This window comes from Mixophyes fleayi, chromosome 2 (genome assembly GCF_038048845.1).
Source record: "Mixophyes fleayi isolate aMixFle1 chromosome 2, aMixFle1.hap1, whole genome shotgun sequence".
NCBI classification, from domain to species: Eukaryota; Metazoa; Chordata; class Amphibia; order Anura; family Limnodynastidae; genus Mixophyes; species Mixophyes fleayi.
The window spans coordinates 269,151,514-269,223,602 of NC_134403.1; positions in this window are offsets into that span (position 1 = coordinate 269,151,514).

Consider the following 72,089-nt stretch of genomic DNA (forward strand, 5'->3'; position numbering starts at 1 on the left):
TTTCTTTTTTCTTTCACCAAACCATGCATCATGTCAGGTATATCGTGTTTTGTACATGACTCACTGCATGTCACTTAGATGTCATAGCTTCATAACTCAAAATCAGTTGTACCACAATTATTTTGCAGTGTGTGGTACAATCATTTATCTATATGTAAATAACATAACAGATTGAACAGTAATAACCTGTGTCTCCATGATCTAAGCAGCCCTGTCACAAGCTGCCCCAGAAGAAAGATGGCGGTCTCCAAGTGTACACGCCTGTCAGGGGAGCTGTCCCGGCGTTTCCTGGCCTCGGTGGACACGGTGCTTGACTGCGATGGGGTGCTGTGGCGGGAGGACGAGGCCGTGCCCGGTGCACCCGAACTGGTTAATGGGCTGAAGCATGCCGGGAAGCGGGTGTTCTACCTGACCAATAACAGCACGAAGACCTGCTCCATGTACGCGGAGAAGCTCGGCCGTCTGGGCTTTAGGGCACAGGCCGGGGAGGTGTTCGGCACAGCCCTCTTCCTACGGGACACTGCTCGGCTGCGGGGCAAGGTGTACCTGACCGGGGGCGAAATCCTGAGCCAGGAGCTGGGGCGGTGGGCATCGCCCACCTGGGCAACGGGCCGGACCAGGTCACCGGAGGAATGAAGGACTGGGCAGCGGAGAAGGGGGACCACGAGGTGAAGGCATTTGGAACGCAAACTGCGTTCCAAATGCCGAACTTCCTGTCAGTGGAACGCACATGCGTTCCACTGCGGGACTTAAGGGTTGAAGCTTATAAGTAAATGTCTCTCTCTGGAGGCAGGTAGCGGGTGGCTGCTGCGCCCCCTTGACCTTGCGCCCTGGGCGACGGCACCGCCCGCACCACCCTCGTTACGGCTCTGTCTTCACTACTTCTTGGCTCCAGTGTCCAGTTCTCCTATCTCTCTGATGGCACCCTGCTGTACAGAGCCAAGTGCAAGTCTGTCTGGCATTACTTTACTTGCAGTCATATTATTGCAGCTGCAAGGGCAGGGCATTTTAAACGGATACAATATTAAACTGGCTCTGAACATTGATTCAGTGTCAGAGAAACAGGTTTCTGTACCTTAGCTTCTGGCTCCAGTTTTTCAATGATACTTCTATCAGCCTATTCTCAGTGGAACTAATATGAGTTCATCTCATTTTTTGACTATCCACTTCGATCTGATTTTGCACCTCGTTTGTCCCCCTGTGTACCAGATCCTGGATTGTCCACTTTCTTACCTGGCCATTGCTCTCCCATACTACCTCTTATCTCCAATGCTTCAGAACACAGTTCAGTGGGTCATAACCTGTGCACTCCCAACAGCGAAGCCCATACCACCTTGTAGTGGTTCCTGGTCAAAAAATAAGGGTGCTCGGTAGACTCCCCACATACCCCTTACATGTCAACCCCCCTCAAATGCCACTCAGATTTCCCCACATCTCCTTCACATGCCACTCAGACTTCCCCACATGCCCTCCAGACCTTCCCATATGCCAAAAGAGACCTCCTCAAATGGGTCTCACATGCCACTCAGTTGTCATGCACCTGCACCTGTAGGACTTACCTTAAGCTCCTGCTGGCAACATTTCACAGGTGCCTGATCTATGCTCAAATGCCTCTCACATGCCCCTCACTCATCCCCACATGCTCCTCAGACCCCCCAGATGTTCCTACACCGCTATCCAATAACCGCAGACCCAATTTGCTGGCCAGGACAGGATGGATCAGCCTAGCAACCAAGCCTAATGAATTCCCTAATTTACATAATTCAGACCTCTTAAGTCCTAATTTTATTGAGGAAGAGATATTAAGAAACAAAGCTATGAGCTCTTTCTCAGATCTCAAAAGGCCCATTTCACATCAAACTAGGAGCCCCTTTCAGAGAAAGAGTTAGTCCTTCAGAAACAATGGTCGGACCTGAGAAGCCAGAGGTTCCTCTCAATCCAGATGGGGTGGCTTTACCTACATGGTCTCCTCCTCCGGGAGAGGTAATGGTACCAATTTTCAGGGGCTCAAACAGGAGGTCAGTCCCACGGTAAGAATAACGCCCATTATAGCATCTTCCACCACAAAGAAAGATTGATAAATAGCTTGACAGCCAATCACTTCAAACAAATGGGCCCTAGGGACAGTTCAGTCTAGCCAATGTCTTTATGTCTGGGCTGCTCCTCTTCGTTGCTTCGTTGGTGGGGGGAGCAAAATAAAATAAAATAGAGATTTACTCACCTGATCGCGGCCGCGCCGGCGTCCCTCCTTCCTCTCTGCTCTGTTAATGCTGAATGACAGGCGTGACGTCATCAAGTCACGCCTGTCATTCAGTGAGGAGCAGCGCGGAGAGGAAGCAAGAAGAGAGAAGACAGAAGAGAGGAGAAGAAAAGAAAAGCTAATAGAAAGGTAAGTGAAAAAAGGGAATTAGGCAGAAAGGCAAACTATGAGGAAAAAGGAGATGAGAGAGGCACAGTAAGAAAAAAGGAGATGAGAGAGGCACAGTAAGGAAAAAGGAGATGAGAGAGGCACAGTAAGGAAAAAGGAGATGAAAGAGGCACAGTAAGGAAAAAGGAGGTGAGAGAGGCACAGTAAGGAAAAAGGAGGTGAGAGAGGCACAGTAAGGAAAAAGGAGATGAGAGAGGCACAGTAAGGAAAAAGGAGGTGAGAGAGGCACAGTAAGGAAAAAGGAGATGAAAGAGGCACAGTAAGGAAAAAGGAGGTGAGAGAGGCACAGTAAGGAAAAAGGAGGTGAGAGAGGCACAGTAAGGAAAAAGGAGATGAGAGAGGCACAGTAAGTAAAAAGGAGGTGAGAGAGGCACAGTAAGGAAAAAGGAGGTGAGAGAGGCACAGTAAGGAAAAAGGTGAGAGAGGCACAGTAAGGAAAAAGGAGGTGAGAGAGGCACAGTAAGGAATAAGGGGAGAGGCACAGTAAGGAATACGGGGAGGAGAGAGGCACAGTAAGGTAAAAGGGGGGGATGGGAGAGGCACAGTAAGGTAAAAGGGGGGGATGGGAGAGGCACAGCATGAGAAAAAAGGGGGGAGATGCACAGATTGAGGGAAAAATGGGGAGACAGGCACAGTATGAGGAAAAAGTGCGGGGGAGAGGCACAGTATAAGGAAAAAGGTGGGGAGAGAGTCACAATAGTAGGGACTATTAATTTAAGATGGGGTGGTTTGGGGGTGAGTTTGGGGAGAATGAGGTCTCTATTAAATGTGCCTATGAATTATTTATTGGCAGTGACAGGTTCGGGAAATAGGTATATTTCTGAAATGCAAATACTATTCTTTTATTGCTGGACCTGTTTGTAGGGAGGGAAATAGGTTTATTTATTAAATATGAATACTATTATTTTAATGTTGTGGCTGGAGGAAGGCCTAATTATTAATCGTGGGTGGTATTGATTTAACCTCGGGCTGGCTGTAATTTTCTAAATGTACCCATTTTTTTTTCCAAATAGGTCCTCCAACATTCCAGGATCCAGACAAGTCGCAACTAAAAAAACCTGCAGCACAGGTGGTGAAAGTAAGAAGAACAGGTAGGAGAGAGCAGCAGAGTCTGTGAAACGTTGTGATTCTAGTGGGACAATCCTAATTTTTGGTGACCGTTCAATGGTGTACACAACAATGCAGGTTTTTTGGTCTGTAGGAGGGTGCATCAACACACCCATTAGCAATTTTGAATAAATATTGAATAAAATTTTAGTACATTTTATATATATATATATATATATATATATATATATATATATATATATATATATATATATATATATTATTTTTTATGTTAGTTATAATGTGCGGTATCATTGCTAGTTTTAATGTGCATTATCAATGGTATTTTTAATATGCGATATCATTGCTAGTTTTAATGTGTGGTGTCAATACCAATTTTAATGTGGTGTTTTGATGATTGTTTTAATGTACAGTATTTTAGTTTGTGGAAACAATGATATTTCTTATGCAGACAACCCAGACGAGCCCTCTGGGAGAGCTGTAAGTGTCATACTGTGGGCTGTAGGTGATGTAATGCAGCATCTGTCACTATTCCCTTAATTTTAGATCTTAGGGGCCCCCCTGTCTTAAGTGCCCCGGGCCCCCCAAAGCCTTAATCCAGCTCTGTGTGCGGCTGCTTTAAATTTGTGCACTGCAGCTTGCCCTGCTGGCCTGGACAACGATCCCAAATCAGTTTAATAGCTCACACCGGCCTGGCTCTGCTGTTCTAAGCTGTGCAGGGCTGTTCAGGCTGTCAGTCATCATGTAAGCCCCACCCTGCCTCCCTTGTTCTTTGCAACGATTGGCTCCCCCTAAACGTGTCCTGAACGCACAACAGACTGTGCAGAGGAGAGATGCGAGAAGAAGATCCTGCCCAGGGCGGAGGCCGCGGAGCCACCATCAGCCATCACGCGGCAGCGCAGAAGAGCAGAGCAGACAGGCAGCCCGGGCCGGGAGTACGGACATTACTGGGTCACTCACCGTCGCCGACCGTCGGCATCTGGGGTGAGTAACCGTGATGATGCTGATGTGCTGAGCCTGTCACTGCAGGTCTTACCGGCCTACCGCTGAAGGAATGGAATCCTACTCCTACAGTGCAAAGATGGTTAAGGGTAAATCACAAAGCTGATGATGCTCGGATAAAAGCAAAGAAAATTGCAAGTGAGGACGCCAATCAAACAGCAATATGGAAATATCTTCACTAACTGTTTGTGAGGTATTTAATATTAAAAATCTTCCGTTACACATAATCTAGTTGTCTTTACCTCTTTTAATGTTCTTATTGCAGTATTTAATGCGTGAATTGTTAGACTACCTTTCGGTATATCTTTTGGTATAGTTAAAATGGTCATTAGGACATAGAACCTGTTGTTAATTTTTTGGAATCCCACCACTGGTAACGTGGGAAGAAAGTGTAAGAAAGCGGGCTCAAAATCCAAACACTGTTTATCACTCTCAAAGTAAACATCAGCTTTTGGTGTAAGGATTAAGGGAAAAGTTAATGATACATTTGGTGATTGTTTAGAAAAATGAAAACAGCTAACATTTCATACACCAACCGCAGTGACAAGAAAAGTCCATGTACACTTTGTTACTGCTCTTACATGTACTAGAATTCCCATTGCAAAAGCTAGTGCTAAACACGGACATGCATCTTCTGTAATTCCCTATGCACCACCTTCTCGCTCTGAAAGTAGGTCTATCACCTCTAAAACACCCACATCAATGCATGAAAAGAACACTCAGATGGAGAATAAATTTGGCATTCACAGAACCCTGAGGTGAGGCTAGGGGTATCCATGAGTACTATATGTGAGTCTGATGTTTCAGATTCTGACACTGTAATTATAGGTCAGCCTCCTTCCCAAATGTCTCAGCCATTTGGAAATGTGAGGATAAATAGTAATGATGGTGATTTAGACATAGAAATTGAGGATGCTACATTGAAAGATGTAATATGCAAGAAGATGAGGATCTGACAATGATAAATGTGGATCTGACAATGATAAATGTGTTGTACTTGAACAAAATAATGAGGATGATGCTGATTGGGTCCAAGGCAGTCACCAGTGGTACCACCTCATGCCCATGATGAGCCCATTGTCATGCCTGGGTAATAGAAAAAAAATCCACTTCTTGCGTGTAGAAATATTTTTATTCCAAACCAGACAACATCTTTCAAAGCATCTGTAGCCTCGGTGATGCCACAATAAGTAGCGGTAGGGACATGGAGCATCTGGGCACCTCCTCCCTGTCGTCATTTGCGGGGAATTCATTTAAGTAGTTTATAAAAAGCAAGAAAATCATGTAGAGTAACAGGCAGTCCTGCATCAGCTACTATCAGAATGGATAGATATCTCAGGCAATCTTGATGATTAACACTTTCATCAGCAACCTCCTCATTATTAGTACTAGTCCAGCATCCAATTTGCCAATACTAACTGACTCCCTTAATGCAATCCTTGATTCTAAAGAAGAATCCTGGTGCACTAAGGCTGCTGCTGCTGCTGCTGCTGCTGCTGGGATTGAAACTGGTATACAAAAGAGGACCAAGAAGAGTAAGCATAGTTTTAAACAACAATTGTCTGTTAAACCATTGTTTATAAGAGAAATCAAGAGTGACAGCCAGCATCCTGTTGCACAGCAGATCACTAAAGCCATGACAATTATGTTAGCGTGTCCAATTTCTATCCTCAATGCATCAGGGGAGACATGTTACCTTACTCAAAAACTTTGAAATTGTAACAAATTAAGTGAGTTCAGAAACCGTCAGCTTGCATCAAGTCATACGCCTAACCAAACTACCGGAAAAGCAGCTAGAGAAGCTAAAGGATAATATTAAAGAAAGTGAATATGCTATATATGTTGGCCTTATATTTTAAGTTCTTTCGCTTTGCCAGGACCCAAGGATTTTCAGCATCTTGAAATTGAATCAGTGCATTTTGACAACCATGCTTGATCATAGGTTTATGGCATGTATATGGTATGAAACAACTCCCTGTGAACAAAGTTGTCAGCTAAAGGCAATTTGGATCCACTTGTACAAACAAGCTATGATGTACTTAAGCTGCCCACCCTCCAGTATATACTATGAAAGATTGTTTAGCACAGCCGAGAACATTGTGAGTGACCATCGTAGGAAACTACTTCCCAAAAAATATTGAAAAACTTGTGTTTTTTTAGTTAATTGAAATTAACTTCACATTGTAGGAAAAATACCTTTGTTGCCGCCAATTACAAACAGAAACAGTAACACTAGATTCCAGTGAAGATGAGCTAATATTGTGTGATGATGACTATGATATTGATATCATAAATGAGGTTGAAGGTGATTACATTGTCAACATTGAGGAAGATGGCTACAGTTAGCCAAAAATCCATTAGTAAATTGTTAAAATACCTATCTATTCTACAGTTCAACAACCAAAATGTTCTCTTTTATTTGGGGCCCAAACAAGTCAAGCACATCAGCCACAAAAAAGTGTAATTCCCTGTCACTGAAGTGCTTTGTTTGTTAAACTATGCATGTCTTTTTTTAACATATGGGTGGTGGGAGCCCCAAAGTCCAATTCCATCTTTCATTATTTTACATTATGGGCTATGCCCACATTGGTCTATATTCTTAACTGAATTGTCTATTGATGATGCTGATAGTTGTCTAATGAACTTTTACTACTGCCACTGATATCCCTCTCCAATTTGTCATACTTGCTGTCTAACATTATGAATAAGAAATAAGTCTATGGTCTTTTTCATACCTTTTCACTTCTGGGTGCAGGCCACCTTAGTCTACTTCTCTAAAATGTCATTTGATGCTGCTGCTATTCAGATAATGAGCCTTTATTACTGTTGCTGTTCTTCCTATCTACATGAGAATAGAAAATAATTCCATTGTCTTTCTGAAACCATTTCACTTGTGGGTGCAACCCACATTGGTCTATCTTCTTGTTTAAAATGTCTATGAATGCTGTTGCTTTTCGTCTGATGAGCATTTATTACTGACGCTGCTTTCCTTGTATACGATGTGTCACACATGCTGTCTATGGTTAAGAATAACACATACGTTAATTGTCTTTCTCCAACCATTTCACTTCAGGGTCCAGCCCACTTTGGACTAATTTATTTTCTAAAATGTATATTGATGCTGTTGCTATCTGTCTAATGAGCTTTATTACTGTTGCTGCTCTGCCTGTCTACAATGCAGCACACATACTGTCTGATTTTGAGAATAACAAATATAGCCAATGTATTTCTCAAACCATGGGTGCAATCCACCTTGGTGTATCTTCTTTTCTAGAATGACCATCCTGTCGGCCAGTGCTCTGTCTGCATGTTTTAAAGATATCCCGTACTTTATAAAACAGACATCCTATCTGCCACTGCTGTGCTACTGTGTTTCATAGGTATCATATATTTCTTTTAAAACTGCAGAGTGTTTGTGGCACTGCTTTCATCATCATCATCACCATTTTTTTATATAGCGCCACTGATTCCGCAGCGCTGTACAGAGAACTCATTCACATCTGTCCCCGCCCCATTGGAGCTTACAGTCTAAATTCCCTAATATAGACACACACTCACAGACAGACTCATACAGACAGACAGAGCGGGAGACAGACAGGTAGAGACTAGGGTCAATTTTGATAGCAGCCAATTAACCTACTAGTATGTTTTTTGGAGTGTGGGAGGAAACCGGAGCACCTGGAGGAAACCCACGCAAACACAGGGAGAACATACAAACTCCACACAGATAAGGCCATGGTCAGGAATTGAACTCATGACCCCAGTGCTGTGAGGCAGAAGTGCTACCACTACGCCACCGTGCTGCCCGTACTGCTTTGTCACTATTTGTAGCCAGCCAAGTCACTGTAGCCTTTGTCCAATATTGGTGAAAATATTGAGAGCTCCAAAGTGGTCATTAGAAATTATTCTGTAAATTAATGTTAATATAAATACTAATGTAGGAACAAAACAGCTCAAAAGTACATTTAACTAGTTTTTCAATAAAGAAATACAGATCTAAAATCGATACACATGATGGGGTATATTTACTAAACTGCGGGTTTGAAAAAGAATAGACGTTGCCTATAGCAACCAATCAGATTCTAATTAGCATTTATTTAGTACATTGTACAAAATGGCACCTAGAATCTGATTGGTTGCTATAGGCAAAATCTCCAGTTTTTGAAACCTGCAGTTTATTAAACGTACCACAAAGTCTTTTGACAAAACCAAAACCAAAATATGGGGTCTGTGTATATCTATAGTTGTAATTTCAAAACAATAGTGTCTATTAGAACTTGACTTCCTTATCAGCTGCTTGGACTACATTTTCAATATTTAGTTACCTATTGCAGTACACACCCATTCTTAAGAAGTGATTATGTTGCTTTATAAGCAAACAACTGCAAATTATTAATAGGTTCTTTTTTCATAGGTGTGCAGATTCCCTTGATTTGTTTAAGTTATTACACAAAACACTGTAAAATTTATCTTCAAGGCATGACTTGCAAGTGCAGATTCTTACACGAAATACAGTGTGTTACATTTCTGTAGCATCATAGACAATAGAAACAGGAAGTGAGGAGATTTCACTCTGCGATATGACACAACAATATACAAACTTGCTTTATTTCTTTTTGTATAAAACAGAGTATATTTGGGTTGTGTATGTATTGCTTTCTTCTCAGATGTGAATCCCTTAAATACAGACAGAGTACACTTGAGACCAATGGTGCAATACCAAAGCAGGATCCCTAGTTTGTGACACAATAAGCTTGCTTGGCTCAAAGAATCCTGTCCCACCTCAATTCCAAGTCAGTGTTGTGTTTTTATGAGTTTGACAAAGATATGTCTTAAATGTACTGGATCCTAGTGGCGTAACTAAAAGATATGTCTTAAATGTACTGGATCCTGGTGGAAAATATGAGACTGCTACCAAACAAACTGTGAATGTATTATTACCCTTTGCTTCAATTATCAATTAAACAAATTGCGCACATATAAAACACATTACACCTACCATGTCCTTAGCCATTTCTCAGTTCCATGGCTTCTTTTCTATTTGCTGTCTTACCCGTATCACCTTTGTCTTTCATCTTGCCTCTTGTCTACTTCCTTGATTCTGCCCCTTTGCCTTTTTTCTTCCTCTCCGCTGTCCCTTCTCTGACTCTATCTTTTCTTGACTCCTCCCTTCTTCTTCACCTCTATCTGCACCCATTAAGGATCATTTACAGGACTGAAATATTTCAAACACTCAGTCAAACACCCAGTTTTTGGTATTATATCGCTCATATATCACAAATGCATTTTCACAAAGCACATCTGGGCAGCTTGGCATGTTCCTTGTGCATTTCTGCACCTCATATTATGCCGATATACAAAATTGAAATTTAATTTTGACAGGTTATATATATGTAAATAAAATTCAAGGGGATCTCTAGATTTTAAAGGGGAGTGGGCTATAAGGCCTTTTTTTCCCATAAAATCATTTTACTTTTACATGTCCTCAGAAGTGGTGATGGTGGTGATTTACATGTCCTCTATTGGTGGGATGCTTTATGTACTTTCAGACACACTTTGAGGCACATTTTTTCCAATATAGTAAAATCATTAAATTGTATGATAGTAGAAAGACATAAAGTTGTGTTTTTGCATACTTCCTAGCATGCAAGGCTCCGGCAGCGGACATGGGGCGTGGCCATATCTTGATGGAGGCATGGTCATGTCACTATGGGCCTCTGGCCATAACCTCAGAGGGCTGCGTAACACTGCAAAGGGCTAGTATGACCATTAGCTATCTCCCTTCCCCAAAACATGTCCCCAAGCGGGACAGCGCCCTAAAATTCAGGACAGTCCTGCTGAAATCGGGACATTTGGGAGGTATGTTTTTATTCTATCTACAGAATGCTTTTCCAGCTGTATACACAAAAGTATTGTAAAATTGATTTACCAAAACCAGTTTCAACAACTAGAATGTAGGTGTGCATGTATGTGGGTGTGTATGAATGCACGTGTGTGTGTGTGTGTGTGTACTTGTATGCACAAAGCAAACAAACAGATGGTTATGTTCAAAACTGAAATGGTCTATGGTGCTTATTTTTTCCAGTTTGTAAATAAGCCTCATTGTTTGCTCACTGTTCCCATTGCCTTCTCCTCTTGTCTGCCTTGTCTGCAGGAGTTGTCTCACTCAGTACTTGGGAAAGCAGGCAGTGCAACTTTAAATGGCTTTGACCCTACTGGGGATACTGAAGCTTCTCAGCTTTCCTCTTCTTTACTGCCTTTTCTTTACTTTACAATAGCTTGTCTATTAGGGTAGCTCCAGAAGCAGTTGTTATTAACGGCTCTTTCATGTGCCCTTTTATTTTATTACTACAACTGGCGTGTTCATTTTTATGAGTAGCTTTGGGAGCTGTCTACTACCAAGGCTGCCCATAGGAATAAACCAGCTGATGGTGGTAGAAAAATAAAAAGGTGCACAGAGTAATCTCTTATTATCTATGGCCACAGTAAACCCAAATGGACTACATGTTTTGAAAGAGCAATAATTAATTGAATATGGTATTGCTATATCACAAGTAGAGCCTGTGTGGTTTTAACATGAAACCACAGATGTTTCATTGCTTGTGATCACAGGTGGTTTGTTGGCCATCAGTTATATCACTGGATTGAAGCACCATTATTTTATTTGATGAAATTGGGAGGTTCTTTCATCATAGGTTTTCCACACCAATCAGAAGGTCTCATCCCTGCTAATGTGAAAACACCACTAACCAATCATAAAAGTGTGGGTCCAAACATAACAGGGGAATGTAGTGAGTGTGGGGAGAGATTACATAAAATCTGTCAAACAGTGAAATTTAGAGGTTTTTCACCGATAATTAACTAACAGGAAACATGGCAATGCTGAGGACTATAGTAGTTGGGAAGGTAAATATCATGGAGTGACCCTTTGTTCATGTACGTGCTCCCACAATAGCAACATGGCAAATCCCTATGGTATTCTCCAGATGAGTGACCGCAGTCTCATACTTGCAGCTCCATTGTGTAGGCCAACTGAAGTCATCCCGACAAACAAGACCCATATGTCTGCATTGACACTATTGTACACACATGGTCGCATAGGGAAACTGGGAGTTTTGCGTCTTGTTTATATAAATCCAGACACAACACTCCAACACTCTCTCTGACTCCTTACAAAAGTATTTTTCTCCCTACCCCTTTTTCTCTAAATCCTCCTACCATCACTTCCAGCTCCCTTCTTCCTCACAATATATAGCATATGGGGATATTTATACTATGTTAAGCAAGCACTGTATGATGGGTATTTGACTTTGATGGGCATGAGGTTGATGTATTGGGCACAGGACTGTATTATTATTATTATTATTATTAATATTTATTTATAAGGCGCTACAAGGCATCCGCAGCGCCGTACAGAGACAAACAAAATCACAATACAATGGGAGACAGCACAGTACAGTAAACACAGCAACTCAGTATGCTCAATGCACAGCTAGAGAGGGCGGGGAAGGGGGAGGGAGGATCTGAAAACGACGGGGTCCAAGAAGGGGGGCGGGAAGACAGGGAGACCCCCAGGGGGGAGGAGGGAGCGAAAGTGGACGTGGGGTGGAGGACCTTTGAGGAGGAGGGCTAAGTAGCTGGAGAGCAGAGTTAGAAGTTTTGGAAACAGGAGGAGAGATGGCCCTGCTCAGAGGAGCGTACAATCTAAGGGGAGGGGTGGACAGACAGAGAGACGCAGGGGAGAGAGGGAGAGTAGGGGGACAGAGGCAGAAGATAAGGTAGGAAGTTAAGTGGGAGACAGAAAGGCTTTAAGAAAAAGGTGGGTTTTTAGGGCCCGTTTGAAGCTGGACAGATTAGGGGAAGTTCTGATGGAGGGAGGGAGCTTGTTCCAGTGGAGGGGGGCAGCGCGGGCGAAGTCTTGGATACGCGCGTGGGAGGAGGTTATAAGGGGGGAAGAGAGGCGACGGTCAGAGGCAGAACGGAGAGGGCGGGATGGAGCATGAATAGAGAGGAGGGTGGAGATGTAGGGCGCAGTGGAGTTGGCGAGGGCCTTGTAGGTGAGTGTGAGGAGCTTAAAGAGGATTCTGAAGGGGAATGGGAGCCAGTGAAGGGCTAGGTAGAGGGGGGAGACAAAAGAGGAGCGGCGAGAGAGGAAAATAAGCCTAGCTGCAGCGTTAAGGACGGATCGAAGGGGATCGAGATGAGAGTGGGGGAGGCCAGTGAGGAGGAGGTTGCAGTAGTCCAGGCGGGAGATGATCAGAGAGTGGATAAGGCATTTGGTGGCATCTTGGGAGAGGAAGGGCCGGATGCGAGCGATGTTGCGCAGCTGGAAGCGGCAGGATTTAGCAAGAGAGAGGATGTGGGGGCCAAAGGAGAGAGAGGAGTCGAGGATGACACCAAGGCAGCGAAGTTGGGGGACAGGGGAGATAGAGGTGTTGTCGACAGTGATGGAGAGGTCAGAAGGGGATGGGGTATGAGAGGGAGGAAAAACTATGAGCTCAGTTTTGGCAAGGTTAAGTTTGAGGAATCGAGAGGACATCCAGGAGGTGATGGCAGAGAGGCAGGCGGACACCCTAGAGAGGAGGGAGGGAGAGAGATCAGGAGAGGAGAGGTATAGTTGAGTGTCGTCAGCGTAAAGGTGGTAGCTGAAGCCGAAGGAGCTGATGAGTTCACCCAGGGAGGAGGTGTATAGAGAGAAGAGTAAGGGTCCCAGAACAGAGCCCTGAGGGACCCCGACTGGAAGGGTGGATGGGGGGGAGAGAGACCCAGAGGTGGTGACAGAGAAGGAACGGTGAGTAAGGTAAGAGGTGAACCAGGACAGGACTGGGCCGGAGAGGCCGAAAGACTGGAGGATGTGAAGGAGGAGGGGGTGGTCAACGGTGTCAAAGGCTGCAGAGAGGTCAAGGAGGATGAGAAGGGAGAAGTGGCCCCTGGCTTTTGCAGAGAGGAGGTCATTGGTGACTTTAGCCAGGGCAGTTTCAGTGGAGTGGAGGGGGCGGAAACCAGACTGGAGAGGATCAAGGAGGGAATATTCAGAAAGGTAGGAGGTGAGACGGCTGCAGACGAGCCTCTCAAGAATTTTGGAGGCAAAAGGGAGAAGAGATATGGGGCGATAGTTCGAGAGAGAAGTGGGGTCGAGATTAGGTTTCTTAAGAATGGGGGATACGAGAGCATGTTTGAAGGAGGAGGGGAAGATGCCAGTGGAGAGGGAGAGATTAAAGAGGTGAGCGAGGTGGGAGCAGGTGGTGGGGGAAAGGGAGCGAAGAAGGTGGGAGGGGATGGGATCCAGGGGGCAGGTAGTGGGGGGGGAGGATAAAATGAGAGAGTGGACTTCCTCGCCGGTGGTGGGACGGAAGGAGTGGAGGGGAAGGTGGTTGGGGGGGGAGGACAGAAGAGTGGGAGGGGTGGAAGAGAGAGTGGAGGAGGAGATTTCAAGTCGGATGGCCTCGATTTTAGAGGAGAAGAAGGAGGCGAAATCAGAGGCAGTCAGGGAGGAGGGGGTGGGGGGAGGGGAGGGGGCCAGGAGAGTGCTGAAGGTGGCAAAGAGGCGGCGGGGGTTAGAGGACTGGGAAGAGATGAGGGATTTAAAGAAAGATTGTTTAGCGAGTGAGAGGGCAGAGCTGTAGGATGAAAGGATGAATTTAAAGTGGAGGAAGTCAGCCAGGGAGCGGGATTTTCTCCAGTGACGTTCGGCGGAACGGGAGCATTTTTGGAGGAAGCGGGTAAATTTGGAGTGCCAGGGTTGGGGTTTGGAGCAGCGGGGGTGGACGGAGTGGGCAGGGGCGACCGCGTCCAGAGCGGAGGTGAGGGTGTGACATATGATTGTTTTTTTTTATACATACTGTATGACATATGATTGCACTAGGGATGAAGCTGGTGGAATATGGTGGGTTCAGGGCGGTCTGTTTTTTATCTGTGCACATGAGACTGGCATTATTTATGTTCAGATCTAACAATAGGGGGCCACAACCTTTGACTCTGACTTGGCTCCCATCTTGTCTGGATTGATCATTTTTGTTGTGGCTTGGAGCTACTCGCAAGTACACAAATACTTGGTAGCTTATTTGAACACTGAAATTTAAAGTTGATTTTTGTGTGCTACATGAAAAAACAGTCAGTATTTAACTTATGTGCAAAACAGAATGCTAATTTTCACTCCTTGTATTGTAACATGGTTTTGTCCAGGAGACTGAAATAAGAAGTTTCTCAAGTTAAGATCCTTAATGAATCAGGCCCCATGACTCTAATTCTAGTGTCCCTGCTAATTTGGAAAAGAGTGATTATTGTTTTGCACACAGTTCATTTGTACCCACTGGGGCTTTATGTATTCGTTAGTGGTATGTTTATCTCTGTCTCCCTGGTTCTCTTGGGAGTTTATATTTAACCCCCTTACAATAGTTATATTCTCAAAAAATGTAGTGATTTCATGTCCTTAATCCAAATTACTCCAGTACTCTGCTTTGGGGACTTTAATACTGTGACTGACAATATTGATGGTGGGAATCCCGGGTGTCTGTCACCCGGGGAAAACTGTACCTTGCCCAATTAGTGTGTGAGATGGGGTTGAAAGACGTGTGGCATCTATGGTATCTGTGAGATGAGCAATTCTCCTGTTCTTCAGCCTAATATAATGCATTCTCCCAGATTGATTTGAGCTACCTCTCTAGAAGACTGGTGCTGCTGTTGTTGGTGCAATTTATTTACCATGGTGGATTTCTGACTATTCCCCACTAGCTCTTAATATCAATACTCCCAAGGGACAAAAATTCTGGAAATTAAATCCCTTTTGGTTAACTCTATTGAGTGATGGCTCTTATTTAATGTCCCAGTGGGAAAGATATTTTGCTACTAATTTGCACTTGGTGAGGCCACCCGACCTGTGGGATCCTTAAAAAGCATTCCTCATCTCTAGCATAAATTCCTTTAAATGTGGGTCCAGACTGAAAGGGGAGGAGTTGGAACCAGGGGTCCAACATTTGGAAGATGTTTGTGTTTCCTCTCATAGGGATACTGATAGACTTTGTTGGTTGGCTGCCCAGAGGGAGTTGTCAGATTATCTCCTGGATAGGTCAAGGTGCAAGCTTTTATTTACTAAACATGCCCAATATTTTGGTGCTGACAAATGTGGTATTAGGACAATGTATAATTAGTATAATGTGTGCATTAGGACTTTGGCACCAGAGATAGCTAAAGTTCTTTATGGATATTTTAAGGATACATACGCTTCTAGGGTGACTTATCCTGATTCTGACCTAGTTGCGCTCATAAAGGCGTTACATTACCCCAGCTGAGTTTGGCTAGTAAGGAATTTCTAGCTTTTCTATTATGCTCAAGCAAATAGATGAGGCCGTTTCCTCCTTTACCGTTGGGAACGCCCTGGGCATAGATGTCATGCCTATTGAGCTTTATAAGAAACATTTGGCACTAGATTTACTAAGAATCAAGTTTGGTGGCGGTTTGAAACCGCAACCCATCACTAGCGGTTAAGTAGTCCAAACCGCTGCATTTACTATAGGGTGATTTGAGGCTTCAATTTAAAATGACTGGCGATGTATGGTGGATTGAAAAGCTAAACCACCGGCGGATTGGGTGAAACCGTCATCAAAACTGCCATCCAAAAGATAGGACAGGACAGTTTTAATACCTGCTTCAGAATGGCTTGATAGCTTAAACATGCTGTTTGAGCTATTTTGTCATTCACAACATAAGAGAAAGCACAACTGACATTTAAATTATATGGGCAATCATTATTTATTAAGGGGCAAAATGAATTTAATGTTAATATATGTTAAAAAAAATATTTTAAAAATTTCCTCATAAGATATTAAAATCATTTTGTCCCTTAATCAATAAATAATTACTTTCCAAATAATTAAAATGTCAATGGTGCCTTCTCTTATGTTTTGAATGACAAAATAGCTCAAACAGCATGCAGTTTGAGCAATCTCGCCACTCACAACCACTCCGTCCAATCCTCTGGTGAACAAATGAATCTGCCTGTGTATGTGGACAGTTTAAATGGATTACAGTCTGATTTAGCGCCACGTGTGGGTGACCAAATTGGATAAGATCCAGCTGTTCAGTCGTGTTTAATTGGGGATTTTTGCAGACATCTTCTGACCACGTTTACCAATATGTCAGATATCAATCCTCTCATCATTATCAAGCATCAAGGCTGTATTGGGGCTACACATGCAAAACGTTTTTAGTGTGTAACTAGCATAAGAGTGAACATCAATCGTATAATGTTATGCAGAATGTCAATTATTTGTTTAGAAACTAAAAAACTGAATTAGGGTTGCACGTACTTTTTTTGTTTGTTTCCAAACAAACATTTCTGAATAATCACATTATTATGCCCCAGTCCGACACTGGGGACACTCCTTAAAAGCATAAATCCCAAATCCGCAAATGTGTCGTCGTCCCCCCATATCCCGGTACGAGTTCAGAATTATAGACAATTACCTTGCCCATATAGAAAAGAGGATTACCCTGTACGGCTCTTTCGAAAAGTAGATTTTAATTGTTGCACAGTTATTGTAATTATTCATATATATATGCAGAGCACATTTCGTTAGGGTGTGCACCCAGTAAATCTAGAGAGGGATACTCTGAACCAAGGTGATGGCTGCCAAGCACCACCTTGGGGATGTGAAAATATTGGACATTGCCAAACTGTTCACAATAATCAACAAATAAACACAGCTCTTACCTTGCTGCTGTTTTTAGAGGAGGAGGGTTTAAAGGACTATTAACTGTCACACTGCTGCTGAATTCACAGTTGCTACATAGGGAACTATTGAAGTTGGGACAAAAAAAGTCATAAATGCTACCATGCCCCTCAGACCTCTTCACATGCCCCTTACATGCCCAATTGACCTCCCAACATGACATCAAACCTCCCCACATGCCTCTTACATACCATCAGATCTTCCTACATACCCATCTGCCATCTCTTACCAGCGCATCAGGCCTCTACACATGCCCCTTATAGACCTCTCCACATGCCTCTCACAAACCTCTCCATATACCCCTTATAGATCTCTCCCACCTCCCCACTTACCTCTAACTGGAGCCTATGCAGAAGAAGGAGGGAGGGCACATTACACTCTCTCCTCCCCTGCCTCCCCATGACGGGAAAGTCAGCTTCTGCAAGACCGTCTGCAGTTATCCTGTGAACAGCCAACTCTTTTCCCAGCAGCTCCAATCTGCTTGCCGCGCCAAAATTTAAATTGCAAGTGCTGGCGATTATACCCTGTGTGCATACCTATGTTTATAGAGCAATCTTAGAAATCAAATTTGATTTAAATTTAATGTTTTGTTGTTAATCTTTAGTTAAAAATTGTACATAGATGCAAGCTTAAACATGTTTTACACAGATGTGTGCATCAATAAGTGTACAAATTGTAGTTTTGTGTTTGTTTAAACACTTATTGCCATAAATGTTTGTAATAAATTGTTTCAGAATCAGTAATAACATTAAAAAAATTGCTAAACCCAATTCCACTTAGAATTAGGGATTGCCAACTAAACAGGTGGTCTACTATTTGAAAAATTATGTAATAAATGTTAAGCCTTAGTTTTTTCGGAGTGGGGAAATTGTTCCCCTGATTAGGAATCTTGCAAGTCAGTGGGCCCTAAAATGTAGTTTTGCCTAGATTATTCTGCAGTTTTTGTAATCTGTCTTGCTATACATTGACCCTTTAACAACCCAAATGGACATGTAACTTCCCCCATCCACATCTCTGGAATTTCATTCTATTACTCAAACAGAAATAATTTAAAAAAAACAAGCACATTTTTTTTATTCAATTAATTGCTTTAAGTAACCAATTAATAATGTCAATTATTAGTTTTGCATGCCTACTAAATTACAAAATATTTACCAAATTCACATAGCTAGTTGGAAGTAAGTTGTTGCTATGATGTCCCAGTATCACCCATAACCAGAGACGTTAGATACCATGTGGTCAGCAATTTTATAAATATTGCCAGATTAGTGTACAAATTACCATTCTGAAAAAAATATGATTTATACAACCCTTGATGTAAACTGATATAATATAATGCATTTGTCTGGTGCAAATATTTCAATCATTCCCATCCTTAGAGCTGCCACTCACAGTAGGCTGTTAACAGAATTGTGAAACTTCTCCCACTATTAATGATTGGTGAACCTGAATTTGCAATATTTTGCATATTAGATGCCATTTGCAAGAGGAAAGGCTATTTAAAAAAAAATCCAGCAAAAGCAACTATATTGTCTATGCGTTAGGTGTTTCACAATGCATGTCTGATGAGAGTTTAATTTACAGAACACATAGTTGATAATCATGTGACTCAGCTCTATGTAAAAGTCATGTCTTATCACTTGGCCACTCACGGTGCAATTCCTCGATTATGTCTAACTCTAACATTTTTAAAATTCTTTGGAAACATCCTGTCTGGTATTCTACTTGGCTTTATATTAACTTTAGCCCCTGGTAGAAGACAAAAAATAACTCTTTTGGGGATCCCCATAAAGTAAAGATGCCAAAAGGCCTACCCACTGTTATTTAGGCCAGCCCTCTCACTTGTCTGTTCTCTTTAAGGTGGTAAGATAAGCCCCAACATTATCAGACATTTTTTGCAAAAAATGACTAGTACAGAGCTTGAGCTAGTCATGGTGCCAGAGAAAACTTTTCCAGCCACCGTTGTCAGCTGCTACACCACCTTTTTCAAGGTTTCTTGTTCTTGCTGGTGTTCCACAAGTTACTGGTCGATAGCCATTTGCTGCACCCGGGTGGCCTCTTGCTGTGTAGCTATAGCTTGTAGTAAAGCCCTTTAAATTTTTCATGCAACTGAATGAAACAAGATCAGGGTACAGGTGCCGTCTTCTGGGGTAGATGATGCACTTTTCCACACTGCAGCCAGAAAAAGTCATAGCATGTTATGGTACAACTAGCCTCAGCTAGTTTTTTTTAAAGAGAAAGAACCCTATTTCCAAAACACAAACAAACAGGAGATATCCAGTTTAGTTCACTTACAAACAAATTTTCTCTCTATCGAGGATTCTAACCTGTGTGTTCAAAATTTAAAGACAAAAATGTTAAAAAATCTTATATAGCGAGTAGATTCATAGCAAGAATCATAAAACTCAAATGCAGAATATAAGACTAACAATCCACTGTATAATTAAAAATTAGAGCTTACCCTACTCCCACCTATATTACTCACAGTAATGCCTGTCCAAAACTCCATTCTGAGCCACATTTGCTCCTCTTGTTTTAGCTGTGCCCTCTTACAATTAGAATGTGAGTATTTTCATGAGCAGGGTCCTCCCTACCCTTAGTTTTCATATATGCATTTAATTGTCTATCTTGTATGTCCCAATCTTATCTGTTTCTTGTTTTTCACACTGTCTGCAGATCACTGTTGCACTTTTTCCCAAACAAGGCCACAACAATCCAGTATCCAGTCAAGCAGTAGCAGAGCTTAAGACACCAACAGCAAGTAGCCAAAGCTGCACGAACAGGTTAGAGAAATCAGCACAGACTGCCAACTGTCTTGATTCTGGCATGGTTTTGAGGTACTGTCCCACACAGTCAATATTTTCATTCTCTGGGCAAGAGAGAACACTGTCTCCCCCACCATCTTGAAAGTAGATGCTGACTCTTATTCAGTGAGTGAACAACCTAGGCCTCCCTCCCCTCAACCATCTGGACATTAAATCAGTCATAGAATATAATTCGTAGCATTGCCATTTAATAAATAGTTTCATTCCCCCATACAACCCTGACATTAAATTAATAGCACCCATGTTTAATAATTAGCTCTAATCAGCTTGACAACTATTCTTTACCACATGTGGTTCTATCTCTTATACAGCCCTAGGTAATTTTTTTAAAACATTTACAATATACATTTTAAAACATATGTGATGCCGGGGACCTGAGTGCACCGCACATGTGCTTTGTATGCCTTCCCTGCAGGCAGATAACTACGTCTCCCAGCATGCCGTGGGGAGGAGGAGCAAAGGGAAATTGGGATTCTGAGAGGCACTCAAAGGGATAGACAATCTGGGAGAGTCCCCTGCAGTCTGTCAGACCGAGGAAACGGGAGACAGAGAGATTAAAGAGTGAGCGAGAGATTGGAAAAGACTTCCCAGTGGAGAGTGAGATACCTTACCAGAAACCTGAACCAAGAAGAGCCATGTTAGATAGAGATGCTGATCAATCGGTGGGGATAAGTAGCCCATGTTTATTTGCTGTTGATTTACTTGGACTGTACATTGTGTTATTAGACGGGTAGGGAATAGGTGGGGAGGCCTGAAAAATATTTTATTATACCCTTTTGCTGGAACAAGATATGGTAACTAGGGTGAAGTGTAGGGACAGTTAAATTGGGGACAGAGAGTTTAATTTGTGAGAAATTGCACCAATTGTCTTACTATTATTTACCACACGTAAGAGAAGTTCATGTACCTGTTGGGGAAGTAGTCTATGTTATTGAAGCAACTACATGGTTATTTCAAGGGGAGAGAGGATGTAACAAAAGTGCAAAGTGTATGCCATCCTTATTGTGGAGCAAGGAAAGCCTACTGATTCCAGTGTTATTTAAGAATAATAATATACCAAAGCGCTGTTCATTGTGACATCTAGGTTACACCCATAACAAGGAGCCTAAGGAGCCAGGACATTGCTTTGTACTACTAGCTGATAAACATTTAATCCAGTTGAGGAATAGAAGGAGTGTATTGAGCTGAAACTACCTCATAGCAGAAAATGCATATTTACTTATGCTGGTTTGATTTCAAAAGGTTTCTATGCCTTGTGTTTGCTAATGTAAAAGTGACTGTGATAGAACTGATATAACATAATACATATTTTTTTTGTGGTTAGTTATCTGTGCCAGATAGATATTGTATAACTGTGTTGGAGTCTGGGAAGTCCACTTTGACAGTGCACGAGCATGAGACAAAAGTACAATATAATGTCCGGAAAGCGCTCTGTTCTCCAAATCAGTACCATGACCTGAGGGAGAGGAGTAGCAATGCCAGTGGCACCCTCCAGAGCTCATTCATGGATGAGAAACTCCATGCGATCATAACACTATAATAATAAGTGCCCCAGTGTACTGTATCCACCACAGTTATGAACACTCAGGGGCAGTGCAAGGTTTCTAGGCATCCTAAGCAAAGCCAATACAGCACACACACACATTTGAATTATGAGTTAAAAAATCTAGTAAAGTCAGTCCATATACAGACATGACACTAATGAACATTATTAAAATGATCACAAAATCAGTGAGAGTTGATATAAATAGAAGCAGAAATGCAAAAAACCATAAACAGGTTTCATAGGAGGCAACAATATATTGTTAAATCATAATGAAAACCTCCAAGAATGGAGAATAATATATATAAATATATATATATAATATATAAAAAAAACAACTTAAAAATCAATTTTGAAAAGGCCATACTCTCACTCTGTAAAGAGAAAAAGGGTGAGATATCATTATTGGAGAGGCAAGAAGGCAAGGTATGCAGCTGAAAGGAAGATAATTTCGACAACTGATGAATGTAGCAGTAACACACGTGGAACTACATTTAAAAAAATATGATTATGCTGTGATCTGTAGTCACACTACAGCAGGAGAGCCAGAGAACGCTATACTTCAGAAACGTAACTGAAGGAGAAGATAGGGCTCTGAAGACCATCTCACCTCCCCCATTGCCCTCCATGTTTAGAGTTCTGACTCCCGACTAAATCATTGGCCTTGTTGCTGACACCAAAGAGAAACATGCCAGTCTCCTGCTCATCACTGATGCTCTCTGTTGGCTAGCGTCCAGATTCACTCTTTCCACCCACTTATCCAAATCTGCTATTTGCACAGATATTTGTGCCTCCAGACTGCAAGGATTTCTCTGGGTGTCACTTTAACGTTGTCAGGATTCCTAGCATGAATACTATGGAGCGTTATGGTAATGAAAACAGAATGTCTTTATTGATAACATGGTTACATAGGGAGCAATAGGTGCAGTCAATGGTTAACGGCATGTCAGTTCTTAGAGGCAGCAGATTCAAGACAGCAGGGATGGCAGGTATAAGGATAAATGCAGGCTCCTAGATACAGTGGGAGAATTACAGCACAGAGTAGCAGGTTCACCAGGTCAGGCTCTGAGGCTGGAGATGCAGGGGACGCAAAAGATAACAGGATTCAGGTTTATCCAGCAGTCATGAGCCACTGGATAATCCACGGGTGTCAGGAGTCCTGGTTAAGCCAGAAGGCACATGGCACCAGATGATCCATATTGTCACGAGGCTCTGGATGATCCAGGGGTGTCAAGCATATGGAATATCAGACAGGCCAAGGGTCAGAAGTTACAGTTATTTTGCAGTCCCTCACCATAGAGGTTATTGCCCCACACTGAACCAACTGGGGGATATATTTACTAGAATCACCGATTTCCCACTCTTTGAATCATTTTCTTAAAACGACAATTTTATTAGACAAAACCCAATAGACTTTGTCTTAAATAAAAGTGCCATTTTAAAAAAAATACTTCAAAGGGCCAGGAATCTGCAGTTCTATGGAACCACTGCATAGTAACCCTAGGTCTAGTTCACATTATGACAGGGAGACCCAACTGTGTGGATTTCCTTGTTATAGTGTGACCAGCCCAGTCTGTGTAGCCTGGTGCTGGTTTTAACTTTATCAGGGGCACCCCCACATTCCTTATTAATTGATTCATTTTTTTAGCAATATAAGATGTGATATACACCATCATAAACACGTAAATTTGCACTCAAGCTTATGGACTAAATAAACCTAATATATCACTAAGTGGCATGCTTAACTTGTATGTGCATGTCTTTACTAAGTACCAAAGCTCCGCCTATCAAGGTGCAAGGGGACCACAAGTGCAACTCTAAATTCGGGTGCACATTTTGGTGCATGCTCATAGCGTCAAATGTTAACATGGTGGAAATGGACTTATTCCTGACTCTAGATGAGGCTCATAATGCCCCCCTCCCAAGAGACTACTATCCCTATGCTTTGGGTAGTGCAGTAGTAGTAATGAAAAATATGGATACTGGGTTATCAACTTTGTAACCTCTGCGGTCCCAATATAATTATAACCCCTCTCCCATTATACTAATATGTAATATATAAAGAAAAATAAATACACTTATAAAGGGTTCAGCTTTTCATTTAAATAAAGACTCTTAACGTATGTGCAATACAAAAAACACACATAAAAACACAAGTTGCAGATGCATTTTTATGTGTAGACAAAAGGTGCATTTATATCTAATTCTAAATCAGGCCCTACGTTTTCCTGGATTTTACTGGGCATTGTCGGCTATGGGAATTATATCACTGGACATTTCTGGACATGATATGCTGCAAATGGTAAACATTGCCATCATAAATTATTCCTCTCTCTGTTGCTGTAGCAACATACTATGTCAATTTACACAAATCATATGACCCTTTCTTGATCCTAAAGGTGGTTATTGAATACAGACAAAAAAGGAAAGGGTAAATGCAGATGTGACAGGATAATCACCAATACTTGCTGTATCGGATATTAGGGAGCCCTTATCTAGGATCATAGGTGTATTTACTTTTTTGAACTATATCATACAGATATCAAATTCCTTACTATTTCTTCTTTATTTTATCTGAGGAACAACAATATCATCATAAAGTGGATCATATCCTACTCTTACCTGAGCCTGAGCCTGACTATAATCGTTTCTTTCCTCTAACACGTGCATCCCCACATATTCCCCTCCATTTTGTTCAACAGGTTCTTCCATTGTCTTCAACATTGTCCTTATCCCTACACAGCACAGAGGAAAATACTTAAAGCCAATATAGACCACTGCGATAAACAGTAATCCCACCACTACGTACTGTAAAATTACACTCACCATTGAAGAAAATCCTCTGCAAAGCCAACTAAAAGGATCCCATCCATCCCTTCCAAATTATTTCAAACTGCTCTGTAATTCCTGAACTTTGGACAAATGTTCATGTACCTCCGCCTCATTGTCTTTTATGTAAGTGCAACATTCTTGCCCTACGAGTGCACAGGTCCCTCCTTCTGAAGCTAGCATCTGATCCAAAGCCATTCTATTCTGTAATGCAACCTTTCTGATTTGGGAGACTTCTTCTATAGTCTGATTTATGGCCACAACTATCTCACCTACCTTGTCATCCATTAAATTAAAGATCTTAGTTAAGGCTGTTTCCATTAAATATATTGTAGATAACGGGAACAGTGTATCTGCAGATCTTTCTCCATCACTGAATCTGAATACATCTTCATTCTTACCTGTCAACCTTCTTTTTTCTCTGTGAGTCAAATTAACTGTGGGCTCTTAGGATTTACATTGAATAAGTGGCATTTGTAACACAGGTGTTGCTTTTGGTAGTCATTGCATCTCCTCTCCCTCAGTTTGCTCATCTTGATGAGACTTACCCTACGATACCTTTCCCATCTTTTTTTGTACATTCTCTTGAAAAATTACCATTCTTTTGACAATTGTAGCAAGTAATTGCAGATTTATCAAACCTTGGTCTGTAACCCTGCACATTTGGAGTAGCCCTATAAGCACATTTCAATTGTACATTCATTCATTTATTTTGTGCTGCAATGGCTTTCTTTCATGTTTGTGCATTTAAATTATTCTCATGCGCTTGTGCTTCCTGGACCATTTCATGGAATTCATGCTTTCTCTACATGGACACACTTATGGCTACATAGCATTACAACATTTCACCCAATAAAATAGGGGCATAATGAATCATACCATTAGCATTAAGACCCCATCGGAACACACAGAAAAACGCAGGACACCCTTCCAAAACTCATCATAATAAGCATCCCACACAAAATTAAACACTAGAAGGTAGGACAAATACTTATCACCCTAATATTTTTAACCCCCAGTCCGCCCGTCAGATAACCTTCCCCCCGCCCCCCCCCTGTATCCCTCCTCCCGCCCCCGCATCCCCTCCCCTTCCGGAAGATCACAGGTTAAATCAGAACAGTTTAAAAACGCAAGAAAACAGAAGCACAACCACATCCCTGACGAAGTCTAAGGACGAAACGCGTTGGACATAACGACACCCCGCACAAGTATCTATGCACACTCACCTCTGCCCCTGGAGAAACATCCCTTGCAGACTCTCCAGGATTTGACGCTGAGACAGAAGAACAAGCACCGACAAACCCTGCAGTGGAACGCAGAGTGCGCTCCAACTACACCGGAAGTCCGGCGGCAGCACCTCAGGTGAACTAGCAGCACCCGCTCGGTCCCAGTCAAGCCACCGCTCGGTACACGCTACAAATCAGCTCTTTATAATTAGCGCCAAACGGGAGACCAGAGAGAGGAAAAGGCTGACGAACATCCAACTGCTCTTATAAGAGCTATCTAAGCAAAAGTCAAACACTTTATATCTCGCTACACACCTTAATCCATAACACTTAAACCTATATTTGTAATCTTGCACACAACATCTGCCCAACACTTTAAAAGCACACCTCAGCACATAATAATTACCAATTAGAGGCTATCATAACACTAAGTGCCTCTATTTTACAGCTCTAGCCAACCAAGAGCTCTTAACACCCCTACAGATACACTAATCACACCCTACACAGAAGGTACCAATCCACCCCAATATACAGTGCAAAAAGCTATAAAACAACACCAGCAAAAGAGCTATAACATTTAAAGCCCCATAAGTATATTGGTGGTACCATATCTACCGTGTTCCCTACATACCACCTCTACCTCCCCCCTCCCCCCCTCTCCCTCCCTTCTTTTCCGTTTTTTCTTTTTCTTCTCTTTCCCCAGGTTGCGCCACGGCAAAAACAAGAAGGCAAACAACGAATTCGGAAACCGGAACATCCGAAGAATCCGTAACGGCAGCACCGACCCCTAAGACACTCCCGCCAAGCGCAGACGCCCAAGGTAAGCTCACCACAAAGAGACCCTACCACCTGTTCCCGAATGGACACACTTATGGCTACATGAGTTTAATGTTCGGTCTCAGACCATCTAAAAATGTTTGCAGTTTTGATGCAGTGCAATGTGTTTTACCCTACTATGTACCCCCCCCTTTCCCTCTCTTTTTTCTGGCCTTCCCTTATCCTTCCCCTTTATATTGTTTTTTTTTTCTTCTGTACCCCTTAAATTTGGAAGAAAAAATAAAAATACTATTGAAGTTAAAAATGTTTGCAGCATGAGAGATTCTAGTACACTATTCTCCCGCAAAATTGCTTTCAACCCACCATAATGTTCAGCCTCTTGACAAAATCGTCCATAATAATCTCTCACTGACTCATTATATTGTTGTCTGGTTTACAAGGAAATAACTTTTTAAACTGTGTCATAAAATGTTCTCATGCTTTGTCAATGTTTTTCCTGTCAGTGTTCCCTGGCACACTTGTCAAATGCTGTTCTACTTCCTCAAAAAGCTTAACACTTAACACTTTCCATGGTTGTGAGTAGTGCAGTAAATAACTGTACTATATCTCTGCATGTAGGGTGTAGCGTCTTATAAGTTTTATCTAACTTATTCAAAACATATGCCGGATTTGTTTGGTAACTAGAACATTCTGCTACAATTTGTCTTAATTCCATTTTACTCCACGGGACATGCATAGTCCATTTCCCCTCATCACCAGTTGTTATTTCTCTGACAGAATGCATTTGAATAACAGATGTGCTTTGTTCCCCCCTCTTATGAGTCTCTATATATTGCTCTGACTTACATTGCAATATTCTTTTGTGATAAGGGGTTGTTTAATTACCTTTGTTGGGGGCATTTCATGTGCCTCCCACCTTTCCTTTTTAGAATTCCAGGTCCACATTTTATCTTTACATAAGATTACATTTATTTTATGCTTTACAATAATAATATCTAATTAACTACAATTGGAATATGTATAGCATGCATTTTACTAGCACAAAACCCTAACCATACACTTTATTGATCAACATTTCAGACATATGTTATCATTACTGACTTTATCTAACTTCCTTATTGTCTTACTTAGTAACAAAGTTACTTGGCAATTTAAACCAATGACAACTGAAACAATATAAAGTAGTCTTAAAAAGGTAAGCAAATAATAGGATCTCCAACATGAAAGTAAGTGCATAGACCCCCACCCACCCCAACCTCCTTTCCATGCTTTCCAATTGGATAGGTCAGGATTACTATACAAGAAATATTTGAACTAGTTGATTGTAAATGTGATTAAAAAATAATATACAAATCATGATCACCCTGAGAGATAAAGCAATGCACACAAACTTATTTGTCTTTGGGATATTTACTGCATTTGCTACTTCATAGTATAATATTGCTTCCAGTTGAGTGGACTCTGCCAGATACCATGGAGATAATTAATATATTGCAGGAACATATGATATAATTTAATATTTAAATCATGCATAATTATATTTACATATGCACTGATAATGCAGATAATATCTGCAGTCTTAGGCTAGATACGCACTGGAGCATTTTCATCCAATAATCACGCAAATCAGCCGACATACGACCATTCGGTTGGAAGTCAGGTTAGTGTGTATAGTGAATCACTGGTCGAAAGTCGTTCCAAATTTTCGATTGTCGGCTCATTTGGTTGGTCGTATTTTTTAATATTTTCCGACCAATCACCTAATGATCATGTAGTGTGTATAAGATTCTGATTGATCCACAAGCAAATGCTGTTCTTTGAGCTGTGTCTCCTTTGGGGGCGTGTGTATGTTAATTTCTGATGCCTGTACCTGTTCCACGTTGTGCGGTGTCTGCACGTCACTCATTTGGTAATTAGGCGCTTCTAGCGGTAAAGCAATAGCAGGTGTCTATTGCATTTATGCAAATATCATATGTCAGCCATTTTGATTAGAAACCTTTGTGTAGTGTTATAAAAAAACATTTTATTTATGTGTTTTGCTTGTGTCTGCCTTCATAATTACAACCCTTTGTCCTTTTATTGTACACTCAAAACTCATTCATTCATAAAAATGTAAAATATGTGGATTACATTTGTCTGCCTGAAACAAAAGGGGGATGTGTGCACTGAGGCAACTGAGGTATACGGGCAGCTAGGAAAAAGGAGTAAACCGGACTCCTATATGATAGATAGAAATGGTTTTTTTTTCCTGGAGCTCTAGTACACCAATGGGTATCAGCAAGTATGGTAAATGAATGTGGCTGCGAGGGAAGAATGTGGTGGAAATGTTACATTTGTCTGCCTGCATAAAGGTGGTCGCTGCTTGTTGGATTTCAGATGTACAAGTCCTGTGTTCAGGGGTTGTTGGGGTTTTCCATGGCACAGTGCTGGTGAGGATTTTGATGTGTAATTCAGTTGCATTTAGAAAGATACAAGAGAAGTGGTCTGGTGGATGTAGTTCTGTAGCGAGAAAAATGGGGTGGGAGACCAGAGAGGATTACCATTAACTCTCGGTAGGTGTAATTTAAAATAATGTAACTGTTATCCTTGAAGCTCACATCTTCTTGTACCTGTGGGTTTAAAGCTCTTGTTTATAGATAGCAGTAGGTGCAGTACGCTCTGGGGTTTAAAACTCTTTTGCATGTTGTCTTTAGCCCTAAGGGACATTTCCTTTTTTCTGTTTTGAGCAATAAACATTTAAGAGCTTAAACATTATGGGCCTGATTCATTAAAGAAAGTAAAGAAAAAATATTAGTACCTTGACAAAATCATGCTGCATTGTAGAGGATGTAAATTTAAAATGTGATGGCAGATTTATATTTGGGGTAGGGCATGTCCTAGAAGAACTTTCAGATAAATTTCAGTATACAAATAAGCTATCAAGTATTTGTGTGCTACATGAATAAACAGCCAGTAGTTAACCTATGTGCAAAATAAAAAGCTAATTTGCACCCCTTGCATTGTGACATGGTTTTGTCCAGGAGAATTTTTTTTTTGCCTTACTTTCCTTAATGAATCAGGCCCTACATTTCCAGACTCACATTATACACCCCAGAGTTATCTACCAGCTATAAACATACGCACCTTTTGCAAAAGCTAAAAACTAATTTTTCAAGCTATAAACATTTAGAGCAAAAGACAGCACATAAAAGAGCTTTAAACCCAAGAACTAAATGCAGCTGCTGCTATCTATAAACATTTGTCTATGATATCTGCTATGATGCACTGTTAATAAATGTGCACATTACTTATACATGAGCATTGGTCCCCTGAAAACGTCCATTTTCGAGGTAATTTAATGCATAAAAAGCAATAATAAATAGATCCCAAGGGAGCATACAAACTACTACATCATGTTGGTGATATACTTTGGAATCAAAGTCCTGAGGGTTTCGTCAAATTTGACTGATCATCTTACCATTTTACCCCATTGGAGTGATCAAGTGCATGGGACTAAATCGGGCACTGAGATTCTATTGTTGGATTTTTAGTCCTACAAAATCAAGGTAAGCACCAAGTTTGTTGCCAGTTGGGGAGGAGAGCTTGACAGCCTCCTGGAGCTGTCTAACCATGATTACGGCACCTCCACTGCTGCAGACATTTTGGTTCCCATCAGACATAGTGATCCATCTATTAACGCATCTAAATGGATTGTACTGTATGCCTCCTACCACAGGATTATCCGGATGCATGCTGACTCCTATTAAAGAAGCAGCATTGGAGTATTTATACCCTAAATGAACCAGTATTAACAGATGAATCCCTTGTATAAAGGACTTACCAACATAGGTGGGGCGGTCAGAGCTCAAGACTCAAAGTCGTTCTGAGAAGTTCTCTGATATTGGGGATACTTGTAACCTAATTTATCCGGTCTTACCAATGGAACCCTCTGTACGAAGGATTGATACTACTGGTTTTTAGTTTAGAATGTCTTCAATTGTTAAGGCAACACTGCATCTTGTGGCCAGAACTGAAATCTTACTAATTTTAAAGCGCCATCACGCGCTAAATTGTTAAACAAGGAATTTGAGATTTAATTCCAGATTGGTTTTGGTCTCAAGGATAACTGGTGTGGAGAAGGCAGATTTGCCAGAGACATTTTCTCTTGTATTGCTAACTTTTCACAAGCCTTTATTTGCTATCGGTAGACAACACACCCGTGTTGCATCAGTAAACTCAAGACAGATTTGATCTGATAATTCAGAATTTGACTTGTTATAATACGTTAAATTAATTTTATCTGAGTTCTTATAGTTCTATTGTCAATTTTTCTAGCTTTTTTAAACAATTAATGATTGATTTATATTAGCCAGCCAATTTCATAGGGAATACAACGTGCTGTTTATTTGCTTGTTATGTAATATACATTTTGATTGTCTTAAATAGCTGTTACTTTAAAATGTAATTTCATATTATATTCCATATATTTAACATTAGGAATGTTAATCGGGACTCTAGAAACAGGTCTCATGTCATGGTGCAACAGCTATCTCTTAATTTTAGTATTTATAATGATTTCATTCCCAAGACGTATGTATCTGCTGCAATTTCTTCCATTTATCTTTTATGAATAGGGATATTAAACTTGTTAATTCTCTTTTTCAAAATATTTTAAACAAAAAAAGTCCACACATTATTGGGTCCAAGGGCAGGACACATGTATTAACATAACACTACAACAAAATTTTGTATCTGATGTTGATCTAATATTATTCTTGCATCAACATAATAGTGAAATACTGCAAACAATTAGAGATAACTCATTACTCTGGAACACACATAGGGTATGACATGTGCTAAGACACATGATTTGTTTAAATGCCCATAAATCACTTCATCTTCCATTGATCCAAAACCTGGTGCTTCAGAATGGCATGGCTTGGCATCCTATGCCTTTACTATTTGTAAAAGAAGAGGGATTAATGCAATTTCACAACTTAGTGACATGGAAGCCAAAAGAACAATAATTTATATAAGAGCCTCAGAAAAATATGAATTATATATCCCATATTGCTTTCATACAGACATAATACGATGAGTAAATTTATAGGACCATTTTCTAATCTAGACTGACAGAACCCTTGATTAAATTAGCCACCAGGTTCCTTGACAAGCTTGCATGTTATATTTCTGCGTGATGTATGGATAATGATCTTAGTATTTCTCTTTCATCCATCTGGGGGACACTGCTAACCATGGGGTAGAGCAGGGTAGAGAGGAGTCTGGCACCCAAATAGTTAATCTTTTGCTGCTGACAGGCATATCCCCCCACCCCTTCCCCACAGAACTCAGTTTGAAGTAGGTGCCCTAGGAGTATGGGCTGAAGTTTGGAGAGCTGCACAGTGAACTGAGTTCACTGGGTTTAGGCTTTTTTTGTTTTTAGCTGTTGACATAGTGCACGAGTGGCGGGGGAGCCGCGGCACTCGCTGACAGGATGGAAACAGTGAGACTTCTCGCAGTGTGAGATGCGCTCTCACACTGCTAGCAGAGTGAGGCGCTGCCACAGGCAGTAAGCGCCGATGCTCTTGTCGTCCCAGGGGCCATGGAATATACCAAGTCCCCTCCTCAAGGAAAGAGGAGGGGTAACTTGAGCTAATGGTCGCGCTATTCAGCACTTTGCAGAGGGGAACAGAGGAGCGGATAGCAGCGATTCCACTAACAGGAATTGTGTGGAAATTACTGTCAGTCTGCACAGGTGAAACAGAGAGAGCCAGGGAGGGGGAAGTTAGAAAACCTCCCCCCTCCCCCGCTGAGTGAGCAGGTGGAAGATTCCTTTTGGCGCCAAATTACAAAGGAAGGAAGGACACAGCAGCCATTTGGAGGAGGCACAGCTGCTGGCAAACATCTCCCTGCTAAGTATCATGTATTTTTTCTATATTGCATTGATAGAGAAGTATAATTGTTATGGGCATATATATTAAGTAGAGCCTGTATAAAACAAACAAAATTTGGCTCTCCTGTGTTGATTCAGAGATGCTGTAATGTGTTAAGACATAATTAGTTAGTATTTCTGATAACTATTGAGTGTTTGTGCTCGTCTGTTGTTTGTGGCTTTGTTTTTTCTCCCAATAATGGCTGATAAAAGTAAAGCAACATGTGCCAAACATATGATCTGTTCAAAGTGTAATGTTAAATTAACCAGTGAACGTCTGGATCAGGGGCTTTGTTCTGGTTGTGCTGTGACACCTGTAATATTGCAGCCTAAAGACAGCCCTATTCAGGGGACAGAGCCTCCAGAGTGGATGGCAACCTTTTCACAGGGGGTTAATACCCTTGTGAACCTGTTATCTAAATCAGCAGAGATCCCAGTGGTGGCTATGAGACTTCTATCTACCTCTGAGATACAACCACCAGTGAAGTTAGGAGGGGAAATAAGTAGTTCATTACCTCCAGAGGTTGTACAATTTCCTTCCCCAGCACTGCAAGAGTCACCCCACAGTGGGGAGGCGGGATGGTCGGCAGTGGCTAGAGGTCTTGACCGACTAAACCAATTGCTGGAAAATCCTAGACATATTTGTAGTTATAAAAGACATAGATCAGCTAATACGCTGTTGTCTCTGTCTGATTCAGAGGGATCCTCGGTGGAGGAAGGTGAATTGTTAGAGGATTCTGATCTTTCATTAATAGAATCAGAAGGAAGCTCCAGGCACCAGGGTATGAACGATCTGGTAAAAGCAGTACGTCAGACCTTGGGGTTTATTGAAATAGAGGAGACAAGGTCCTTGGACCAGTCTCTCTTTAAGAAGGCTTCTAAACAGGTGGTCAGGTTCCATTCCTCAACAGAGCTGAGAGAGATTGCAGAGGCCTCTTGGAAGCATCCGGACAAGAGGTTTACTGTGCCTAGAAAATTTGGTTCATTATATCCTTTACAAGAGGAGGACATGACCAGATGGGAACAGGTGGCGAGAGTAGATGCGCCTGTGGCGAGACTGGTTTGCCAGACCATGCTACCAGTACCAGGAACGGCAGCCCTACAGGATTCGACGGATCGTAAGTTGGAAACTTTTTTGAAATCGGTCTTTACGGCTGCTGGTACAAGCTTCAGACCGGCATTATCTTCGGCCTGGGTAGCAAGGGCTATGGAAGCCTGGGCTGGGCAGGGCAGTTAGAGTCCGCATTACAGGATTCGGAACTGCTCCCCCTGGCCATGCACCTTAAGGAGGCGGCAGGATATATATATGAGGCGGCTCAGAATTCAGCCTCCAAATCATCTTTTATTTCTGCTACAGCAGTAGCAGCAAGAAGAACATTATGGTTAAGAGCCTGGGATGCAGATTTGGAGTCAAAAAGATCATTAGAATCCATTCCGTATACTAGTGGGATGCTAATTGGTCCAGAGTTGGACTCCTGGATCTCACAGGCCTCGGGGGGTAGGAGTACGTCCTTGCCAGTGAATGCTTCTAGACCCAGAGTTCCAAGGTTTAGTTCTTTTAGACAGCCTTTTCGCAGTGGCGCGTCTGGCAGAGGCCAGACAGTCAGGTCAAGGGCTGCTGGAGGTAGGAGACAGTCGCTTAGAGGAAGGTCATGCTTTTCCTCCACGGCAGCAAGGTCCTCTTCCGCCAAGCTGCCGGATAGACCGACAGCATGACTACCACCCTCCTCTGATAACGGAGGGGGGAGTGGGAGGACGGCTGCTGGGGTTTGCCCAGCAGTGGACAGAGTCCTCAGCGGACAGGTGGGTTCAGGGGATCATGAGAAGGGGTTACATGATAGAGTTGGTGGAGCCTGCTCTACACAGGTTTTTTGTAACCAGTTTACCCCACTGTCCTCAAAAAAGACAGGCAATGCTCTCTTCTGTCGATTTGCTTCTTTTAAAGAAGGTTATTGTACAGGTTCCGGAGTACCAAAGAAGGGAGGGGTTTTACTCAAACCTTTTCTTGGTACAGAAACCGGATAGTTCATTCAGACCAGTGCTGAACCTCAAGCAGCTAAATCTGCATCTGAGAGTAGATTTTTTCAGGATGGAATCCCTAAGATCTGTCATAGATGGCCTTATTATCTATGACAGATGTCATAGATAATTCTAGTATACTGTATCCATTCCTATTCAGCATATCCTGGTATCCAGCGCTATATGCTTCTCAGTTAATCCTGGTATCCTGTATCTGTTCCTATTCAGCAGATCCTGGTATCCTGGGCTATATGCCTCTCAGCAAATCCTGGCTCCTATATCCGGTACCCTCCAAGTTATCCTTCTATCTTGGCATTTCTATTATGGTTCCCACTTTGTCACATTTTTTAAACTACTATACTGTTAACAGTTGTTTTCATTTATGGTCAAATACAATTTTTAGACGCTCTGAACTTTTATTGTATTCATGTGCGTATACAGCAGTATGTTATGTGTACGCATGACAAGTACAGTTTAAACTCTGCTTATTTCCACCCAGATTCAAATTGACACGTATCTTGAGATTAGAGATGGGCGGGCTCGGTTTCGTGAAAACCAAACCCACCCGAACTTTGGGGTTCCGGATTACCGAGCCTACTCTCGCGCCTATTTTGATTCCAAAACAATGCGAAACATCATTGTGACATCATCGGATCTTGGATCTCGCGGGTTTTGGAATTTATAAATACCGCCATCCACCGCAAACTAGCGCTATTTGAGAGAGGGACAGAGAAGGGGTAGGACAGAGTATAGAGCAGTTTGGCAGGCAATGTGATAGAAGAGAAAAAGGAGGGTGGTAGCAGTGTTAGAGAAAGCTCCATTGCTGAATTTCTCATTGCTGAAATCCTAATATACCAGTCATTGCACTCTTTTTTTCTGAATTTGCACTACAAAGTGTAGGGCCCTATATACCACCTTATAGAAGAGCTGCGTTGGTCATTGCTGAAATCCTAATATACCAGTCATTGCACTCTTTTTTTCTGAATTTGCACTACAAAGTGTAGGGCCCTATATACCACCTTATAGAAGAGCTGCGTTGGTCATTGCTGAAATCCTAATATACCAGTCATTGCACTCTTTTTTTCTGAATTTGCACTACAAAATGTAGAGTCTTATATACACCCTTATAGAAGAGCTGCATTGGTCATTTGGTCATTGCTGAAATAGTAATCCTTACAGGCTTTTTTTCTTAACTTGCACTAATAAGTGTAGGGTCTAATATACACCCAAAGACGAGTGCTCCATTGCTAAGAGTCATTGATGAATAGGAAGACAAGTGTTATATTGAATAAACAGACACATAGGGGGAGAAGGAGAAGAGGGAGACAGAAAATTAATCATCTTCCTCTTCCTCAGGACTGTCAATGTTGTTATAGTCTCTTAGTAGGCTGTGGATCAGCCTGCGACAGTCCTGGATGGTTATCTTCTCCCTTTTCAAGATGAGGCGATTCCTGGCAAGCCAAATAGTGTCCTTAAAACAGTTCATTAGGCTCCAGGCCTTCTGGATTGCTCCAATGATGTGGGTCCCAGGAAATAATCCATAAAATACTAAATGGTATGAAAGGCAAGTTCTGGGTACACTGTTCTTATGTTCATGTTCCAAGGCATCCAACAGTGCCTGTGCAGTGGGGCAGTCCCAAAAAATACGCTGTGTTGTTTCCCTTCTGGTGATGCAGAACGGGGCAGCGGACATATCGGCACAGGTTCCGGGAGTGCATAAATGTCCTGAGAGGAAGACATCCCTGGATAGCCATCCATGCAATGTCATTGTGTCTATTAGTCAGCCTCTTAGAGGCCACATTCTCCCACACGTGTTTTTTTTGCGTTTGTAATCTGCACTTTACATGAAAGGTACCTAAATAGATTATAATTTTGTGGGAATTGGGGCTGATTCGAAGCTCACTGATGAACTGGCTTTTTGCTCGGACTTTGAATGGCTCTTTTTAGTGCATAGTCTGGCACCCTGGATTGGTGTGTGTCTGATAAAAGCACGCATCCTGGGGGGTCAGCGCTCGTTGCCATGTATTAGCTGTAGAATTGCCTCAGTTATCCAAGAAACAGGTGGAGCGATCGTTGCAATGTATTAGCTGTAGAATTACCTCACTTATCCAAGAAACAGCGATCAAATGAACTATAACTGGTTTCATGAATCAAGGACAATTCCATCTTGCACCACTTTTCTTTTCTGCCACTGCTGTGTGCCAATGTCTCCTAGTTGTGCTAGGAACTGCCATGTGTTTGAGTCATTACTCTGTCACTTACCATTCAGCTAGGTCGCTGCAGTATTGGTCCAAAAGTGTATGAAAATAATAATGTGACCTGTGAGGTGATCAAAACTGACTGCAAATTACTTGAAATTAGTTTTAGTGAGGTTAATAATAATGTAGGATCAAAAAAACAGAAAAATTATGTGATTTTAGCAATTTTTCTAAAAAAATACAGATCCAAAACCAAAACAGGCAAGCGCGGTTTTGGCAAAACCAAAACCCGAAGGTAATCCAGATCCAAAACCAAAACCAAAACATGGGGGTCAGTGAGCATCTCTACTTGAGATATGCTTTGATTTGTATACAGATGTGCTCTTTTTAAAAACTGAACTTGCATCCAAGTTGAGTTTGGACATGAATTAGGCCCTTAAGTGTTTATAGCACTTTATAAAAAATAGATTGTGACTGCTGAGATATGTTAATTTATCTATGATGACCAGAAAAATATACGTCTTTTAGAAAAAAAACAAACATTTAGAGTTGGAAGGTATGGTAGGCCCTGAGTAAAGCTAGTAGTTTGGTGGGACGTACGGCTACTTACTAGATTTTACAAAATTGCTTTAGGATATTGCTGTGATATTCTGATTTTTATTGTACATTTAATAAGCGATTGTTCATATTGCTGCACATATATTTATATAATTACTGTTAACCCATTTCTGATCAGGACTGCAGTAGACATAACCAGACCACTCGTATGTACTGGTAATACCAATTATAAATTTTGCTAAGGGATAAAGTAATCTATTTTGTTTTATTGTTTTGCAATCAGTTTACTTATTTTGTTTTGTTTTATTGGACTGTACACTACAGGCAACTTTAGTCTCAACAAAGGGAATACAGTTTCTATCCCAAGATTGCTTTCCTATTAGTGAACCCCAAGAAATACAACTATTTTCCATTTCTGTTTAATTTGAGGAATACATTCATTATGCACTGTAAAAGAGGAACTGTAGTTTATACAAACATTCATTGACCCATAAAGATGACCTAACCCAGTGCTTCCCAATTGTCAGTTTGGACACAGGCCATGGATTCATTCTTTTGTTTTTAGTTTTTCTTTTCTCATCAACACTTATTTTTTTTAAGACTTCACTTTAACCAAACCTTTTTAAATCCCTTTGATGTTAAGGCTTACAAAAGTGTTTATGGGCAAAGGTTGTTTGCATGAAGGCGGTTTACAAAAATGCATTTTGTAGTTCGTTAAATGCATAGTTATGAACGGGCCAAAGACGTAGGTGTCGGGGGTTTGGAGAAAAAAATGCAGAAAAGGATTACATTTGTAGGGACATGTACTTTATATCAGCTGTAAACATGAATTAATGGAGCATATTGTGAAATGTGTGAAAATATAAATGAAGCAAGAATGCATGAATAGAGTAGTGTATGTCACTGGTTGATGTATGAATAAGATTTTGCTGTGTGACAACTGATATGGTTGAATCTCTGTATTGTATCTGTTGCGAAAATAAACACAATAATTGAAAATCTTGTATTTTAAAACCCCATGACGGCAACCATGCATGCCTTTAAAGTGATAAATTAACATTTTATACAGACTTGTATCTTTTGTTGACTGGAGATGCTAAATGTGGACTCTCAAAATGAGGTCATAATGTACTGTACACAGTGAGAACAAAGACAATAGTATCAAATGCTTTCAGAAAAACCTGAAATGTCACCCTCACGTTTGAAGCCAGTAATCTGTAAATTGCACTTCAGGGGGTAAATGTTTCAAGTTCCGATTTTGCAAAATCAGCGATTTTCTCAGGAGAGTTGAAACTCGCAGATGTATGAAGCAGAGATTTCATGCAAAATCGCCAGAGTTGTGCTTCTATCAAAATCGCTATTTCCAAAATCGCCAGAGATCAAACTCCCGACTGTTTGCCACTGCAGCTATACAAGTCTCAAATGTATGAAGCTGCGATTAAGCAAACTCAGGAGAGTTTGCTTTCAAACACGCCAGATACAACACGCTGCTTGCTAGCAGCATGTTGTATAAACACATCACTGTTACACTGCCTGTCAGTGTAAAAATTGTAAAGAATAGATGAAAGTCCAAAAAAAAAAGTGTGGCGTCTCCCCTCTATTCATGCTTAACCCTAGTGCTGCCTGACTACTGCTGGTTCCGTGAAAATCGGGGAAACATTTTGCGTAGGGCCCCCCGATTTTCACTTAACCAGCACTAGGCAAACCAGCTGGGGTTGAAGGCACTATAGCGGGGGGACACGCAGCAGGGGTCCCACCTGCCATAATGACTAACCAACCCCAGGCTGTTCAGCGCTGGGCTGGATTCCCTAGGGAGTGGGGTCCACCAAAAAAAATGAGCCCCCCCCCTAGAGACACCCAGCCCAGTGCTGATAGCACTAGGGCTCTTCCTACACACCTGGGCGGTGGGTATAGGGTAATAACGGCGATAAATAGTTAAAAAAAATAAACGGACGCCATTTTGTTTTGTGGAACTACACGTCCCAGCCAGCCAGGTTGCCCTAAATAGTGTGGGAATGCTGCTGCTTGTATAACTACAAGCACCAGCATACCCACGGCAGCCACTGCATGTTGGCAGTTGGAGAACCACAAGTGCCAACATGCCCTGACATCCATGGCTGACTGGGACCTGTAGTTCCACAAACGAAAATGTTTAAAAAAACCACCACACCCTCGTAAAAACCACTAACATTTAATAAAAACCCACAATAAACACAGTAAACACCCTCATTTACACCATATATTTTTATTGAAAATAATAAATTCCCTAATACTCACCGATGAAGTTTTCTGTCTTTTGTCAGCAGCTTTCAATCTAAAAATGGCTGTCACAAATGTCCAAAATAAATTTGTAATTCCAACAGTCCGGCTTGCCCCAGTCCCCAAATTATTTATACTTCCAAATGTCCTGGCATGTAATCTCTTCAATTCTTCGCCCAGGGGGGGTTCCATATTTGTAAATCCCACAAAACTTTGATCTTGATTGAAGAAAAAAAAAATGACAGAGCCACCGCAAACAGCTCCTAGCAAGCTAGGAACTCAGCGCATGAGCAAAGCTCATTGCGTAGCTATGTCTATTTACAGTATTAGGTGATTTCCCCATGCTTTTTTTTTTTGACTTTCATCTAGTCTTTACAGTTTTTACAGCTGCCGGAGCTCCGACAGGGCAGTGTAACAGTGATGTGTTTACAACACGCTGCTACAACACAGCAGAGTTTGCCAAACACGGGAGTGTTTGAAATCGCTGCAAATCGCCGGAGATGACCAGCGATTTTGAAGTTCAGGGTAAAAATCGCAGCTTGATACATTTGATTAGTTTGGAACTAAAATCGCGGGTGCCGCGATTTTAACACGCTGCCAAAATCGGACCTTGTTACATTTCCCCCCAGATCTCTAAGCCTAAAATGCTGATTGTCTTATATGAGCTTCTACTAAATTTAATAATTTCATATTTAAAAGTTCTCTGAACAAGGATCTGGTATGATTCTATTATGGGGTGAGACATTTTTTTCATTTGCTATGTACAACAGTAAAGCTGGCCCCATACAAAGATTTTGATGGTGATTGTAGACCAAATGGAAGGAAAAAAAATACTTATTTCTTGCATATCCAGATGTAGCTTAACCTGTAACACAGCTGTCGCATCATGTTGTGCATAATTCTGATTATATGGGTTTCTTCGTTGTAGTCCTCAGGTGACTTTTTTTGGTTACCTTTCCTTAGAACTTTCCATCGGAAAGGCTATCATTTGAATTTTGGGTAAGGTTGGGGTTCTCCTTAAAATTTGCAATTACAATATGAGCCATTGTAGTGAGAAGAAATATAAAATGAATCAAAGTCCAAAAATTACAGTCATCATCATTTATTTATATAGCACCACTGATTCCGCAGCGCTGTACAGAAAAATCATTCACATCAGTCCCTGCCCCATTAGAGCTTACAGTCTAAATTCCCTAACACACACAGACAGACTAGGGTCAATTTTGATAGCAGCCAATTAACCTACTAGTATGTTTTTGGAGTGGGGGAGGAAACCTACGCAAACACAGGAAGAATATACAAACTCCACACAAATAAGGCCATGGTTGGGAGTTGAATTTATGACTCCAGTGCTGTGAGGCAGAAGGGCTAACCACTTAGCCACCAGGCTGCCCAGTCAAGTATACAGTATTGTACATCTTAAGTACTTTACTGCATTACCTTGATAGCTAAAATATACATACTCACACTTTCCCCCTGAACAGTGAAACAAACAGGTTTTTGTACCTGACACTCTTCCAAATGCCCTGCCTAGCTTAATGAGCAGGTGACACTCCCGCCTCCCCTTTAAAAGTAGTTCTCAGGAACTGCTCTTGCTTTCTCTGACTTCAGACACACCTGGTCTAAAAGCAGTGCAGCAAGATTTGCATTCACTCTTTCATTCATCTTTTCCTGACACTCTGTTTATATTTGTGGGCTAAGAAGACAGACATCATCTCATGAGAAGGTATTTATAACCCACTTAAGTACTATTTAATTACTGTGTCCTTGAGATCCGCAGAGGAAACTAATTCTGAATAAGGTACTTTTGTTACATACATTAGCTGTCAGTTTAGACCATGTTATCAATATGGATTGGTCAATTTCCATCTATCTGAAATAAGATAAAGAAATAGCTTTTCATTTATTGATCACTAACACCTGGAGCACGAAACTCTCCTGTTTATTCTGTAGACTTGCATGCAATTATCATTTACCATTGGTTATATATTCCGGTTTCCATTGTTTTTATGTTCAAGTTTGCTTGTGGCCAGGAGCAGTGAATTTGTTTTATTGCATTGAATTGCTCACTATTTATTAGTATACCAGAATTCTCTATACTATAACCTGAACTTATTTACGTTATAGCGCCTGGAGATTTTTCTGTATTTTAGTACATGTACCAGCAGTAGCAGACCTCTACTAGCAAAAATTGGGCATGGTCTGAGCCTTTTCTCTTGGAATGTTGGCTGTTTTCCTTTTTTTGACAAATCACCACATTCATCAGAAACTTATCTTAATCCTTGCATTAAGAGCTGATGTTTTCTTTGAGATTGAGAAACAGTGTTTGGATTTTGAAGACACTTTCTTACACTTTGTTCCTACATAACCATTTTATACTAGTAGAGGTTGTAAAAGTACTATTAATGTCAGTACTGGGATGCTCCTAACCTGTACAGTGATCCATGATTGATAAGAGGAGTAATGCTGCTTAAACAAGTTGGAACTATTTCTAGCTGCCAAAACACCAGGGGGACGCCCAATGAGATGGGGAAAGGAGGGAATGTTATCTGCTCCACAATATAATTTAAATTTGGACAACTGTTTCTTAAAAAATATTATTATTTTTTTTTTTGGGGGGGGGGGGGGGGCTGCTGTTCAGAGTCAAAGAACATACTGTTTTTTGGCTGGTTACTAAAAATGTCGCTTTTTTTCTCAAGTAATTATTTCAGATGTCTATAATATATATACAGTAACAACCAGTAGCCACTGCTTTTCACTCTCTGACACCCAAATGATTAACGCTAGCAGACTGATCTCTGAATAAACTATTGGTCTGAGCAATGACTCTGTTCGACTCTATACCCCAAAACCACTCATATGAATGTTTCTGATTCTGTGAAATTCAACAAATCCGAATTGTAAGTATGTAAAAACTAGAAGTATGCATTTTAGTTATCATGGTAGTGCGGCAAAGTTCGTTATATTTTGCATTGCTAAGTAGTCACTTGTAAAAGTCACGCCATCATACAACAAGGCAATCAGACATGATAACGATGGTAATGAAAACAATGGTAATGTATTTTTTCCAGAACTACACCAGACAACATTACAATATTCTGATTTACAATAGCAAATATGATTTAAAACTCCTGTCCATCTTTCCAGGGCTAGGCATTCTTTTATACGATTTGCTGCCAGGGACTGGGCAATATTTTGTGCACTGGCCACCAGAACTGGGCATTATAATCTACATCTTGCCACCAGGTATTATATTATACATTGGGCTGACAGAGACTGGGCTCTGTATGGTGCATTGAGATTGGTAATGTACATTGACAATCAGGGAAAGGGCTCTGCTTATAAACAGGCCACACCTCCTGTATAAGCTGCACACATCTAGTGTACTGCATTACATTCCCACTACAACAGTTCTCCCCCAAGGTCGACTTCGAATGTTGGCATATTAGGATGTATGCTATCCTGTGCGCTCTCTGACCTTCTGAGTTGTTCCATCTATATAAACTAACCTAAGAGGAGGGAAAAAATTCTTGTACTGGCTCTGACAACAACCATCTACTAGTTTGATCCCAATTAAGAGGATATGTCCCGTGCTGCACCAGATCCCCTCCACATGTGGACAGCAAGAGTTTTTGGTACTGAAAAAAGCACTTTAGTTAGTTTCTATCGGCGCCTGTCTTAGTTTCTAACACAGCTTAGTTTGCTTTTAAAAACTCCTTTATTTTTGACAAGGGCAGAGAAATTAGTACAGCGGGGGTCTTCCAGAGAAGAAAGCCCCCCGTCTTCAAGCTGGTAATGCCCTAGGAATTGAAACGGACAATTAAACCCGGGCCTATTAGGAAGTGTTCGAGACCTCGGCAATGAGCGAAGGCACTGTAGTCAAGCTCGCTTTCCGCGACCTTGCTTTGCTCTTGCCAAGGCGCAGGGGACTACAGGCACTTGAGTCCAGGAACAGTCCCGCCTCAAGTACCTCGCACACTTCTCGGTGAGGGCCTAACCGAAATGGGGAATTGAGCGTTATACTCACCGGGACACTTCTGCTTCCGGGCCTGTTCTCCTGCTCCTCCCCGACACCTGCGGATAGCAAGGAATACATAGCCTCCTTCTGCGCTATCAGTGAGACTAAAGTATACACCCACAACACTAAACTTATTAAAACAAGCAACCCGACCCTAACAACTCTCTAATGGCCGGCAACGAAAGTAAAACAAACAACTATCTAACTGGGTGTGGTGTACTAACGGGAACTACTCACTATACTCTATGGAGAATACCAGCTGGTGTTCACGGACTAAACCGGAGGACGGTTCCTAACACCCTCACCCAGCTCATACCAAGAAGACTGTCTTCTTGCTATAGGATCACCCATGGAATCCTAAGGACAGGCTGTACAAGGCCCGAAAGAGGCTCACTGGAACAGCACACCAATCTGCGCACAGACTGCCGCACGGAACAGGCGATCGTCACCATGTTGAACCGCCCGACTGCCTCCACCCAGATCGGAACACGTGTCCCTCCCCTGGAACCGTCAGAGTATCTGCACGAAACTCAGGCTTGGCACACTCAACCAGAACCACGGGCCGCCCCTGGAACTGAATCAAGCTGTACCGCACTGTCAGTGACTCACTCAGTCACCCCCTCTGGAAACCAACGTAACCCCAGGGACCTATGGAACGGGAAAACTACATATGTTCTTTTCTCACTATGTGTAAGCTGGTAACTACACTTGTCCCCACAGTACGGGTTAGTTCCGGAAAACAATAGGAAACAAGAGCGTCTTGCACCTGGAAACAAATATGTAGCACACCAAAAATACAGTATACAAAGCAATACTCGTCGCACAGACTGAATAAAACAATATACAGTATATGGCAAGCTAATCACAAGAGTACACAGCTGCTAGCTAACCAGCCGGTTACTACAGCACCAACAGGAGCCTTCCGCTCTACTGTTACCTTCCTCCTCTCAGTGTACCCACCTACACACAGGACCGCGCCCTACACTACTCGGGACTCTCACGCCACTGACTACAACACCAGGGCCTTATGCCCACACCATGGGTCTCTCTGCCCAGTTACCTACAGAGCCTTGTGCTCTGGCTATGGGCCTTGGCCCCCTATCTACCTTGGGCTCTGAGCCCACTCACTAGGGCCTTGTGCCCTTCTACTCAGGCCTCTAGGCCTCTAACTAGGGCCTTGGGCCCTGTCTCCCAGGGGCACTAGTACCTGCCTAACTATGGTCTTTGAGCCCCTAACTAGGCCCTGTGGCCTCTCTTAACTATGGCCTCTAGGCCACTACCTAACTACAAGGGCCTTGTGCCCTTTACACCTTATGGGCTTATTGCCCCCTCCCTAACTAACTTGGGCCTTGTGCCCTTTTACACTATGAGCTACTTGCCCACTACCTTATAGGGCCTAGTGCCCAGTTTCCTGGGCCTTGTGCCCCTGTCTGGTGCCACGGGCCTAGTGCCCGAGTGCGCCACGGGCCTAGTGCCCGAGTGCGCCACGGGCCTCGTTCCCGAGTGTCAAAGTGGAGTGCTGCAGGTGTGGGCCCGGGAGAGGTGGTGCCCAACAAGGGCCTTACCTGCTTCCGTGGTCTTCGGGGAACTTCTCCTGGCTCCTTCCCCTACTGCCGCCACCTCCACGCTCAGCCACCGGCTTCTGGTCTTCATCTCGGCGGTCTTCAGGCAGCAGAGACGCTCTTAGCCCTCACAGGGGCTCTCTGCCGCCGCTGACGATTTCCGCCGGCTTCTGTACTTCTTTTCTTGAACAAGCAGTTCTCCGTGGGACGTCCTTTTCTCTTGCTCTCCGCCGTCGCACTGAAGATGGTGGCACGCGCAGGCTTAATTAGCCGGCGGCGCGCTGACATCACGTAGCGTCGACGCTACGCGATGATGCGGCAAGCCCGGATTGGCCCGCCGCTCAGAAAATTCAAATGGCCGGGAGGTGAGCCCCGATTGGCTCACCATCTCGGCCGTACCAAGGAGACTGCCGCCGCCCGAAGGACGATGACAGCCCCGGTCAGGTAAGTTCCCCACAATGGCAATCATTATAAATATATTTTTTTTGTCCATCACGTAGCGTCGACGCTACGCGATGATGCGGCAAGCCCGGATTGGCCCGTCACCGCTCAGAAAATTCAAATGGCCGGGAGGTGAGCCACGATTTGCTCACCATCCCGGACGAACTGAGGAGACTGCCGCCGCCCGAAGGACGACGACAGCCCCGGTCAGGTAAGTCCCCCACAATGGCAGTCATTATAAATATATTTTTTTTTGTCCATCTTACTGACCCACAGCATTTTTTTACTAACTCATTGGTATGTTACATAGAGAAAGATTGTGGCTAACACAATGGTTACCACACATGCTCTGTGAATGGGGGCATTATCATTTTGGAAGACTGCCCTGTAACATTGGATGAAAATGATAACTCTGTCCATTAAGTGCTAACCAGCACTCATGACTATAGAGTTCATTAGGTTGGCACCACATATGTATCTGAAAATGGTGATTAATCTGACCCTATCACCCTCCACTACTTAGCAGTCCACTGAACACAAAAAAATGCATTGCCAGATGTAATCAAATTTCTCGTTAATTGATCTACAACCTTCCTGTTTTGACTTGCACTTAGAATTATGATGTGGAAGCCAACCTGATTGACACAATATTGACTCTTTATGGTTAATATGCTTTCAATTAAGCAATACAATATTCTTATGTTTTATATGTCCAATTCTGTTCTTTTCAGAATTCAGGGGTCAAAGGTTGACATGGTTTCAACAGATGTATTCTTAGTGCAGAAAGACAATCTTATTTACCAATAGGTTTAAAGAATAATGAGAAAGGTCAAGCTAAATAAAGTGAAGTGAGATTTACGATCCCAACAATTATAACAATGTTGGTTTATGTGGTTTCTTTATCTCAAGGTATACAATGTTTAAAAGAAATTTCTTTACCATATTAGCATGCTGTAAATAAGAGTATAGATCTTCATTGTCTAACAGATGCTGTTAAAATGTATAAAAGCATGTAATTGTGTGCACCACGACACACCTCTCTCTGCTTGAGAGGTGTCCACATCTGATGTGAAAGGAATAAAGACTTCATACTTACTTTAGAAGACTTTGAGAAATACTTTTTGCTTTATCAATTAATGTATGCACATAGTGATCTTTTTAATGTACAATTTCTTCCACTGTTGAGCATTATTAATGTTTACTTTCCACTGAGTTCCATGCTAACATCACCTTAGCACCATTGTTGAGGTCTCCCCTTAACGCTATGCTAACCATAATTGTAGGCAACTAGGACAGTGCAGCTTTTTAAACATGGTGCTGGCCATGTTGTATGGTATTTGCATAATTAATGTTCGAACCTCTGTGGAAACCCTTGATTATAAGAGGTTTGGTATCCCTCTTGTACCAATGTGTTTCAGGTATGTTTTCAGATATACATTTGAGTCCACTATACGGCTATAAACTTGACAACTATTCATTTTTATTTTCTTCAAGAATTGGAGAGATATTAGTTTTCCATGTGTGTTTGAGCACATAATGTGTGCAAATGTGCTGCTTTTTGAACTATAACAGGGGGAACTGAATGATGTTTTCTCTCATGATAGATCTCTTCTGTTGTGATCCTGTTTCAATATGTTTCCACTAACAAGCACTATGAGAAACCACTGGATACTGCTACTTATATGGCTTTTTGCCTTCTTCGCTGCTAGTCACGGTAAGACCTGTGTTACTGTAAGCTATGCTTCAAGTATCAAACACTGCAGAAAATGAATGTGATATGACACTGTTGCAATATTTTTGACTCTGCCTTTTTGCAGTCTACATAGTTTTTAATTGTGCTCTTTAATATATGCATAATATACCACCCATCCCCTCCTACAGATACTCTGTAGTTGAAAATACATTTATACCCATTTTATTTTATTAGAAAAGCATACATTTTATATTTTCCTATAATGTACACTCCACTTTTTTTAATAACCTCTAAGAAATGTAAGATGTTGTTAAGCATTTCCTCTTAAGCTAAACCACCATTTTATAGGTGTTAATTTTGAACATAGCTAGAATTTAATTCTTGGAGCTGGAAATTCCGTCCTTCTGTTCATAAACAGGGAAATAAGTATAATGAAAGTGACAATAGTTTTCAATCCATATACAGACCTTGTGCTATCATAATGGCAATAGTAGCAGTCACACCCACTGCCTAAATGAATGCATTGCCTTGTCTCACATTTTGTGTAACTTCTTAATGACCCATCTTTCAGCAGTAATGTGAGTCATACAGCACATATTATATTGTCAGAGTAACCTGTGCTCTTAATATGTTCTGTGATTTGACAATGGGGGAACGAGTTTTTCAGTGTCCATGACATCATAGATTTAAAGAGATCTACCACCTTCTGGAAAAAGTACTCTAGCTCACTGGTGCAAGGCATTCTGGGATCTGCACTGTTTACTCAGTGCAGCAGGATCCCGGTATTTACTATGATTGGTGGACTGATGCTATAACAGTCTGCAAGTGTTGCAGGAATGATGCATCCAACAAAGGAAATGGATTGTGATCAGACTCCAGATTAAATGAGTGCTGCTGCCATGCAAATTGGATAGCATTACAGCAACATTCTGATAGAGGTCCACTTTCACAGTAAGTATGGTAGGGATCCCAACCTTTAAATCCTACATATTTGCCCACGACCTAGGGAACACATGAGCTCATGAAAAAGAACAGCATGGAAGCAACCATTTTGGGAATACAACTAAAGAATTTTAGTGGACAGCTTTTTCCTCATGAATATTTGTTCAGTCCATCTGCCTCCCATGTATCTGTATTTTTCAGCTTAGGAAGTGTGGAGGAAGTCACAGGGTAATGGTAATGTCCATTTATCATTTTCCCAATATTTCAAAGAATACTCATAGAAACAAACCTTTGATGTAGCCTACACTGTAATGTATATATATTTTTTCGATAGTGTCTTAATGCTGCTGTTGTCATCACCAGGTAGCTGCACAGCTCCTCCCATTTCAACATTTGGGGCGGTAAGAGATGTTTTTCTTGGTAAAGACGACTTTTCTATAAATTCAATTGTAACCTATACTTGTCGGCCTGGATTTATTCGTTCTCCTGGGATCAGGAACACCATAACTTGCTTAAGTGACTCCACATGGTCTACTCCTGGCGAGTTCTGCAAACGTAAGTGCTCTTTATCCATCATCTTAGGTGTTTCTGCCTGCTCAGCCACATTACCTGTATAGGGGTCTTTCACAGTGACATCATGACTGCTGCAAAGTCTGAAGTAGATGTCAAATAGATTTTGTCAAAATACTGAAGTAAAATAGTTTTTTTATTTTTAATGACATTTAAGATATTAATCGCAGGTTAATAAATGGGGATACAACAGGAATGAGTCAATACTTGGTGGTGTTTTGATTATTTTAAGTGGGAGGGAGAATATTACAATTCTAAGAATAAATGAGTTTTGTACTTGTTCAAATGTATTCGATATGTTTTAGTAGAGATGCTCAGGCTCGTTTCCCCAAAAACCGAACACACCCAAACTTAGCAGATCCAAGTAGGTCAGTACTTTCGCGTGCCCTCAGAATTGAAAACGAGGCAAAACGTTGTTGGATCTCGCGAGTTTTGGATTCTATAAGTACCACCCTCCATAGCAATCCAGTACCATTTTACAGAGGGACACAGAAGGGGTAGCACAGTTCTTGGCAGTCTCTAGTGCAGTTGGGAAGCATCATATGTAGAAAACAAAGAGGAAGGGAAGCAGTGTTCAAAGTCTCCAGTGACATTCAGGAGAGCTCCATTGCTAATTGTCATTGCTGAAATACAAATATGTCTGGCAGGCATGGTCTTCTAAATCTGCAGTCACATTGTAATGTGTTATATAGGTAAAACACAAAGAGGAGAGCTCCATTGCTAATTGTCATTGCTGAAATAGAACTAATAGGGCTGGCAGTATTGTCCTAAATCTGCAGTCACATTGTACTGTGTAATCAAAACCTTGTCATTCGGAGTCCAAAAGTGGTGTCCAAATACTTTTACGTGTAAAAGCCAAGCTGGAAGAAAACAGTAAGGCATTAGAGGAAAATGTATGTTCAGATTCAGAAATAAAACAAATCACTGAGGAGAGTCTATCCACGAGTGCTATGTGTAATTCTGACCTGTCTGATAGTGTACCCATAAAGAAGGACCCTTTCAGCATTTCTGCAGATGTGTGGATGAGCAGCCCAAGTGTAGTCGGTGATATAGAAACTGAGGCTGTCTCTTTGGATTTGCAACAAAATGAGCGGGATATTTGTGTAGCGGACGATAGCGCTAATGAGGATGTTGATGAGGATGTTTATGTAAGTCCTGCATCAGTGGAAGCAGTTCTTGCTAGTGATAAGAAGGCTATTGTCATGCCTGGGCATAAGACAAAAAAAATCCACCTCTTATGTGTGGAATTATTTTTACACAAATCCTGACAACAGTTGTGTAGCCATTTGTAGAGTTTGTAAAGCCACAGTTAGCAGGAGGAAGGGATCTTAACCTTCTAGGAACCTCATCCATGTTACGCCATTTGAAGGGAGTTCATGGCAGGCTTTTGAGAAAAACAGAAACATGCTTAAAAAACAATAAGCAGTCCAGCATCAGCTAGCTCCCTTCTCTCAGCTAGCTCCCAGCACCTGCTATCTATACCCACACTACCTTCCTTATCAATATCCTTACTAGTGATCAGAGTTAGACTTGCATCCAAGTTGCTAAGGCTTGATGACTACACCACTATCCAGGATTCCTCAGAAGAATTCTTGAGCGATAGTCCCGCTGCTGCTGTTGCGGGTGAATAGTCATCCCAGAAGCAGACCAAGAAGAAGACTACTAGCAGTTTACAACAATTGACTGTTAAACAATTATTTGTAAGAGGAAGAAAGTATGAAAGCTGTCGCCCAGTCGCAAAGCGGATCACAGGCGCCATGGCAACTATGCTAGTATTAGACCTGCATCCAATATCCACTATTAATGCAGTTGGTTTTAGACAGTTAATTGAGGTCCTGTGTCCCCGTTACCAAATTCCATTTTTACAACATTTTGCTAGACAAGCAATTCCTCATCTGTACCAGAAGGTTGCAAAAAACATAATTATTGGGCTACAAAATGCCATTCTACCCACTGTACACTTAACCACAGATATATGGACAAGCGGAACTGGGCAAACTAAAGATTATTTTACTGACAGTCCACTGGGTTAATGAATTGCCTACAGCAGCAGAATCTACCAAACATCAGATTTTTCAGAGGCAGGCTACTCTGTATCACCAGCTTCACTAAGAGGCAAACAGCTTACAACCTGTTAGAAAAACAAAAGGATATCATTGCAACATGGCTTATCCCGCTTGGACTCTCCTCATGATATGTGATTTCTGGTAACGCCACCAATATAGTGAAAGCATTACAGCTGGGTGAATGCCATCACATTCCCTGTTTTGCTCACACAATCAAGTTGGTTGTACCAAGCACTTCAGCCACAAAAGTGCAGTCCTTGTAGCTGAAGTGCTTGGTTTTTTAAACTGTACATGTCCTTTTTAACATATCTCCAAGGACAATTCCATCTTGCACGGTTTGATATTTAAGCCTTGGTTTATCAGCTTGTGTAACAGTCGACAATTCAGGTGTCAACTGTATTAGGTTGCAAATTCATATGGTAAACAGTATGATTAGGTAGACTTTTATCAAATGTGGACAGTATTATTATAGGGCTAGGGATATAGTTAACGACAGAGTTAGGGTTAGACACAAGTCTAGGGTTAGAGTTAGGGATAATACTGTCTACATTTGAATTGTCAACTTAATGCATACTGTCTACATTTCAATTGGTGTCCTTATAACACTGTCAATGTCATTCTATTGCGACTTTATAACCTTGTCAATTATGTTGCCCATCAATCATATTATGTCAATCCCAAGGGCAATTCCATCTTGCACCACTTTTCTGCCACTGTTGTGTGGCAATGTTTCCTAGATTTGCTATGAGCTGCCATGTGTTTGTGCCGTTGCTCTATTGCTTAGTATCCAGCCTGCTTGCTGCAGTCTTTGGCTAAAAGAGGATGCAAATAATATTGTGACCTGTGAAGTGGTCTAAATTGACTGGAAATGATGCACATTAGTGTTATTGAGGTTAATAATAATTTGTTTCTACATTATGTTCCAAATGATGTGATTTTAACATATTTTAGCAATTTTTAAAAAAAATAGAGAACCAAAACACAAACACAGGAGTCAGTGAACAACTCTACTACATACTTTCTATTAAGCAAACTCCATACACTAAAGTTTTCACTGTAACTTCCTCTCCCAGCTGCGACTTGCACAGTGGGGTAGAACATCATCACAAGCCCATTTTCCTGGAAGAATTTTTAATATATAATCTGATTACCTACTTCTATTAGTGTGGCAGCTGAATGCGGTATGCTAGCACCCTGGACACTGTAACCATGCCACTCTGATTGTTAAGTTGGAGGATTGCCGACAGTAAAAGCTCTAGGGAAGAGTAGTTATTTAAAACGGATGCTGCCTCCACTGTACCTGCACTTCAGGTTTCTATCTGGAGCTTTCTGGTCACACAGGGTCTATGCCTCACACAAGCTTGAATCAGTCATCTATTTTTTCCTATGTTCTACACTCATTCCTGTATCATGCACTTTTATTTCTATTGCTGTTCCTATTATAGGGAGATCATGTGGAAACCCTGGAGAACCAGACAATGGGGAAATGCATGGTGATGATTTCCTATTTGGATCCAGAGTAAACTATACATGTAATACTGGGTAAGATTCTATGACTTGGATTATATAGGGGAAATTCCTTATGGTACAAACTACACATTTCACTGGCAAATATGCAGACAGGGCCTTGTCCACATCTCTCCTCTTCTCTCCAATCACTGACTGGAGCTGAGCTGTAAGAGAAACATTTTATGTCTGTCAGTATAGAGAAAATTGATTCCCCGGCGCAATAATAGGACACAAGTGCCCCCTGGTAATTGAGATAGTAAGAGATCAGTTAGATGTGAAGTTAGTATATTATGTGTGAACCAATAAATTTATATCTGAGAGATCACTCTATATAATCTAATGTTAAAACAAAGCAAAACAGAGAAAAACAATCAAACAAAGCAAATTTCCATGTGTGCGTTTGAGCATAGGTTGCCACAATTGTGGAGAAAATAATTACCATATAGACCTAATGCAGGGGTAGGCAACCTGCGGCTCTCCAGGTGTTGTGAAGCTACAAATCCCAGCATGCCTTGCCATATATCTGCTGGTTATCTACTGGCAAAGCATGCTGGGACTTGTAGTTTCACAACAGCTGGAGAGCCGCAGGTTGCCTACCCCTGACCTAATGAATGGATTGAAATAGGCGATATTGGATCTCAAGCACAACTAAAGTCCAAGTGTGCTAAACCTTTAGAATTAGAGATGGGTAGTTCACGAATGATTAGTTCAAAATGAGCTAATCTTCAAAGTGTACTGCAGCTCTGGCAAAAATTAGTTCACCAGGAACTAAAAAAAGTGAGAGGAGTTAGAGATAAAGCAGAGCAGCTCCAGCAGCCTCTCTCACTCACAATGGCTCTTTAGTTTCTAACTGTAAAAGTTAAGTAGAAAGCACAACACAGTCCATGAAATACAAATCTAATAAAAAAAACATCTAAAATTGCACTGACTAGCTAAGGCCTATGTGTGAGTGTCTGTATATTCATGCTACTCACCTTTTTGTGATAAAATCCCTGTCCTATTAGTCTTAATTCTAGATTTGGTATTGGGTCCTGAACTCCCCTCTCCCTACACTTCCTATCTTTGCTAAATATGCTACTGGGTTTGTAGGTGCTTATACAGCAGCACTGCTATTCAGCTCTCTCATATAATACTCATGAGTCAGTACCCCTAAACTACCAAAGGTGGCACTGCTGTGCTCAGACATTGTGTAAGACTCTGTGGTGCACTGAACACTATGAGTCACTGAACTATGAGTCATTTTCCTGGCTCAGGAGTTCAATAGTTCATATAGTTCTTTTCAATCTAATGACTCGTATAACTCTTTTGACTCAAATGACTTTTCTGGATCGTCTGACTCTTCGGACGACTCTTCTGACGACTCATCTGGCTCTTTTCACTTGTCTGGGTCGTTTCAATCATTTAGATCATTTAGCTCAAGAGTCACAGGATACATTCCCTTCCCTGTCAGCTCAAGACACACTGCACTGCTGAGTGCTCCATGCTATATACTGTAGTTCTGTTTACTCCACCATATATACAGGGGAGATATATTAAACCTTCAAGAGAGATAAAGTGGAAATGTTGCCCATAGCAACCATTAATTTTCTGCCATTTTATAGACACTGCTAGATAAATGACAGAAGCCGATTAGTCATCCTGGCCAGGTTTTAGGGGAGCTCAATGTTGGTTTTATTCCAATCTGTTGCAGGGGTGTCCGAATGCATAACTGAACAGACAAACAGACCATGGTTTTTATATATAAGATTTATAGTATGGATTCCATTAAGTATTGAGAAATTTAAAGGGTTATATTCAAATGTCCCCGTTACTTGCAAAAGTAACGCGGCTTGCGCACTATTACTGTTATTACGGTAATAGTGTGCGTAATTACCGTTATTACAGTACCATCAATGCCGGCTTTCTGCTCGCAGAAATGTGTTTACATTTTTTTTTTTCCATATTAATACAGTATTGTATTTTGTTCATATACCCCTTTACTTCATTGCCTCTGTAAAGTACAATTTACCCCATTCCCCAATACATGTATAAACAAACACCAATGCCCCACCAAAAATGTATTTAGGTTGATTTTCCTTCAAAAACCTTTACTCCTATCTAAGACTATCTCCAACAATCTAAGGAGTTTTTGTAGATTAATTTATTATTGGTACATGCAGTTTTAAACAATAGGAAAGAGTAATTAACTGAAAAGTAGGTCATTGACGGATAAAAAGTATACTTGATTTTGGTTTAGACATGACTTCTGTGAAGATACCGGGTGTATCTGGCCCAATGCTACCGACTTCACGCTGGCTGGCCACCCACGGGTGCCTTCCTATGCCAGTAAAGTCTACCCAGTACCTTCTAGGATTCGTATGGTCACTCAGGCAAAATGCAGTTATAAAAATACTACAGTATATTTATTGTCATACAAACAACACTAGAATATTATGTACACACAGTAAATAAATGCCAGGCAGATTTACCACATTATCTGTCCCTTAGCCCAATAACTTAAGGCGATATAGTCACCTGCTGTCCAGACTTCACGACCCATGGATCCCTCTCGGCTGCATATATAGACTCTACTTTGAGGACGACAACTCAAAAGCTAGATCTTGCACCTTCATGAATGAAATCTCAGAATGAACCCCCTTCCCCCCTGAAGTTGTTCCTTATATCACAGGTCTAATTTCCACAGTCTTTCCCCTCCCTGGGCAAACCCCTGGGTGTATTATACTAAACCATTGGTCAGTACTGGATAAGGGGGGGTTGGACAGGGGAGTGAAGATGAGCTGTCCTTCCAGAGAACCTCCTCTGTTAGATAGCCTGTCTGGACTAGCCTGGTGAGAACAATGGACACTATTTAGTTTTCCTACTCTAAGCACATGGCAACCTGATCCCTACCCATAATCCCCCTGGCTTCACTTTAAAGACAATGAATAGCAACCTTACTGCAAGTCATCAACATACAATACACAATATACATATGTACACTGAACTACAATGTCCCCTTAGCCACATGTAATTGGACAATGCAGTTGTAGTCTGGTGAGCTGGGGAACAAAGCATGGGCTATAAAAAGTACATGCGATAATCCACATTATGTGAGAAATGAGAAACTGAATGCTCACAGGGTTATCACACTCATTTCGTCACATATACCTCCCCTACTTTTTTAGCCCTTGTTCCCCAGTGGCTCCCTAGCCCCAAGTAAACCTTTCTTCCAAGTCCAAAGTCTCTTGCCTAATGTGGTTTCTCCTGGGTCTGATGGCAAGGTAGACAACATTACACAGTTCCTCAATCTCCCACTCGGGTCCCATGGCTGCAGGCATATCTTCCCACCCAGCTGGAGTGGGGGTTTATGCTGCCCTGTGTCATAAGATGAGTCGACCATAAAACTGGGCCACTCCGGTGCACACATCCATGGTAGGAGAGTTGTAGTCAAACATCCCTTGGGTGCCTTATCCACCCTTAATTGCCCAACTGAAAATAGTCCCTTGTCCTGTCCTCTGTTTCTGGAGACCATGCTCCCTCCCCCCACATATTCGAGTGAAAACTGCCAAGTGGCAGGCAAACTTTCTGGCTCCTTGTCCATTTGTTTCTGGCAAAGATCCAATCCCCCCTCCCCCAAACACTCAAGGGACAACTGCCCAGTGGCAGGCAAGCGTGGGGGCTCCATTAATTCTCTGCTTATGGGGAATCCTCTGTCCCCTTCCCAAACCACTTGTGGGTGCCCTTGTAAGTATGTTGGTGTGCATCTCCCCTCCCCTGCTACCACATCCAACTGTTGCACTACTTCCCTCACCTCTGGCGCATCGGGGTAGTGTGAATCCTCATTGGACACAGACTTGTCCTCCTGGCAGCAAAACAAAGTGGATGGTCCAGTGCAGGCCTCTGGTATTGGGTCCTGGATTCCCAGATTTGGAGCTAGAGTGCGATGCTTCAAAGCTTGTGGGGCTGGTGAATCTTGCTGTGCTGGTGCCCTCTCAGACACCCAATCAGTCAACATCTCCCCATCTGCCAAATCTGCTTAGGGGAAGGCATAAGAGTAGTGTTCCCAGGGCCCTATGGAAGTGGCCTCTGACATGACAATTCCTTTATCCTCTCCCATTAATTCTGTCATACAGTCTGTAATCATGATTTCTGCTGAGATCATATGTTGAGCAAGTTTATGATTCTCTTCTGCCACAATTGGGTACAGCTGTACATCACTTGCCCCGGGGAGCACACATACGGTGTCCTGCGTTACTTCATTAACCAAAACATTTTCAGGCACAACAGGGGTGGATAACTGGTCTTTTCTGTAATTCTGTTCTAACTCAGACACAGTCTCCGGTTCCAATAACACTGGCCAATTATCAGGAGATGCTACTACATGGTACTTACTTGGTAGCTCTTTTCCATCCAAGTTACCAAATGGGAGGATTCCTCCTAATCCTTTCTGAGTAGTCAGAGGTACAACATCCTCAACATGCAGTTCTTCTCCAGTCTCCCCCAAGATAGTAGCTTGGACAACTGTGTATAATCCACTGGGATGGACCTCCCTCTGATTAACAGACTGAGCAGCCATCTTTTTAGAGTGTGACAAAAGATATTCCAATTGGCATTTTTCAGCATTCAATCGATAACACTGATCCTGCCACATTTCAGTGACCGAAAATGCTTGTCGCCATACCTCATCCTCTGCTTTTTCAAAACTCTGTTGCAGACATTGCATTTGTTCCCAGAGAGGTATGTGGGGACCCAAAGTGAGCATCCATTTCCTATAGACACTGAAGGTATTGATTGGATTCTCCTGATCTTTTAAAAGACGTTTGAGGATATCCCTGTGCGTGCAGTACAGGTAAGGTACACCCCGGATCTGGCATTCCACTATCAGCTCCTCCATACTCATTGTCTCTAGTGGATCTGTAGAATCTGCTAATGGGACAGATTCTATTAGTACATTTGCAGGGGATTCATCAGGCATGTCCCTGTGCTGTAACAGTCCATTTCCGTCTTCTTTGTACTACTGAATATTGTTGTAACTGGATTTTCCCTTGGCCAGATTCTGCATAGTACAAGTAACTTCATTTGTAAAATCATCCTATTCTGGTTCATCCCAAAAATTTACAGGCACTTGCCTCCTCTTTCAACATTAGGAACACATCCAACAGGTTCTCCAATTTCTCCTGTAGACTGGCTCCTTCCCACATAATAATCTTTGGGCACTCCTCATCCCAATAATCCAAAATGTGCTGCATTGTGGTGGGGTGGTGCGACACATCCATATCCCCAACCTGCAGACACTCCCACAGTCCTTCATCCCAGTACACCTTTCTTCTGGGTGCATTGGACTGCTTCATCCCTTCCTTTGGGAACTTTTTCAACACTGGGCTGTGATCTGCTCTCTTGTTCCTAGAGCTTAAAGCCATTTTACTTCCAGGGATCACCTCACTGTGATTTCCCCTCTTTGAGACACGGTTCCATCTTCTGCTCTCCTCTGGCGGGGTGCGCTCCCCCTTATCAAATCAGCACTTAGGCGGCATCTTCCCTCGCCTAAAGCCCACAACGCTTTTCATGACACTTTCAACCTTAAAGCCTTTAGAAGTAAGTTCAGGATAATGTGGTAACTGGTTTCTAGTGCTAACTGCTTTGCAGAGCCCTGGAATGTATCACGATACAGTTCCCCTGCAGCTCTACCCAGAGAGAACCTGGGACTGAGTGACCCCCACTGCTTGCCACCAAAAATGTGAAGATACCGGGTGTATCTGGCCCAATGCTACCCACTTCACGCTGGCTGGCCACCCACGGGTGCCTTCCTATGCCAGGAAAGTCTACCCAGTACCTTCTAGGATTCGTATGGTCACTCAGGCAAAATGCAGTTATAAAAATACAACAGTATATTTATTGTCATACAAACAACACTAGAATATTATGTACACACAGTAAATAAATGCCAGACAGATTTACCACATTATCTGTCCCTTAGCCCAATAACTTAAGGAGATATAGTCACCTGCTATCCAGACTTCACGACCCATGGATCCCTCTCAGCTGCATATATAGACTCTACTTAGAGAACGACAACTCAAAAGCTAGATCCTGCATCTTCATGAATGAAATACCAGATTGAACCCCCTTCCCCCCCTGGAGTTGTTCCTTATATCACAGGTCTAATTTCCAGTGTCTTTCCCCTCCCTGGGCAAACCCCTGGGTGTATTCTACTTAACCATTGGTCAGTGCTGGACTAGGGGGGGTTGGACAGGGGAGTGAAGATGATCTGTCCTTCCAGAGAACCTCCTCTGTTAGATAGCCTGTCTGGACTAGCCTGGTGAGAACAATGGACACTAATTAGTTTTCCTACTCTAAGCACATGGCAACCTGATCCCTAGCAACCTTACTGCAAGTCATCAACATACAATACACAATATACATATGTACACTGAACTACAATGTCCCCTTAGCCACATGTAATTGGACAATGCAGTTGTAGTCTGGTGAGCTGGGGAACAAAGCATGGGCTATAAAAAGTACATGCGATAATCCACATTATGTGAGAAATGAGAAACTGAATGCTCACAGGGTTATCACACTTATTTCGTGACAACTTACAATAGTATTAAAGCTATGCCATCCAGACACAGTGGGAGACAGATCTAGGGGATCCATGATGACTGGTCTGAGATCTATGAATGGACGGCCAGCTGTTCTATCAATGTTAGAATCAAAGAAAACACAATTAAACTACTACACAGTTGGTACTTCATCCCCTCCATGCTCCACACCATTAATCCACAAGTGAGCGATGCCTGCTGGAGGAACTGCAGCCACTCCGGTACTTTCATGCATAGTGAAACTGTCCCAAACTACGTCCATTCTGGACCGCTGCCCTTTCCTTTGTTTACACTGAGAATTTGCTTCCACAATCCTCAGTGTCCCCCTACCACTTACTCCCACACATGTACTCCTGCCCTTACCGATCCCAGACCTCCCCCCTCCTGCGCACAGGTTGCTCAGACACATTATTAGTGCAGCGACCTGCCAAATCATGGCTTCCTGCAAGAATCCCTCACCACCGACACTTCAAATTGTCTGCAGCAGAGTATGGCACACCTGTTAGATGGCGCACATCACCAGCATCTTGAAGGGGCTCTTCTGTATCTTTCCATAAAATCTGGTCTCCATGGACCTCATACCATAATCAGCCTTTACTCCAATTCTGACTTGACTCTCTACTTGTAACTGAATGTCTGGCTTAGATACCATTTACTCGGCACTATGGTGGTTTAGCTCCAGCACACAGCGGACTTCACACTGCAAGGGCGCGATGAGAAACATTGTCATTTATGGCTTCTTGTGTTACATGTCGAACTGATCTGACTCATAAATATCTAAGTATTATTATTGCTGGATATCTGTTGAATTTCTCTGTACGTTTGTAAGCATTATTGTTAATAAACATTATTTAAAAACAAAACACTATGCCTGTAGACTTCTGTAATACATGTTACTAATGCTGTATTAAGTGTTCATTTGTGCCAATTTTTACAATTTATTTATTTAGATACAATATGGAGTCCAGAAGGGACTATAGAGAATGCTTAGCTGATGGAACTTGGAGTAATGCTGTATCTGTCTGTGGTGGTAAGCCTATGAGACACTGATGTGGTCTGCTTTATGTATTCTTCTCTTCTCCTTTTTTACTGATTTTTCATGATTGTGGTCATGAAGGTACGAAAACCCCCGCACACTAAATTGAATTCACATTTAGGTTTTATTTCTCTAATGTCTTTCTTCACATGTGTGGGTGATGGTTGACATATATATATATATATATATTATAATATGATTTTTGTATATTATAATATAATTTAGTGTATGTGTCTATGTAAGTCCCAGGTTTCTGAGCTGTGTGTTCTGTACTCCAGGAAAAATTGTTACTTTGGGAAAGACAACTTTCCAAAAGCTTTAGGCTCAAATAAGAGACGGATCAAAGGGTTCCCTGGAGTGAGTAGGGAGAGAGGAAGGGCCTCAATTCATTAGGCCCATTTTGGGTCTTCTAACCTGCTTGTCAGACAGCAGGCTAATTGTTGCAGTATACTATTGCGCATGTCTAGTGTAGGTGGTGATGTGTTGTTGTGCTGCAGAACTAGATTCCTTCACCTAGTAGAACTAGAAAGAGCAAATACTTATCTGTATGTAGCCATGGATTGCAGCTTGTAGTTTGTTGCCACGGTATTATCTCAAATGTTGGTCCGTAAAGTTGGTTCATTGCTGATGTGCCGAGCTAGGGGTAGGTTGGGTGATATTGTGAATGCAAAAAAAAAGTTTGTTAATAAGCTACAGACAACCAAGGTAGGTGGTAAATAATAGGTTATCTGGCAAAGTGTTGCATATGTGGTTGGTAAAATTATGTAGGTGGGAATGTTAAAAGGTAGGGAAGTATGGGTGAGGAGTTGGTGGGCGAGTAGGTATAAGAAGAGGTAAATAGAAGAGGTGACAAGCGTGGCAGTGTAGGGAGCAAGAAGTAGGACTTATAGAGATGGATTGGATAGGTGTGAAATACAGGTAGAATGAGGTCTAGATAAAATCAGATAAAATAGGTAGAGCAGGAGGAAGGGTGATATAATAATATAGTGATAAAGCCGATGTGATGGACAGGTACAGATTAAGAGGAGAAAAGTGGTTTATAGCAAGACTGCAGTTCTGTAGTTGAAATGGGGTACAGAAAGGATAGTGGACAGATAAGAGTAAGATAATGAAATTAGTTACAAGAAGATAAATATATCAATTGTAGGTCAATTGTAGCAAACTGTTTTTGGAGTGTGGGTAGGTCCCAAATGCATTTCAATATGCAAAGTGGTGACCTCAGTGGGTTCTGTAATGAGAATAGTCGGTGATCTTGAAATACCATTCCTTTAAGGCCTCAGGTGGATTTTGGCGCCAATTGGTCCTATTGGTGGTTATCGCTGGTGGTGTAGTAGTTGTTTTGGTGTTTAGGAGCTCTGACTTCAGCGTTATAGTGGGACAGATAAATGTTTTCATTGTAGACATTTCCGGAGATGCTACTGCACATGCCTGGCCGTGAGATGCTATTTCGACAGTGGTATAGTGGGGAGATTGCGTGCACATCTGTGGGTGATGTGAGCGCATATCTTCTATGGTGGTGCTTTTAGCGGGTGCCAGAGATGACTGTCTTGTTTTCTCAGTTCAAGAGTGTTATCCCCCAAATGCAATTACTGATGGCTCGTTTAACCCTGATAAAACGGATTATGTGTACCAGGATGCTGTGACCTACACCTGCAAAAGTGGCTTAGCACTTATCGGAGAAGCCTCTATATTCTGCACATCTCATGGAGATTGGAGCTCTGATCCCCCTCAATGCAAAGGTTGGAAATATCTTGGGTGCTTTTTTTTTTTTTATGGATTGTGGGTTAAATTCTAAATTTTAGTGCCTACGTCACTAATTTCAATCTCATGATTTTTATATATTATGCTACTTAAAGCTTCCAGTTAGCAACAAATAGAAATGCTGTTTATACAAAATGCAAGATAGTCTTATTTTCTTCTATGTAGTTATTGAAAGGCTAAGCCCACTGTGACATATTTTTTGTTTTTCTCTATAGTCAATATATATTCTAATATTAGATGTGAGGTGTAGCACTGCCATTCTGTAGATTATAAGGATATTAATAACTGAAAAGTTCTGTGACCATATAAAAGGAAGGGGATCTAGTCAAGTCATTGGTCCTAAATGACATTTATTATTTATAATAATTTACACTAGGGAGTACATTATTCCTTATAGTCCAAATTTCATTTTGAACATTTTTATAATGAACACTATCTGTGTGTATGTGCTATACATAAATAGATGTAGATATGTCCCAGGAGGTTTCAGAGGTGGAGCTCACTCATGAGTCTCGTGTCTTTAAAAGAGATTATATATGGTAATATTTGAGTGTTCCTTTTAATATAACATGTCTATTAGTTTGGTTGATGTAAACTAAGCCTCTCATTGTTCGTGCTGGAAGAAGTATCCAGCATATGTGTCAATGAGTTGAAACGTAGATTGCTCCAGAGAGAACCTTACTGGATGTCTACTCAAGAAGCACATAAGAACAGGGTTAAAATGAGGACCTTTAGCTTTGTTCTCTTCTGTCATTTTGTATTCTGTAATTCTTAACCATGTGCAGGTGAAACTATTATCTGGCAACATTTGTATGATGCTTTCCAGTTTTGATATGTTAAAATGTAAAATGTTTTACATTTATATCTGATAGCAGAACAGCCTGTTAAAAGGTAAGTGGTGTTGTGGGGGCAGTGAGGGTAGCTATGGAAGGTATTGAGTTATGAGATATGAAGCTTGCAACATAGTAATACTTTTTTTGTAAGCCTTATTTGAAGTTAATTCATGCGCTTGCAATTCAATTGGGTTACAGCCCACTTATACTTATTATATGATATATTATTATACTTATTATACTATATATTATTATATTATAGGCTATTACACTATATATAATTTCTAGTGAGTTTCACTGAACTAGAGTGACTGTATTAGTTATTTAAGTTGTTGTATCCTTTTGACCTTGCGATTTACTAAATTAAGCTTATATTGAATGTTAAAATATAAATGTAAACAAACCTTTTGGGTTTTTTGTCCTTTCTTTATGTATGTTTTAATTCTGCATTTCTAATACATAACATGCTGGATAAATGTTCTAGTTAAGGATTATCAGTGAAACAACCATGGAATGTGCCTTTAAATCTTTTGTATTAACCAAAGGTTACATGTTTTGTTTCTGTGTAGTAATTGATTGCATTAATCCAGAGATCCCAAATGCAGAGAAATTATCTGGATTTACTGGCCCATACACTCTAAATTCCGCTGTCCGTTTTCAGTGTTCCAAACACTTCACGATGATTGGGTCTGGACATGTAACATGCAATGTTAATAACATGTGGGACCCTCCTCTACCTACTTGTAATCGTAAGTAGCTTTTCTGTGATCTTACAACAATTTTTATATCACTGAACTAATTTAATGTACTAAAAGTGTTTCTACCCATACAGAGTAAGAATATCATAAGTTACATAAGTCTTCCGTGGTTAAAGAGCACTTTGGCCTTTATTAGTAAATGGCTCACTCGGGTAACAGTAAAAAAAGATTTTTGTGACTTGTGATACATTGAAAATATTAAATATTTGTAAAACCTACATTGTCAAAGCACGCTCCCTTTAAGCATGGCCATAAAAATAGTTTGCCAAGTATGAAGGGCAGCCACCCAAGTAATGTGTTAAAAACTTTATGTAATTCCCCATAATATGTAATACTGAACACTAGCATGCGGTGTATATAGTGTCAAGTGGGCATTGCATACAACCATATTAAGAATACCATCTGTCACATTTATGCATCTTCTATTGCTAGGGGTTAAAATTAAGATTGCGATCAGTAAAGACCTAAATCTAATGAGCTTATAGTAGGTAGTAATTAATATTTATAAAAAGCCAGTTACTGCGCTGTAAGATATATCCCTATATTTTTACCCTTCCTTTCTGACATGTGCCATTTTGCTGCTGATGTAGCTGCACAGGTACTATATTCACTAGGTCGTCCTCTCCCCAGCTTTGAATGCCATCTCCCATTTATCTTGAGCCTTGCCCATGTGAGCAAATAGCTGTTGGCAGGACTAGTAATCGGCAATGTTTATTTTGATGTATGTGCAGTGCCCACTTGTTGGTGAGTATTTAAGTCCTATTCTATAACTGTGTAATCTGCAGCAGTGTGAGATAAAAGGAAAGAAATTCTTTTTTTCATTTGGGTGTAATTTGTATTTGGAGGGATTCTAGTTTTAGCTTACATGAATTTATTTGTAAAAAAAAATAAAAAATTAGTATACATAATGTAACCCTTAAAATATTGATGAGAACTACTATATGACTTAAACACTAACAGTTATTTAAAACAAATAGTTATTCAATAAATAGCACACTTGGGGGCTGATTCAATTCTGCCACGAATAATGCGGCATTAGCAGTATTACCGTTATTACGGTAAAATTGTGCATAATTATCCTTAATACAGTAATTTCAATGCTGGATTTTTATTCGCAGCTCCCTGAGCTGCGAGATGAAATCCAGGTTAAAATTACCGTATTAACGGTAATACTGTTAACGTCGCGTTATTCGTGGCAGAATTGAATCGGCCCGTAATATAACACTTTTATCCTTAACTAAGAGTTAAATATCTGGAATTACAATTTTTATATTACAGTAGAAATTACGTCTAAGAATTATATTATAAATAATGCATTTAACTAAAGACAAATAATGTTGTTCAATTTTGAGCATTTGGCGCACTGCTCTTTAAATAAAGTTTAAATATAGTTTTGCATATATTTTATGTTCCAATCGAACTTTATTTTAAAAATTGTAACAGTAATGTCCACCATTCATTTTCCCAATATTTCAAAGAATAGTCATAAACACAAACTTATAGTGAAGTGTTTTTCAAAAAAGGTTTTTTTTTTTTCCTCATTTGTTTGTGTCTTAATGCTGTTGTCATCACCAGGTAGCTGCACAGCTCCTCCCAGGCTGACATTTGGGGAGCTGAGAGTTGAATTCATTGATAAAAATTACTTTTTTGTAAATTCAACTGTAACCTATAATTGCCGGTCTGGATATGTCCGTGATCCTGTGATCAGTAACACTATAACTTGCTTAAGTGACTCCACATGGTCTATTCCTGGAGAGTTCTGCAAACGTAAGTGCTCTTTATTCTTCATCTTGCGTTGTACTGCCTGCTCATCCACATTACCTGTATAGGGGTCATTCACAGTGACACAATGACTGCTGCAATACCTGAAATAGATGTCAAATAGGTTTTGGCAAAATACTAAACTAATATAAATATTTTATTTTTAATGACATAAATTTCTGGCTAATGGGCATACGTCAGGAATGAGTCAATATTTGGTGTTTGGTGATGATGTTTTTGCCAAAGGGAAGTTGTTCAAAGAATAATTTATATTTGTTCGAACCGATTTTTTTATAGTTTTTAGAGCCATTTGATACTAACCTTGAATTGCTCCACTCACTAAAGTTTTCATTCACCCCCTCTCTCACCTGGGACTAGCAGAGTGGAGTAGAACATCCCCACAGTTCATTTTTCTACTGCTGCTGGTAGGAGAGTGTTTAATCTCTTATCTGAATACCTTCTTCTATCAGTGTGGCAGCCAAATGCCAGATGTGAGTTTCCTGGACACTGTACCCTTGCCCTTCTGCTAGTTATATTGGTGGAGTGCTAACAGTAAAAGCTGTAGGCAGGAGTATTTATGTAAACTGATGCTTCCTCCACTGTACCTGCACTTTTTAAAATTTATATCTGGAACTCTCTGGACACACGGGTTATATGTCTCGCACATCTCTATTTTCTCCTATGTTGTACACCCATTCCTATACCACACACTTTTATTACTATTGTTCTTCCTATTATAGGGAGATCCTGTGGAAACCCTGGAAAACCAAACAATGGGAAAATGCATTTTGATGATTTCCTATTTGGATCTAGAGTAAAGTATACATGTAATACTGGGTGAGTTTCTGTGACTTGGATTATAAAAGGGAAATTCATTATGCTATGAACTATACATTTACTGGAACAGAGACGTGCAGCCAGGTCCTTGCCCAAATCTCACCTCTACTCTCCACTATGCAGCATTCATTGACTGGAACTGAGCTATGGGAGGAACATTTCATGTCTGACAGTATGACTGAGCATTATAACTGACAATATAATACCTCACAATACAGCTTCTACTGTAAATATTACTATACAGAAAGCAACAGAGTAGTGTAGTGACTGTACATGGCACATCCAGTGCTTTTATGTAATTAATGGGACTGTGTGTGGTATACTGTGCATTAGTATGTTTGTTTTCATTAAGAGTTATACATTTAATAGTTAAACAGTATCAAAACAAGACTTACTGGTCTTTAAGTCATTACGGTATAATTTACATTTATCACTTGTATATTTATATATGGTATATTGTGGTGCTAGTATTAGAAGTCAGCAAGAACTTCTATAACCATGTACTGATGTAATGACAGGTCATTATAATCCATGATGACGTCTAATATATGTCATTTAAATGCTGAGAAATGTATAGTGAGGCTAATTATCAAAATTTATATTGATATTAATGGTGTGTTTACATATTTTTTTCACATTAATACAAAATGCAGCCTTTTTTTCTTTGCAGTAACAGCTTGTTCATTTAAATTTAGCTTTTCTATACAGCACTGTATTTTGTTTATACTGTATATCACTTTCACTTCATTGCTTCTGTAAATTACAATTTATCCCCATTCCCCAAGACATATAAAAAAAATGCCAATGCCCCACGAAAAATGTATTTAAGTTGATTCTTCTTCTCAAATAATCTAAGTAGTTTTTGTAGATGAATTTATTATTAATACATGAAGTCTTAAACAATAGGAAAGAGTAATTAACTGAGAAAAAGATAATAGACAGGTAAATTGTAGATTTGATTTTGGTTTAGGCATGACTTTCAATAATATTAAAGATATGCCCAGAGACTTCTGTAATACATGTTACTAATGCTAATGTTCATTTGTTCCAATTTCTTTAACTTATTTATTAATTAGATACAATATGGAGTCCAGAAGGGACTATAGAGAATGTCTAGCTGATGGAACTTGGAGTAATGCTGTACCTGTCTGTAGTGGTAAGCCTGTGAGATACACTGATGTGGTGTTTTTCTTTATGTATTTATGTTTCTTCTCTTTTACAAATTTTTCATGACTTTGGTCATGAAGGTATGAAAACCACTGCATACCAAATTGAATTCACATTTAGGTGTTATTTTGTATTGCCTTCTTTAGATTTGTCAGGGATGGTGGACTGTCAATGGATTCTTTATGTCTCTGTCTCTCGTTCTCTCTCTCTCTCTCTCTCTCTCTCTCTCTCTCTGTCTCTCTCTCTCTCTCTCTCTGTCTCCCTCACACCCCCCCCCCCCTTCCCCTGCTGGCAGTCATTGAAGGACTCTATGCAAGTTTTAGGTTTCTGACTTGTGTTCTGAACTCCAGGGAAAATTGTCTTTTTGGGAAAGACAGCTTTCCAAAAGCTTTGGGCTCAAGTGAGAGACAAATCAAAGGGTTTCCTAGAGTGAGCAGGGAGAGAAGAAGGGCCTCAATTCATTAGGCCCATTTTCGGTCTTCTAACCTGCTTGTCAGACAGCAGGATAATTGTTGCAGTATACTATTGCGCTAGTGTAGGTGGTGATGTGTTGTTGTGCTGCAGACACAGGTTCCTTCACCTAGTGGAACTAGAAAGAGTGAAAACTTATCTGTATGTAGCCATGGATTGCATCTTGTAGTTGGTGGCCACGGTATTGGCTCAACTGTTGTGGGGAGAGAGGGGGCCTCCAATCATTAGGCCCATTTTGGGTCTTCTAACCTGCCAGTCCGACAACAGGCTAATTGATGGTTGCAGTATGACTCTTGCGGTTGGTTGATGTAGGTGAGGATGTGTATGTGTGTAAGGCAGACATGGGTTCCTCCACCTAGTAGAACAGCGCAGCTTGTAGTTGGTTGCTGTAGTATAGTGTCTCGACTGTTGGTCTATAGAGCTGGTTCATTGCTAGTGTGCTGAGCTAGGCGTAAGTTGGGTGATATTGTTAATACAAAACATTTTGTTAGTAAGGTACAAACAGCCGAGGTAGGTCATAGAGGATATGTTCTTGGGGTAGGTGGTGTGTAATTGGTAGGTCAAATTATGAAGGTGGGAATATGTTAACGGTATGGAGGTGTGGGCAAGGAGTTGGACTAGTAGGTATAAGAAGTTGTAAATAGAAAAGATAAATGAAAGCGTGACCGTGTAGGGAGCAAGAATTAGAACTTATAGGGATAGTTTTGAAAGATTTGGTATACAGGTAGGATGAGGTCTAGATAAAATCAAATACAATAGGTAGAGCAGGAGGAAGGGTGATATGATATAGTAGTAGAGCCAATGTGATATAGGTTCAGTGTAATAGGAGAGAGGGAGAAAAGTGGTTTAAGGCAATGTTGCAGAATGCTGTAAGTGAAGTAAAAATTGGGCATAGAAAGGATTGTGGACAAATAGAAGGAGTAAGATAATGAAATTAGTTACAATTGATATGTTTATCTTCTTTTAAGTCAAAAAAAAGTAGCAAACTGTTTTTGGAGTGTGGGTAGGTTCCAAATGCATTTCACCATGTAAAGTGGCTTCCTCAGTAGGTTCTGTAATCAGAATGGTCGTCCATCTTGAAATGCCACCGCCTTTAAGACCTCAGGGCAATTTAGGCATCAAAAAGATCTGATCCTATTGGTGGTTGTTATCTTTGGTGTAGTAGTTGCTAATTGGTGTTTAGGGGCTCTGACTTCAGTAGTATAGTGGGCGAGATGAGTGTTTTCATTGTAGCCATTTCCAGGCATGTTACTGTGCATGCCTGGCTGTGATATGCAATTTTGTCAGTGGTATAGTTGGGGATATTGCATGCACATCTGTGGGTGATGTGTGTGCACATCTCCTATGGTGGTGCTTTTAGCGGGTGCCAGAGATGACTGTCTTGTTTTCTCAGTTCAAGAGTGTCCTCCCCCAAATGCAATTACTGATGGCTCGTTTAAACCTGATAAAACGGATTATGTGTACCAGGATGCTGTGACCTACACCTGCAAAAGTGGCTTATCGCTAATCGGAGAAGCTTCTATATTCTGCACATCTCATGGATATTGGAGCACCTATCCCCCTCAATGCAAAGGTTGGAAACCTCTTAGATGTTTTTTTTTTTTTATAAATTCTGAATTCTAGTGTCTGTCACTAATTTCAATCTAGTGACTATTATATATTATGTTACTTAAAGCTTCCAGTAAGTGGTAATCGCTAACAAATAGGAACACTACTTCTGCAAAATGCCAGATAATCCTATTTACTTCTGTATGTAGTTTTTAAAAGGCTAACTCTTTGACATAATTTGTGTTTTTCTTTTATAGATTATATATTCTAAGATTAGATGTAGGATCAAACACTCCCTACAGTAGATTATAAGGATATTAGTAACTGAGGATTTCTGTGACCAGATGGGGATGTAGTCAAGTTAGAGGTCCTAGATGACACTCATTTTCCGTAATAATTTACACTAGGGAGAGCCTTATTCCCTGTAATACTTTTTTTTTTTTAAACTCTTTATTGAGAGAGGAAACAGCACAAGAAATACAAACAGCATAATGATCAAAAGGATATGAGTAAACAAAATGACTCCTCTTAGTTTTGTTTTATATTAGTAAGGGCTAGGGGGAGAAGGCGGGTAGGAAAGGCACAAATTTCACTAATGAAAATATATGCAACATGTCTGGGGACAAGCAACCTATGCAATTAGAAATCAATCTGCAACATAGGCGAGGCTCTTGCCCATGGTGCACCGCACCCAGCCTGGGGGATCCGGAGGTGGCCAAAGGGCTATATGCCAATAGCAGGAAGGAGTCAAGGAGGATATGTAGCTACGACTTTCTTGTAAATGCCACGGTGCCCAAATCTTGTCGAATTTGTGATTTGACGTGTAGGTAGTATGTAATACTTTACATGCTTGCGACATGCCAAATGTAATTCTGTAGCTCCTGCATGGAGGGAGGATTAGGGTCTTTCCAATGTTTGGCTATTAAGGACTTAGAAGCTACCAGTATATGGGAGATAATTTTGTCAGAAGGGGAGCTCTTATCAGGAAGGGGCGAGAGAGAAGGAATGAACAAGGGTCCTTATTGACTTGTTGTTCAGACATGGTGTTTATTAGTGTGAGAACCATGGTCGAGAAAGAGACTATACGAGGGCAGGTCAACCATGTATGTAGAATCGTACCCCTCCAAGATGGACAAAATGGTTCATCTTGGAGAACCTGTCAACTACACCCCAGATGACGTTGAACCCATTAGAAACTGGTAGATCAGTAATAAAGTGCATAGACAGATGAGTTCATGGTTGGTGAGGAGTTGACAATGGTTGAAGATGACCAGCAGGTGTCTGGTGAGGTGTTTTATTTTGGGTACATCTGGAAGAGGAAGCAGTGAATTCTTGGATGTCCTACTTGAGAGTAGGCCACCAATAGGATCTTTGGAGAAATTTGAAAGTCTTCCAAACTCCACAATGTCCTGAAAATCCGGAAGCATGAGCCCATTGAAGCAATTTCTTGAAAAGTGCTGGAGCTACGAAAAGTTTTCCCAGAGGCAGGGTATGAACATAATTGGTGATAGAAAAGTACACAGAATCGATGATGGGACTTTTTCCTGTGAGGAAAACATTCTCATCTTGAACCATGGAATGTGAGAGATCATCACCCTTATATTTCTGGAATCCTGACAGGTAGGTTACTTTGAAGTCAAACCTGGAAAAGAACAAGGCCCATCTAGCTTGCATTGATTGAGACACTAAGCTGACTTTAGGTACAGAAGGTTTTTGATTTGTGACAAGAGATGGGATATTTGGCACCTTCCAACAATTGTCTTTATTGTTCCAAAGTCAACTTAATGGCTAATAATTCTTGATCTCCCATAGAGTAGTTTTTCTCTGCCGGGAGAAATTTGCAAGAATAATAGCCACAGGGATGAAGATATCAATCTATGAAACGTTGAGATAAAACAGCACCTACACCTACTGCAGAGGGTTCCACTTCCAGGAGGAAAGGTTTGGATAAATCAGGCTGGTGAAGAACTGGAGAGGAAACAAAGTTGTTTAACGCAATGGAATGCTGCTTTAGCTTCAGACAAATTCAGACCCCTTTTTGGAAAGGGTTGTGATAGGAGCCACATGAGTGGAGAAATTTTTAATGAATTTTCTGTAATAGTTTGCGAAACCCAGAAAGCGTTGAACAGCCTTGAGTGGTTGGAAGAGGCCAGTTGATCTATCCTCTTGGTCTATCTGTAAGTCAGTACCAGAAATAATCTAACCTAAGAAGGAGATGAATGGAACTTCAAAGGTGCACTTCTCCAATTTACAAAAGAGCCGGTTGGTACAAAGTCGTGAAAGAACCTCCTTGATATGGGCACTATGTGATTCCAGATTATTAGAGAAGATAAAGATGTCGTCCAGGTAGATGACCGTTTTGTAGAGGTGGTCATGGAATATTTCATTGACATAATGCTGGAATACCGCTGGGGCATTACTTAATCTGAATGGCATGACTAAGTACTCGTAGTGCCAATCAATCTAATATCTTAAATCTAATTTGGTGAAGATGGTGGCTCCTCTGACACGATCAAAAAATTCCGTGATTAGGGGCAAAGTATAACTATTTTTGATGGTAATATTGTTCAAACCTTTATAGTCAATGCAGGGGAGGAGACCACCATCATTTTCTTCACAAAAAAGAAACCTGCTTCGGCAGGTGAGGAAGATGGATGAATAAACCCCTTCTCAATGTTTTTCTGGATGTATTCAGACATTGATTTTGTCTCGGGGAGAGAGCACAGGGTAGGTACGCCCCTGGCATCAAATCGATTGGACAATCCCATTCTCTATGTGGTGGGAAGGAGTCAGTACCAGCTTTACTGAAGACATTGGAGAAGTCCCTGTAAGGTAAGGGTGGACGCCATGGACCAGAGGAGACTGTAGTTTGAAGAGATATGGCAGGAGTCCGTACAAGATATACCCCAGGATGTAATCTGCAACGTAGTCCAATCAATCTGGGGGTTATGTAACCGGAGCCATGGTAAACCTAGGACTAAGGAATGTGATGCTTTGGGAGTGATAAGAAGCTAAAGTAATTCTGAGTGCAGAACCCCCACTCTAATCTTCAGAGTCTGGTGGGTGATACTATTTAAGATGTGACTTCCATCCACTGTCATGATGTAGAAAGGTCGAGGTAACTCTGTGGGTAAGCGCAATTCTTGAACCACTGTGGCAGT